Source organism: Macaca nemestrina, chromosome 11, assembly GCF_043159975.1.
Source record: "Macaca nemestrina isolate mMacNem1 chromosome 11, mMacNem.hap1, whole genome shotgun sequence".
Taxonomy (NCBI): Eukaryota; Metazoa; Chordata; class Mammalia; order Primates; family Cercopithecidae; genus Macaca; species Macaca nemestrina.
The window spans coordinates 48,336,958-48,409,046 of record NC_092135.1 but is presented as its reverse complement, the minus strand read 5'-3'; the positions used below and the strand labels follow the sequence as shown (position 1 = coordinate 48,409,046).

The 72,089-nt window shown below is 38.6% G+C and overlaps 1 protein-coding gene across 1 annotated transcript; it reads left to right on the top strand.

The window, feature by feature from the left end:
- The first annotated feature begins 21,688 nt into the window (after nt 1–21,688).
- Nucleotides 21,689–41,458, top strand: LOC105492679 (Rho family GTPase 3). The gene is made up of 5 exons (XM_011759916.2): nt 21,689–22,096; nt 22,570–22,657; nt 34,680–34,789; nt 37,909–38,043; nt 39,412–41,458. The coding sequence occupies exons 1-5, from the start codon at nt 21,947–21,949 to the stop codon at nt 39,661–39,663; spliced, it is 735 nt and encodes a 244-aa protein (XP_011758218.1). The 5' UTR covers nt 21,689–21,946; the 3' UTR covers nt 39,664–41,458.
- The last annotated feature ends 30,631 nt before the right edge of the window (nt 41,459–72,089 follow it).

Here is a 72,089-nt window from a genome sequence, read left to right as displayed (position 1 = left end):
GAATGAGGTCTCTCGTTTCTTAAATAGTTGCTATATTGAGGTTTGCTCCCGTGGACTATGAAAATCTTCATGTTTTCAATATAGTCCATTCTATCCTCCACTTGCCCTATATGACAATATTTTCCTTATAAGTAGCATTTAGGAAAGTTTTATAATTCAGAACTTTTTACTTTTAACATCTACCCACCTGGTTGGGATGCTGAAGTGGGAGGATTGCTTGAGCCTAGAAGTTTGAGGCTGTAGTGGGCTATAGTGGTGCCATTGTACTCCAGACTGGGTAACAGAGTGAGACCCGATCTCTGAAAAATAATCATCATCATAAAATAAAATAAAAATTAAATAATTTTTAAAAGATCTAAAATAAAGCACCTTAATTAAAAAACACACACACATAGACCTATAAACACATAGACCTATAAACTATGATTTGATGCCCTTCTGGGGACACCTTTGGCTTTATCTGAGATAGGCTGATATCATATAATAGTGAACATGTCTGGAAGAATCACAATATTTCCTGAGTAGTTGAACACTGCATACATACAATTTGTTCTTAATCCAAATAATCTCAAACCACATGTCCCATGTAATCACTGTAGTTGTCAACAGCAGACTCATACTGGTTTATTTTTTTCCACAGGGGTGGAGCTTTTTAGATAATTGATTTAACAAAGTTAAAGGTGTAAGTTTAATTATTGCTTTTCAGCAGTTTATATGACACTTGGGCTCAGTAACACCACTGAGATTTTTTTTCCACCCAAAGCAGGAATGTTCCATGCCCTTGCTCTAATCCCATCTGAACCAGCCACTTACCTACACTATTATTAGCAAAAGTATTTTACAACTCACTGTGAAAGCAGAGAGTTACCTTTCTCTACTATCTCACTGAGGCACTCAGGCTGGGGCAAGATACCAGTAGTGGTTAAGCAAATTAATAGGCTAACATCAGGTGGATTTTAACATCCCAAAGGATAAGCATTTATTTAGCATCCCTCTTTCCCTTCCCTTTGGTTCCACCTCACCCCTATGTCTGACTTGTACTGAGTAGAAAATTGGCAGTTTTCACTACAATGGTTTGGGATATAATAAAATATTCACTAGTTTTACAATATTTGTGATTTTATTTTCAATTTTAATTATGTTCTTGTTATAAACATCCTTTGTTTATGAGACAATGAATATATTTCATATTAGTTTAAAATACTTTAAGTGCCATTGAAAGGTTGTTTGCAATTTGGGAAGCAGAGTCATTGTGTCATTTTTCTATTTAATGCTGCGTTCCTGATAGGTACTGAATAAATGACAATCGTTGTTGATTACTTAACTTATATCAATGTATTTCATAAAATAACCTATATGATATTTTATCAATATTCTAGTCCATCTGATGAGCATTAAACCTGCCAACAATAATGTCATATTTATTACATAATTCTTCTGAATAAGGTCATCTTATGACCTTTTTAATTCCTAAGAATCTCTATTTACTTTGAAATTCAGATTTATGGATCAATATATAAGGTCAAAGTTGTGCCACCACTTCACAGACATAAAAATCTGCTCAGCTGTAGACTTAGGTTACGCTAGCATACATCCTGCAGCAGAGTTTTAAATTTAATTCTGGACTTTAAAAAAACCTGGATAGAAGCAAGAAAGATTGCTGGATGGAGTACTGAGGAAAGCAAGGTGAAGTTGAGTGTCAGAAGGCTGGTCAAGGTTGCATAAGTGCCTTAGTTGCTAATTTGCCTATGGCTTTCTTTACACCTTGGTTTTATAATTTTTATAGTGAAGGTACAGAACTCAATCTCTCCGGCTTTATAGCATGTTGATGTTTCACGCACCTCACATAGTTCTTATAAAGGCACTCTAATGCTATGGTGATTTTCTGAACCCAAAAGCTAGTAATGTAACAAAGGTTGTTTTCTAATCTATGAAATGTCTGAATGTATTTTATAAATATAAAAGTCTGTCAAAGCTGGGCAAAGACACAAAAGTATTTTATCTTTAAAAATATTACCAAAATTTAAAAATCAAGTCACATTTAGTTACACATTTAAGTAATTTTCTATCTCAAAAAAAAAAAAAATTCAGCAGTTGAGACACTGCCAATAAATCTCCATATTTATTTTCTGTTACAGACTGAACTGTGCCCTCCTCTATCCCAAGTTCATATGTTGAAGTTCTAACCCCTAATGTGACCATATTTAGAGATAATGTCTTTAGGAGGTAATTAAGGTTAAGAGAGGTTACGAGGGTGGGGCCCTAATCCAATAAAACTGGTGGCCTTCTAAGAAGAGGAAGAAAGAGAGAAATATCTTCTAGCACATGGACAGAGGACAGGCCGTGTGAGGACACGTTAACAAGGTGGCCAACTACAAGCCAGGAAAATAGACATAACCAAAAACTGAACCTTGCCAGATCTCAATTTTTGATTTTCCAACCTCTAGAACTGTGAGATTAATTTCTGTCGTTTAAACCATGCAGTCTATGGTATTTTATTATGGCAGTCTGAGCTAAGACATTCTCCATATTTATTAAAAGTATCAGAAGTAAATAAAATATTATGCTGTGGAAGTTCACGGGAGTCCTCAAAATAGATCCGGTGCTATTCTGTCTGAAATATTTGACTGTCTGGAAATAGTACCCTCTTAAAAAATTCACTCTATTAGGTTTCAGGAGGTAAGATCTTACTCTGTTGTAGTTCTAATTATCATAAGACATTGTGGAATTAATATTCAGATAATGTTTACCACATGTGTAGTTTTAAACTGAACAATGGCAATATTCATCTATTTACAACCATTAAAGATGATCTCTTAAGATTCATTTTGTCCAAAATAGAGAGGGGTATAAGTGTCCCCTGTAGGGTGGAAGACTACTGTGGACATCCTACAGGGCTGCCATGTGGTCACTCCAAGCTTTCCTGCATTTGCCAGGGTGTTCTGCCCTCTCTCACAGTGAGTAACCATAGAGACAAGCAAAGATATCAGGTAAGTCAGAGATTAATGTTACTTTTCTTGTTACTAGAATCAAAAGAATGTAATTGAGCCATTGTCCACAAGCACAAAGAAGAGAAAGGTGAAATGACTCGCCCACAGTGCTCATTCACAGGAAAAGTCAAAATCTGAAACCAGCTCTCCATCAAATATTCACTCCATTGTTCAAGCTTTTGTCCAGTCAACTATACATAATTCCTCTCTTTATATGGAGATATGACTGGGCCCAAAACATGAATGCCACAGATTCTATGACATAGCAAAATATTTTAGAAAATACTATAATGGATGTACATTTCCTCAATGGAAAAAAATTAAAATATTAGATATTTTTAAAAACACTTATGCCACTCCAAACAACCAGATGTTATAGTGAATGTTTTTCTTTCTTTTTAAATTTGGTAACATATGGACCCCACATATATTCAAGAAAACAAACTTTTTTTTCCCGTGGTTGATACTCATTTTGTTATTATCTCTTACAGAGGTGCATTCTTGGAAGAAAAGTAATGCTTTTGTTGTGTGACCTTTGTCAGAATCATTTGTAAACACTCTAATAGAAAAGAATCAACCTTGAAATGAACTAAAACACAGTTATTTTTCTTGGTTGAAAGTATTTGTCTAGAAAAGAACTTCAGGCGGGCATGGTGGCTCATGCCTGAAATCCCAGCACTCTGGGAGGCCGAGGCAGGTGGATCATGAGGTCAGGAGTTTGAGACCAGCCTGGCCAACATAGTGAAACCCCGTCTCTACTAAAAATACAAAAAAATTAGCCAGGCATGGTGGCATGTGCCTGTAGTCCCAGCTACTCGGGAGGCTGAGGCAGGAGAATCACTTGAACCTGAGAGGTGGAGGTTGCAGTGAGCCAAGATCGCACCACTGCACTCCAGCCTGGGTGACCAAGCGAGACTCCGTCTCAAAAAACAAAACAAAACAAAAAAGAACTTAAATTTACTTCTAATTATCAAAAATGCCATATTTTATTCATGCTAGGGACTCTTTCTGGGAAAAAATAAATAACAAAAAGAAATCTTTAATTTCTAAGATCATTGCAGTTGTTCCAGTTTATATATCTTTTAAATTATGTAATACAGATTTTAATGTTACTTGAATTTGCTTTTCATTTTAAAACTGTCACGTAAGCAAAAGTCACAACAAGTAATTTAGCTTTAGTTTTTTATGTAGTTTGTGGCATGAGGATCTTATTTCTCCCATAAACTAATAATACGTTATTATTTTGAACAATTAACAATCTGACAATTTAAAATTTTGTTACAGTATTTATCAAAAATTCCATTTGCCATTGACAAACAATAGCATACTCTCTAAAAAATCTTGTGGCCACATTTTGGTCAGCCAGGATGAGTGCTTAAGTAAATTGTCCCACCTAACACCACAACTCTATAGTTTACAATAAAAGATAGAAGCAGTAATATCACAGTAAAGGCTTAGCAGGAAATCAGCTTACTCTAGGAATGGCATTAGATAGTACTAAGACCAAGAACATTCAATTGACCTCAAGTTTTGTTTCTTTTTCTTGGAATGATCTTGCAAGAAAAATAGAAACAAGCAAAAAATAAGAGCAAATAAAAATATCTAGTATGAAATTTTAGGGATCTTGAACAACTATTTCGTTTACTTCTCTCATCTGTAAGTTTTACCATCTTAGATAGGTGAAACTATATCCTAATTTTTAAAAGAATCAAACCTCTAAGGGCCAGATATTATACTCTACCATACTAATTAGTAATAATTCCTATTTGGAATAGTTCTTTCATGTGTTTCCTAAATTCTGCCTCTTGCACATTTTTGTGCATTTCCTCGTTTAGTCCTCAGTGGAAATGAAGTTCTTTGTTAAAGAAGATGAAGAATGTCTAGTCACTATCTTTTAAATTAGAATATTTCATAGGCTTGATAATTGATAATGTTTGGTTGTGTCCCCATCCAAATCTCATCTTGAATTGTAGTTCCCATAATCCCCACATGTCATGGCAGGGATTCAGTTGGAAGAAACTTAATCATGGGAGTGGTTACCTCAATGCTGTTCTCATGACAGTGAGTTCTCATGAGATCTGATGGTATTATAAGGAACTCTTCCCCCTTTGCTTGGCACTTCTGTCTCCTGCTGCCATATGAAGAAGGACGTGTTTTCTTCCCCTTCCACCATGATTGTAAGTTTCCTGAGGCCTCTCTAGCCTTGTGGAATTGTGAATCAATTAAACATCTTTCCTTTATAAATTACACTGCCTCGGGTACTTCTTAATAGCAGCATGAGAACAAACTAATACAATGATAGATACTGTATTTGAACTGCCATTTTCTTTCTAAAATAAATTATCTCACTACCCTGCATACTTTCTCATCTCCTTTAATTTCAGAATTAGTAGTTCACATTGAGAACTGGAAAGATCAATAGACAAGAGATAAAGAGTCAAGGCTGTAGTCACAATTCTGCCATATATTAACTATGTGGCTTCCAATAACTTGCTTCAAGCTTTCTGAGGCTAAGTATCAGTTAAATGTGAAGTTTTGACAGTTATCTGTAATTATTCTTGTGCATCTAAAGTCAAAGTTCTAATTCTTCTCTGAAATTCATGTAGTTCCCCCACATTAATCAGGGAATCCAGAACTGGACACAGTATGCTGGTGCTAAGTATATAAGTAATGTCATTATTCTGACATGTTTTACTACTATGTCTGAATTGTAGTCTCAAAATAATGTTTTCAAATTATTGGACTCCTGCAGTGAAATAGTAATTTTATTATCTATGTTGACTTCAAGATGTTTTGTTTCTGCTAATCTTGCTCATCTTCATGAGCTCTGAAATGTTTAACTTTGTTTTTGAATGTATCAGCTGAAGATATATGTATTGGCATGACTTTTGTTTACTAATGATTATTCCTCCAACATATCATTATATATATGATCTGGACAATTGGCTAACCTTTCCATCTGACAATGCATTATTGACTCCCTTAATTATTATTCTCACAAATCACCAAAGAAAATATTTAGCATTGTCGGGGTGGTGCTGGCCCTGGAAAAGAACCACCAGTGTTGACACTGATCCTCTGATAAGTCCTCTCTTTAAAATGACCATGAATTGTGTGATCCACCCTAGAACCTAAGTACCCAATTGACTTATTTTCCACTTCCCAGTTTATTTGCTTCTATTTAGAGCAATATGTTCCATTGATCCCCTTTCCTTGAGAGATAGAAAGCAACTCAAGCTGAGAGTATGACACCTAGGAATCTATTTAGACAATATATGACAAAAGAAATCTTCCCATGGAAGAGGAAAAAAAGGCAATAAAAACTATAGCCAGCTGAACTCTGTCAATCTACATTAAATATAAAGAGCTCAAAAACTCCAATTACAAACAGAGATGATCAGAATGCGTAACAACACAAGACAACTATATGCGGTCAATAAGAAATCCACTTTAACTATAAAGATACAAACAGTATAAAAGTAAAAAGAAAAAAATATACATCATGTGAATATTATTCACAAGAAAGCCATTGTGACTTCATTTATATCAGAGAAAATAGTCTTCAAACAAGAGTCAATATCCAAGATAAAGAGACATATTTTGTGATAATAAAAGGTTGAATTTATTCAAAAAGAATTTAAATGTGTAAATTTAAATTTTCATCTGATAACAGAGCCTCAAAATACATAAAACAAAATTGACAAAACTGAAGGGAGAAATAGACAAATTCACAATCATTATTGGAGACTTCAACAGCTTATTTGTAGCAAATGATAAAACAAGTAAATTTTTTTAAAGCCAATAGCATTATATTATATTTGAACAGCACCATCAACATGTGATCTAATGGACTTTTGTCTAGTCTGTTATCCAAGAAATGCAGAATATACTTTCTTTTCAAGCATGCATATAATATTAACAAAAAAGACAATATTAAAACCTTTCAATAAATTCAAAAGTATTGAAATCACAGAGTATTTTATCTGACCCCCCAACAGAATTAAAGTAAAAATTAGTAATAAAAAGATATCAATAAATTTCCAAATATTTGGAAACTAAGCAACATATTTCTAAATAATCCATTGGTCAAACAGGAAATCACAAAAGAAATTAGAAAATATTTTGACCTGAGCAATAAAAAATACAACAAATTAGAATTTGTAAGACACAGCTAAAACAGAACTTAAAAGGAAATTCATAGCTTTTAATGCTTATATTAGCATACAGTAAGTTCTAAAATCAATAATTTCTCCCACCTTAAAAATCCATAAAAAGAAATGCAAATTGTTTTAAGTAATTGAAAGAAAGGAAGTAAAGATAAGAACATAAATTAATCTCAACTAATACAAAAATCAACAAATTAAGTTTTTTCAAAAAGTTATTAAAAGTAATAAACCTCTAGCAAGGTTTAGCAAAAATAAAGAAATCACAAAATATCAAAGTCAAGAATAAAAGAGGAACTATCACCATAGATCCTACAGACATTAGAAGGATAATAAAAAAATATGAACAGCTCTATGTAAACAATTTTGACCATATAGATGAAAAGGACAGATACCTTGAAAAATATAATTTCCGGCTGGGTCTAGTGGCTCACACCTGTAATCCCAGCACTTTGGGAGGCTGAGGCAGGTGAATCACGAGGTCAGGAGTTCTAGACCAGCCTGGCCAACAAGTGAAACCCTGTCTCTACTAAAAACACAAAATTTAGCCAGGTGTGGCAGCACAGGCCTGTAATCCCAGCTACTCAGGAGGCTGAGGCAGGAGAGTCGCTTGACCCGGGAGGCGAAGGTAGCAGTGAACCGAGATTGCGCCATTGCACTCCAACCTGGGAGAGGGAGCAAGACTCCGTCTCAGCAGAACAATATAATTTCCAGCCGGGCGCGGTTGCTCATGCCCGTAATCCCAGCACTTTGGGAGACCGAGGTGGGCAGATCACAAGGTCAGGACAGATGGAGACCATCCTGGCTAACACAGAGAAACCCTGTCTCTACTAAAAATACAAAAAATTAGCCGGTCATGATGGCGGGCGCCTGTAGTCCCAGCTACTAGGGAGGCTGAGGCAGGAGTGAACCCGGGAGGTGGAGCTTGCAGTGAGCCGAGATTGCGCAACTGCACTCCAGCCTAGGCGACAGAGCAAGATTCCGTCTCAAAAAAAAAAAAAAAAAAAAAAAAAAAAAAAAAAATATATATATATATATATATATATAATTTCCAAAGTGATAAAAGAAGGAATATACAATCTATATAATAGTATACATATTTTAAAAATTGAACTTGTAATTTATAACCTTCTCCCAAAAAAAATACTCCTGGGCCAGATGCCTTTGGGAGTGAATTCTACCAAACATTTAAGAAAAAAGAAACAAAAATCAACCTTACACAAACTTTTCTAGAAAATAGATGGTGGGCAGGGGTCGGGGGTGGTGGTGACGGGCAGTGCACACATATCAATTAGTTTTATGAGGCCATATAACCCTTATACCAAAATCTGAAAAGGGATTCTTTTGTAAATTCTTACAAAAGACTTACATCATGACCAAATAGTGCTTATCTTAATACAATATTGGGCTGGGTATGGTGGCTCATGCTGGTAATCCCAGCACTTTGAGAAGCCGAGGTGGGCGGAGCATCTAAGGTAAGGAGTTCAAGACCAGCCTGACCAACATGGTGAAACCTCGTCTCTACTAAAAATACAAAAATTAACTGGGTGTGGGGGTGCACACCTGTAATCCCAGCTACTCAGGAGGCTGAGGCAGGAGAATCACTTGAACCCAAGAGGCAGAGGTTGCAGTGAGCTGAGATCATGCTACTGCACTTCAACCTGGAGAAAGACTGTGTCAAGAAAACAAAAACACAATATTGGTTTACATTCAAACATCAATGTAAATCATCTATGTTGTCAAAATTGTTGGCATAGATCTGTTCATAATGTATTTTTAAATTATCCTTCTAATAATGTCTGTAGGATCTGTGGTGGTAGTTCCTGTTTTATTCTTGACTTTGATATTTTGTGATTTCTTTGTTTTTTCTTAATCTTGCTAGAGGTTTATTAATTTCATTAACTTTTTTTTTTTTTTGAGACAAAATCTCACTCTGTCACACAGGCTGGAGTGCAGTGGTGCGATCTGGCCCCACTGCAAGCTCCGCCTCCTGGGTTCATGCCATTCTCCTGCCTCAGCCTCCCAGGTAGCTGGGACTACAGACACCCGCCACCACACCTGGCTAACTTTTTTTTTTTTTTTTTGTATTTTTAGTAGAGATTGGGTTTCACCATGCTAGCCAGGATGGTCTTGATCTCCTGACCTCATGATCTGCCCACCTCGGCCTCCCAAAGTTCTGGGATTACAGGCGTGAGCCAATTTCATTAACTTTTTGAAAAAACTTTTTGTTGATTTTTGCATGTAAATCAAAAAGGAAAAAATCCCATGGTCATTTCAATAGACATGGAAAGAACATTTAACAAAATTAAACAAAGTCTCAGCGAACTTGGGGTAAAGGATAATTTCCTCAATACAATAAAAGGAATCTATGAAAAATCTCCATCTAACATTATACTTAATGGTGAAATACTAAACATTTTCCACTAAGTCAAATAAAAAGTATGTTTATTTCACTAATTTGATTCAACATTGTACTTGCCTTAATCATTGCAAGACATAAAAGTTAGAAAAGAGGAATTAAAATTGTTTTCATTTTTGACATGATTGTATATGAAGAAAATCCTAAGGAATCTACCCCCATAAAAAAAGCCAAAAAACCCGATAATATCTACTGGATCTACTAGATAAGTAGTGATGACATGATTTGATTAAAGTTTAGGAATTCAAGACGAATATACAAATATCAATTCTATTTCTATGTGTTATCAATCAACAATCGGAAATTAAAACACAATAGCACAAAACATACTTTAGGGGCATGTTTAACAATATATGTGCAAGATGTGTACATTGGAAACTACACAGTATTGCTGAGAAGATGGAAAGGCATAAAAATGATACAATGGACTCTGGGGACTCAAGGGAAAGGGTGGGAGGCAGGTGAAGGATAAAAGACTACAAATTGGGTTCAGTGTATACTGCTTGGGTGATGGGTGCACCAAAATATCATGAGTCACCACTAAAGAACTTACTCATGTAACCAAACACCGCCTGTTCCTCAAAAACCTATGGAAATTAAAAAAAAAAAAATTTAAAGAGAACAAGAGAGAGAAAAAAAGAAAATCATTAAAGTTCCAGGCTAGCTATTAATGATAATAATAACAATAATGATATTTTATATGTCTATAGTGTCTTTCTATATGAGCACCTCAGAGGACTTTACTGATAAATACTTTGATTTTACCCAAACAAACATACTTTTTCAATTAAAAATAAATAAATGGAGAGATATACCATATACATGGATTACAAGACTCAATATTGTTAATATCCCAACTGTCCTCAAATTAATCTATAGATTCAATGCAATTCCAATCACATACCCAGCAGGAATATTTTTTTAAACTAACATTTAAATGGAAATGTAAAAGGCCTAGAATCAGTAAAACACTCTTGCAAAAGAATAACAAAGTTGGAGTACTTACATAATTTCAAGACTTAGTATAATGCTATAGCAATCAAGAGAATGTGGTATTCATAGAAGGCTAGATAATAGATTAATGGTACAATATACAAAGCCCAGAAACAGTCCCATCCATTTATAGTCAAAAGACTTTTTTTTACAAACTGTCAATAAAATTTATTGGTAAAATGATTATTCTTGTCGACAAAAGAGGGTGAATCAAGTGGATATCCATATCAAGAAAAAGTGAGAGATATGACTAACTTGTTATATTATACACAAAAATTAAGCAGAGAAGTATTACAGACATAATGTAAAAGTTAAATCTATAAAATAAACAACTGGAGACTATCTTTGTGAACTTATGATCTGGCAACAATTTATAGATATAATGCAAAGAGTACTGACTATAAAGGGAAAAGTGGATAAACAGGACTTATCAAAATTCAAAACATTGGTCGGACACGGTGGCTCATGCCTGTAATCCCAGCACTTTGGGAGGCCGAGGCGGGTGGATCACCAGAGGTCAGGAGTTTGAGACCAGCCTGGCCAACATGATGAAACCCTGTCTCTCCTAAAAATACAAAAATTAGCCTGGCATGGTGACATGCACCTGTTATCCCAGCTACCCAGGAGGCTGAGGCAGGAGAATCACTGGAACCCGGGAGGCAGAAGGCTGCAGTGAGACAAGATCGTGCCACTGTACTCCAGACTGGCAACAGAGCAAGGCTTTGTCTCAAAAAGAAAAAAAAAAAAAAAAAAAAAATTCAAGACACTAATAAAAAAAAAGTCTAGCCACATACCAGGATAAAATATTCATCATAGCCAATAAACACATGAAAATATATTAATACATTAGGGAAATGCAAATTAAAAGTACAAAAAAAAATCATATATCCATTAGAATTCCTAAGATTAAAACTACTTAATGTCAGAGAGAAGGTAGAGCTATGGATTACTCATATTGCCGGTGGAAAGTAAAATAGTACAACCACTTTGGAAAACTGGCAATTTCTCCTAAAGTTAAACATATACATAACCTTTGACCTAGCAATTCTAATTTTAGGTATTTACATGCAAAGGTAAAAAGATGTCCAAAAAGTTGTGTAAAAGAAATGGTCACTCTACTTAATTTATAATCATAAAAACTTGGAATTAATCCGAATGTCTTTCAACAGAAGCACAGATAAGCAAATTGTGGTATGTTCACACAATGAAATACTACTCAGCAAAAAAGGAACAAACTACAAATACATGCAATCACATGAATGCAGCTACACAATATATTTATATTATGCAATACATCCAGTTCAAGAATAGGCAAAATTGGGCAGGACGCGGTGGCTCACGCCTATAATCCCAGCTCTTTGGGAGGCCGAGGCAGGTGGATCACGAGATCAGAAGATTGAGACCATCCTGGCTAAGACGGTTAAACCCCGTCTCTACTAAAAAATACAAACAACAACAACAACAACAACAACAAATTAGCTGGGTGTGGTGGCGGGCGCCCGTAGTCCCAGCTACTCACGGGGCTCAGACAGAAGAATGACGTGAACCCAGGAGGCGGAGCTTGCAGTGAGCCAAGATCGCACCACACCACTGCACTCCAGCCTGTGAGACAGAGCGAGACTCCGTCTCAAAAAAAAAAAAAAAAAAAAAAGGAAAAGAATAGGCAAAACTAATTTGTGGGGATGATAATTGTTTCTGGAAGAAGACAGTTTGATTAGAAAGGAGCATGAGAAAACTTTCTGAGCAGCGCTTTGTATCTTGCTTGGGATATTGATAACAGGAGCATATACATTTGTGAAAATTCATTCGTTGGTACACTCAAGATCTGTACCTCAATGACATAAAGTATAAAAAGAAGCTCTTCAAGCCCCCAAATCTGGCATGTATGATATGTCATATTTATGCAGGTATATTTGTGTGTGCGCATATGAAGAAACCAGTTTGCTTGCTCATGTTAAAATCTACTCTTTTGAATTGGATTTGAATGAATTTTTCAATGCCTTATAAATATTATCTAGACGAGACAGAAATCCAATGCCTTTTGATCAATGATCTCAACATGTCATATAGTTGAATTCATAAGCCCAAATACAGAACTGCTTGCAGAGAATCTGGGCCCTAGGAAAATGAAGCAGGTGCCCCAAATCTTGCATTTGGGAGCCTGCATGCTGCAGGCTTTGGGAAGGCAGGCAATAGAGGATACAATTATTTCAATTGAGCTAAAAACTAAGTAATACCCCATGGCATATGAGAGCCATATGAGGTCTCAGAGGTCTTCCAGGTCAGCCCACTAACTGTACAGGTGGAGAACTTGACACCCAGAGAGGTTAAATATTTGCCCAGGAACACACAGCTTGTTAGTGGAAATCTCAGGCTAAAATCCAAATATCCTTATTCCCAACACCACGTGAAGTCACTGTAGCTGTATGCCTTTTACAGCTGTAATTACTCACCATTTTCAAAGCAGAAGGGAATGGATGGACTATCAAGATATTCAGTCTAAACATTGTTGTTTTCTTTTAATCTCCCCAACCACTTTATGGCTTCCTTTGATATATATTCCAACCCGATATAGACCGGAAAGAAGAGAGTGACTAACTAACTGCTTGCCCGAGCTCATAACCCTTTAGGGCTGCGTTATGCCTAAGAAAGAATTTTATTGCAAGGAAATTGCATTTCAGTTTCTTACAGCAACTTCCCTACAGAGGTTTTAAGATTAGAGAGTGGAATGCACTGCATCACTGAATACAACTGGCATGCATCTATTCCATGACGTGAACACAAACATTCATTTACAATTACTGTACTCATTGTAATAAGGCTGACTTTTTCTTTTTCTGGAAGGAATTTAAGGATCATTTACGTTTTCAAGATACAAGCAAAATTTTACTCTCCAAATTATAACCTTATTTTTTGCAGTCATTGTGTAATTTTAGAAAATGTAGAGATCTTGTTTATATCCCAAATTTCCTTTGGAAGACTGAATTTGCAGTCTAATACTCTGTTTATATTTTAATGCAAACTAATTTTTTTTTTTCCACAGTAGTGAAGGCCTTCAGGGCTGTTGTGTATATGGGAACAGTGAACATCGGGGACCTGGAATTACCCAAATAATTTGCTGTCCAAAGGATTTCTGTTATTCTTGCACCCATGCCCTAGCCTATGCCCCAGGCATTCTGGACTGTTACAGAAAGATACTTTTATGGTTAGAATTGCAGTTTCCAGAGTTTATTTATTCACCGGGGAATGTTTGAGAGCCCTGTGAAAAATTCTATCCACATCGGTCAGTTGTGGAGGACTCAAGGTGTCTTATAGTCCATAGGTAACTTCAGGTAGGTGAGCTCCAGAAAACTGCAAAGTCTTCTGATTCTCTTTTTTGCAATTCTTTCTGACCTCCATGTTAATATTTTCCAGGCCCTCCATGTTAATTTTCTGCAAGCAGGTGTTGTGAAGAAGGCACATAAACAGAGAGAGGCTTAGCAGGGAATAGCCGGGGAATAGAAGGAGGACCAAGAAATATAGGCCAGGAAGCATTCAACAAGACTATTAAAAATGAAAACTGAAAAGTCTGGGGGGAAAATTAAACCACAAATTCATGTATTTCAGACTTTTCTGGAAAGTGCCATTCTTGGAAAGTTCCCAAGAAATATTAATTGAGCAACAGCTAGTTAGCTTTTTTGGAAAATGCATCAAAGTTGAATGACTTCCATTGTACTTTATAATAAATAAACCTCTCTTTTGGAAGGCTAATATTTGCTATTCTTTTTAATTCTTATTTTTTAATGAAAAAATAAATGCATTCACATTTCTTGGTTTTTCCCTTTCCCCACCATGCCAAGATTTCTGATGTACCACAAAATCCAGTTTCATATGTCTGTCTTAATTCTACATGAACCAGCGTATGTGCCCTGGTGCCAATGTGTTAAGAGCCATTAGTGACTTCATCTATTACTAAGACTTCTATATGTGGGACTTGATGACATGGGGTACTCGGGAGAGCAGTCATTTGATTGATTCCATAGTGTAGCTGTGACAGTGTGGAAGCACTATGGGGCATTTTCAGAGGCAACATGAAGGCTATATAAGCCCGAACAAAATGTACTGGCATAAATCCTCAGTAAATATTTATTAAGATCAATGGCTTCATACGATGTGCTGACGATAGCTTTTTGCTCTGTTAGAATTAAGATAAATTATATTATTAGTATTAGGACCTCCTCTTTGCTTTTAAAGAACAGGACAGTAGTTTTTTTTTGTTTTTTTTGTTTGTTTGTTTGTTTTTTCCTCATATAACTTATATACCTTCCTAGTCACCAGAAATGGCATCACAATGCTTTCATACTCCTTTAATCTATGGCCAGTCTGCCATGGTTTGGTAACAATGATGTGACCTACAGAAATGTCTTAGACAACAGCCAGAATCAGATTGCGATGAATCATTTGACCTCTGCTTATGTGGCCAGTGTTAAGGTGTTAACAGTTCATAATCATATCCAACTGTTATCAATAAGTAATACCTCAGCTAACACTGTAAAAAGCAGTGAGGACTAAGTCAACACAGCCTTCAGAGAACATGACTAAGAGCTTGCGATGGAAAAGCGCCCAGCAGACCCCCAGGACTAGAAGATGTTTATAGAACGCAAGATTATTGTCGGTCACTGATGAAAGAGTACTTTTCTTCTTCCTGACGTACTTTTTCAAAAATAACTGGTTTCAAGACCTTATCTGGATCTACGTTACCTTAGATATTCTTGAGTGCTATTTTGAACATTTGGGTATATTTTCCATGATGCCCTCTTCCCCCAAACTGGTGTCCTTCAAAGGAAAGAATAAGATTTGGGGTTTTATTATATAGCCTGGATATAAAGAAAATTTAACTAGATCATTTAAAATGGAAACAAAGTATTTTAATAATTAAAAGAATAAAATAATTTTGTTCCCATTTCTGTGACAAAAAGAAAGAATCAATACTGTCATATTTCTACTGTCTTTATCAGGTAAGCCATAAACTGATTGGTAAGTGTAGTTGGCTGCGACCAATTTAGTTGAAACTATGATCTGAATTACTGAATCCGCTCTGCTGAAGTCAAATCAGTTGTGTCAAAAGGAAACATTACCCTCTGCCCACCAAAAGTATAATAAACTGGTCAGACGCGGTGGCTCACGCCTGTAACCCCAGCACTTTGGGAGGCTGAGGCAGGCGGATCACGAGGTCAGGAGATCCAGACCATCCTGGCTAACACAGTGAAACCCCATCTCTACTAAAAAATACAAAAAATTAGCCGGGCGTGGTGGTGGGCGCCTGTAGTCCCAGCTACTCTGGAGGTTGAGGCAGGAGAATGGCGTGAACCCGGGAGGCGGAGCTTGCAGTGAGCCAAGATCACGCCACTGCACTCCAGCCTGGGTGACAGAGACTCTGTATCTAAATAAATAAATAAATTAATTAATTAATAATAATAAACTTGTCTAGAGTAGTGGTTTTCAAATTCAGTGCCAGGAAACACTAGTGAGCCATTATAGCCTTTGTTCACAGGTTACTCAGGATTTAAGTTCTAATAAAACCCCATCTATGGCACTTGACTTTTAAATAAATATGACAGATTACAAAGCTTAGACATCTCTTTATAAGTTTGCCATCAAAATTTTTGCAGTCTCCCCTCTCATCCTGGGTGCAGTATCCTATAGATCATCTATATTTTTTCTTTGTTGGTTGGTTGGTTTTGCCAGCCAAAGTAGTAGCCCATGGCCCAAACCTATTTGACAACTACTCTTCTACAGAACACGTTAAGTTAAATGCTTTAAAATCTACTCTCTGCCTTTGCCTGAGCTAATGACTCTCTTCAAGGTATCCTAGCCATTGTTTTCTGTTTCCTCACTTTGAGTTCAATAACAATAAAATAGTGGCTACTAAGTGTTTTTTTAAATAAGCTTGACCTAAGAATTACTGCTTTTTTAAATTAAACTAACACAGACCTCAACTAAGTTTTCATATTTTTTTTTTGTTATTGTTGTTGCTATTTCAACAGAGGGGGCAAAAATTTCCACATAAGATCTTTGTAGAGACTTGATAGGACATCTTTAAATCTCTCTTTTAAGTCTTAGATTAAAATATTAAATGCCACTTGACTGTACACATAGCCATAAATAACTCCACTCAGTACATCTCATCAACTTGGCAATGAAGCTCTGGCAATCTCCAAAAGAAGGCCTAATTGGTGCTCAGTAATAATCTCTGTTTCCCTTTGACTCCTCCTAAAATACTGGAAAAGGTGTATCTTTGGAACATACTACATGCTTCAAGAGAATAATGTATAAAGAACTCATCCTTTAAAATGTTTTCTTAGGGCAATTCCTTAAATATTTTTCATATCTCATTGACAAATTGACATAAAGTATAATTGGGTGTTTAGAAGATAAAGTAATCAATGGGTCTGATAGTTTTGTATTTTTGTTTGTTTGTTTTGTTTACCTAGGAAATATTGAAGTATAAACAAACGGCATCAGGCATCAAAGATCTGAAATTTGAGAGGGGCAGGTGGAAAGGGTTATTTGTGCCCTATAATATACAGAATCAAAATCCTGTGGTCTGGGTTTCTAAAGAATGCAATGGACTATTTGTCAAATTAACCATAAACAGAGAAAGGATGATCAATTTCAAAATGACTTCTTATTCAGTACTCACATGGTTGTGTCATTTCCTGTTGGCTAAAGAGTGAGGACTAAGTCAACACGGCAGCAGTAAATCATATTCACAGTCAGCATTCATTAGAAAAAACAAGGCTGAATGTTTCAACCTAGACTGGAGTGCTCTTACCACACAGCCTAGAGAACTTAGTGCAATGTCCTTGAGAGGGCAAATAGGCATAATTTTAAGAGAAAATAAAGGAAAAGATTCTCTTCCAAGAAAATGAATTCTTCCTAAATACCCAGTTTAATCCATTAAATTTTATGAATCATCTTTCCTCAATTTCTCACTTCAAAAAAAATGCCTTCTATTTTGTTGATGCTATATAAGACTAACAGTGATCACCCTCTTCTGACCACCCCAAAAAGAGACAATTGTGAAATTGCCACCTTTCAGTACAGAACGGTTTACAAGTTTACGTTCTTGTCTTTAATTTTGTATTGAAATGCCTATATTTGAAACTATTTAATACCCATCATCTTATTAAATTCTCAAAGAGAATGCCCATGACTCATATCCATATTTTGTGACATAACGTCTATGAAGGCATCCTGCACGTTTTCTTGTTTGAGTTCAGCCATCTCTCTGCTCCACTGATGCTGACCATAAAAGACCAGTGCTTCCTCCTCATTGTGCACTTGCTCCTTCAAACACTTCTGCTGGAGTCTGAAGAGAGGCAGGTGACCATGAATAAACAATTAGGATTACACCTTACAATATTCCACTGTGGGCTGAGATCTCCATAAATACACTGAACATGAAAAGGGAGGTGCCTGTAGTGTGTTTCTAAAAAAGAATTTTGGAAAGTGCAGGGCACTTGATTTTCTGAGCGGTACTATTGTGCAACTTAAAGGAGGCAGATGTTATCATCCTCTGTAAGGATGAAACTGCGGAAAAGAATTTAGTCAGTGTTTGCCCAAGGACAGATAGTTCATTGGTTTAGCCTGGACTAAAACCCAAGTCCCTGACTTGTAGTCACTCAAATCTCAGAAACAATTGTTTATCAGTCTCGTGCTATCCCTAGATGGGGACTCTCTCTCAGTTAGTTCTCTCTCCAGGCCTGGAATCAACCCTTTTTGTGTCAAAGGGGATGTAGTTTCTATGGGAGGGGAGATTTCCTCTGGTAAGTAAAGGGTTAGACACGAAGAAAAAAATTTTTAAACTCAAACTTTTTGGGGCAACTGAATGTGTTCTATTAACTAAATCACAGAGAACTATTTACTATTGGTTTTCTGTTCTCTTGGTCTTAAGGATAAATCAGAAAAAGGAGAGAGTAACCGGAAGACAAAAGAAGACAAACAAGAATCACAAAAGGAAAGACACTAGGTAATATACTATCCTCTCAGGTAAGGCGTCACATTTTCTAAATGAATGTGTTTCTTAAAGATAAACCTTTTATTACAGTCTAAAATTTTAGTCTTTTCCAGGAATTTAGGTATGCTTAGATCCGATATTCTCACTGAAGATGAGCAGTTTCATCAAGGTTTCACAGCTAGTGAGTGACAGTGCAGACCAAGAACTGAAGTCATTTGTTCATTCATTCATTCATGTAATCATGCTGCTACCTTGTTCCAAGTCCTGCCATGACTGACTTCACATTACCCTGAGAATGAAATCCAAATTCTACAGCCAATTATTCAGCCCCGCCTGTTTCCTTTTGCTTCCCAGGCTATGCTCTTCCTCCTTCAGTGGGCCCCAGTCATTCTGGCCTTTCTTCTGTTCCTCAAACCTACCAATCCCTTTCCCTCCAGCCTATAACCTTTCCACTGCCTGTGAGCATCCTTCTTCTGGACCACGGGTCTGATCCCTACCCTACTGTGCTTTAATCATGCCACGCCCTGTTTTCTATGAAGAAAACATGGGATGGTCTTACTTCTTTATTTAGTGTCTATCTCCTGCCTGGAATGTATGCTTTTTGAGAGTAGCAAACAGGTCTGTCTTGCTTACTGCTATATCTGCAGTTCCTAGAACAGTGCCTGGTTTACAGCAGATGCTGAATAAATCATTGTTAAACTAAATGTTACATGAATTTTAAAATATATTAAGTATCCACTTCACACTGAACACTAGAGATTTTAAAAAGAAAAAGGAAGAATTTTTACCCTAGAGGGATTCAAATTCTGGTGACTTCAGGCAGCTGGTTTTTCTACTTTATTATACATCCATTAAATTTTGCTCAGCAACTGGCAGATTCCTGGAAATTCAGGTCACCTGATTTCCAAAAATAGTCATCCACTATGATTCCAGATGATTCTATGGTGAAGTGATTATGCATCTTGTTTTGCTTGGGGTAGACCCTGTTTACCCCTGTTGTCCAGCCACAATCATTGGTAGTGCCTCTTCTGCTCTCAAAAATATCCCAGCTTAGATGATAAATTATATGGTTACCCCATTCATTGATTGGCCAATTTGTAAACATTCTTAATTATTTCTGTTAAAGTGATTTAACCATATAAGCTACATCAGTTCAGAAATATGGAGGATCAAATCGTATCTCTGGAAGTTAAAAATAAGACAAAAGATGGGATGGACCCAGCTCCAATTAGTGAGTCCACTAATGAAGCCAAAATTTCTCAAGACACATTCAACAGTTCTGAAAAGTGCAAATAAGATTTTACATGCAAACTACAACGTAGGTCAAGGACTCTTTATTGTGTCAGAAACCATTCTACAAACTTCACTTGCATTTCCTCCTAATTACCATTATGACTCCTATTTTACAGATGATGAAATTGAGGCTCAGAGAGGCTAAATAATCCACCCAAGGTCATACAGAAAATGTGAAGTTGAAGACCCAAATACACCTCTTTGTGATCTGCCCCAACCACTATGCCCATTGCTTTTTAAACAACTAAACAAACAAACATGTAAATAATTCAATAAATGTTTCCTGTGTTTAAGTAGTTTTGGGAAATGCTAGGTTAAACTATGTTAAATAGTCTGCTTTTCTCTAGGTTTTCTAAATGTTTGTAACATCAGTGGGTTTGGTGAATCTTCAATGGTGATGCGGGTACAGTGTCACCCTCACTAATTGGGCTGTGGCACCCTTTGTGTCAGCAGGGAATTACAGCTCCGAAGAACAAACATTGGCAAAGGCTGCTCTAGGAACCCTAGCAGGGCCAGCAACCCGCTTCTCTGTGGGTCAACCCTCCACTTGTGTAAACACAGACCCACCGATCGAGTCTGAGTCGGTGCTCTCTGAGGGGGCTTCAATTTTCTCAGCCCCAAATAGTACATCATTCCTGGATCCCCTAGGCTTCAGGGGCCCTACCAGTCCACTACTTGCATCAGTGCTTTTGACCAGTCTTCATTGTGCCTTTTCACTTCCCATGTTGAACTTTCTGCTTTGTTTGTTTTCACCTCATCTTCTTCTCATTTATAAGCCTAGGAGTCTCCATAGGAGACCATATAAGTTGGTTTTGGCCAATGTCCCACTATATTGTAACAATTGAAACCTCCTGAGCATTTGGGGTGCAGGAGATGAAGATGAGAAAAAGACTTCTCATAGAAAAAGAACAAATGTGTGGACTATTCTGGTCCTTTCTAAGACTCTTGCTTGCGGGGAAGAGTAGGAGGGCTAGAGAGATGGATGTGGAGGAGGGGAGAGGAGAGGGTGGAAGGTTGTACCTGCATTTTTCAGCTAAAGATAATGTGCCTTTTGAGTCAAGCCTAGGGTGCTTTGATTCCAGGAAGATGGAGGCTATAAAGAATTAACAGATAATATCAACATCTACCCCCCCGCCAACCCCCAGTCTCCTCACTGCAAGTGTGGGGAGGTGTAACTAAGCTGACAAGTGTTTGGGTCCCTAGGGTTGAGTTTCCAATGGCCTTTGTCACTCAGTGATGGGCATCTTCCACTTCTCTTTCTTCTCCCCTCCCACCTCCTGTACCCACTCCTCAAAACCTTTCTGCCTGACAGGTTTCAGAAGCCAGTGTACTGCTGTGACCCAGCCAAGTCAGTTCTTGCATCTGGAATAAAGAGGCTAATCTGTTGGTCCATGGCCTATGTACCTGACACAAACCATTTAAAAAAAAAAATAGAACCACTCAACCATTCTCCACCCAAGATTTGCTTCCTATGTTTTATACTGTGCTTTAACTTGGGTGGGAAATGTTTGTTTTCATAAAAGGTCATGAGGCTTCTACAGATAAGCCCCTATATTAAACTATATTTAAAGGGATTGTAGTTCAAATCAATATCCACAGATGCCAGTTTCCCACCTTGCCCTGTGGACTTGTCAGCAAAGCATCTTTGGGGTCTTCATGTCGTCGCAGAGCCTGGTCTGAAATAGATCCCGAACGAGCACCCTAGAGGGCGCACTGCTTACATTTTCGGCAAGCAAGGCAACAGCGCTCACTCCCAGGCTCCACAAAAGGGGAGGAGGCAGATCAGTTTCCTCCTCTCATTGAGAAAGAAGAGGATTGGAAGGCCGGGCGTATAAAGCCGCGCAGAGAGCGTGAAACAAAGCAGTCGGCTCGGAATTGGACTTGGGAGGCGCGGTGAGGAATCAGGCTTAAAACTTGTTGGAGGGGAGTAACAAACCTCCTCCTCTCGCTCTCCTCCTCGTCTGCGCCGCGTTTCAGGGGTTGCCCATCAGCCTTGCGATTTATTTTTATATCTGCTTTTTATAAAGAGAGAAATATATTTTCTTCTTAAGAGAAAATTCCTGTTCCAAGAGAAAATAAGGCAACATCAATGAAGGAGAGAAGAGCCAGCCAGAAATTGTCCAGCAAATCTATCATGGATCCTAATCAGAACGTGAAATGCAAGATAGTTGTGGTGGGAGACAGTCAGTGTGGAAAAACTGCGCTGCTCCATGTCTTCGCCAAGGACTGCTTCCCCGAGGTGAGTGTGGCCGGCCGCGGCTTCCAGGAGGGGGTCGGCCAGTGGGATCCCAGTCCTGAGGTGGGCTTCCCCGCTTTCACCCGTTTTTGCTTTAAAAAAAAAAAAAAAAAAAAAAAAGTCTTTCTCGCCCTTACTACTTTCCGCTGGTTAGACTGCGGGGAAAGGGAAAGTGCGCTGGAAACGTTTAGGGTTGGGACGCGCCTGCACATGGGCTGGTTAGCTCCTGAAACTTGTTCGTTCCTGTGTGCATAACCTGGGTTTGGGAAATTCGGGTCAGCACGTCTGTGAGAGCCGGGTCGGGTGGGTGGGGAGTAGGACAGGGGTTTCGGAAAGGGTCTATGTGCTTAGTGTATGGTCTGATGTATGAGGGTTTTCTTTCTTAATTGGGGAGCCGGGAGGCGAAGGGTGTTCAACGGGTGTCGTGCATTTAAACATAACCTCTTTGCCCTCTTTCGCCCATTTTGTCTATCCAGAATTATGTTCCTACAGTGTTTGAGAATTACACGGCCAGTTTTGAAATCGACACACAAAGAATAGAGTTGAGCCTGTGGGACACTTCGGGTAAGAGTGGGAGGACCGCGTGGCTCTTGGGGCGGGTTTCCAGCCGCTGGGGGATGCGCGGCGGGTCTCGGGAAACCTCGCGCTACAAGCCGTCTGCGCCCCTCCATTAACTTTGGCCCTCCCAAAGGATTCCCACGGTCCCTGGTGGGCGAAAATTGTATCCCTTCTGGGCGGGGGCGGCAGACGACAGCGTGGACGAGGAGATGGCAGTGGGGAGAGGAGGGCGCTGTGTGCCCGCAGGGTGACCCCGCGGTTGGAGCCACTAGTGGCTAGGTGGCCGGGAGCAATCTGCCCGCGGAGCCGTGGTCAAGTCGCCTTGGGTCGGCCGAGGTGGCCCGATGCTGAAGGGTGTTGCAGCGGCGCTGCGTGCGCCTGGGCGGAACCACCCGGCTCAAGGCAGGCGCCCCTCCTAGATCTAACCTGCTGGTTGGCAGGGAGGCGGGGAGCGCCGCGGGGGTGATGGGAGGCGGGAGAAAATCCCAGAGGCGACGCGGTTACTTGCAATTGCCGCTCTTAGGGGAGAGAAACTGAGCGCAGGCAGCCGCGGCGCCCGTGACGCCTACAGCCAGGAATGCGCTGGTGGCGCAGGGGCCGGGCAGCCGCTGGGCCTCCTCTTAGCGCCGCCGGCCGCCCGCGGCGCCTGGGTTGCCACCTGTACCGAGCCTCCCCTTTTTCCTTACTCCATCCCAGTGATCACGCCGTTCCCCCTTCACCACACCAGTCCCTCCTGACCTCTATTGCATCCCCCACTCTGCTTGCCTCCAAGGCCGCAGGCAACACTATTCGCCTTTGACCTTCCAGTCTACTTGAATTATTGGCGCCGCGGTGGGTTATATTCATTGGTCTGAGGTTCAAGGCCGGGTTATTGCTTTCCCATGCGCCCACCCACCTACCTGCCGCGCGGTGGTAGGGAGGGCTAGGTACCCTCCCGGTGGGAAGGCATCCGGCCCCCTGGCTGAGTTAGGGGTTTGGGGCAGGTCAAAGGCCGGGGAGCGGCAGGGGAGCACCATGTGAGGTCTTGGACTGGGACATAGGCACCCGCCGCCCTAACCAGCGGTGTCCAGCGAGTTTGTTTCCAAGAAGGGTGTCGGCTGTGCAAAAGCAGGACCCACTGGGAAGGCTGGGTAAAGGCCCCTGCGCTTAGGGCTGGGAATTTAGCAGGGAGCTGGGTTGCTGGTGGACCGAGCCAAATCCGGGGTGAAACTAGCGAGGAGGAACGCGCAAGTGCCAACAAGCAGGTTTGCTGTTAGGCGGGGAGGCCCTGAGGTGGAGCCGCGCCCAGCGGGGAGTGGCCTCGTGGAGGTGTTCCTGTGAGCTTCCCACAACCCTAAGCTTGAACCGCTGGAGCCCCCGAGGGGACGCGGGAGATCAGAGAGCAAGAAAGGAACCAGACTGACAGGGTCGCAAGAGGCAGTCCCAGCACAAAGGCAAGCGAGAAGTCTCGCACGAGCGAGCGCCTCTCACGGTCGGTGCCAGATGCTCCGACTGCTGCAGTGAGAAGGGCTGATTTGTTCCCCCCTGGAGTCAGGCTCTTTCTCCAGCCGTTCCAAGGGCAGCAGAATCAGGACTTTGCCGCCGTGTTTTCTGGTAGGGATTGTACACAGACTCGAAACTATGGAGAAGGTGTTGGTAGACAGAATTCAAGTGGTTCCTTATTTCAATAGTTCCCATCATCAGAATTATTATACAGCCTGGTACTTACTGGGCTCTGATTCCCAGACATATCATGGTATGTATTTGTTACGCCTACTGGATGGCACAGCTGGTATGGTACCAATAATAAGCACCAGTACTCCCTGCCCCGACCCGCAGCCCTGTTTGGACCTAATGCACGATAAAAATTATTTTGGCATGGTGTGGAGCAGTGGGTCTGATCCAGTCGTTGATACAAAGCTGTGTTTAGATCTTAGCTCCTGGTTACCATGGATTTCGGTGTGCAAATCCCCTACCTCCCTGGGTCTCATTCTCATCATCTGTAAAAAGAGGACACTGAGCTAGATGATGTGCAGGGTCTCTCCCACTGTACACTTCTTGGCTTTATTATGCTGGACAGGCAGGTCTTTTTGTTTCCCAGGATGTTGGCTGGCTTCAGCTCTTAGTCTTAGGGGATCTGGCATCCCGTGCTGGGGTTTTTACAGCCTACAAAGCAAGCCAGGTTCTGGGCAGAGCCAGGCTTCCTGGTGGATTTAGGAATGAAACCCATTTGGACAGGGAGGGGGAACGGGTGGGATTATAGGAATGCTGGGCTCTACGTTTCCTATCTCAAGCTTCAAGAGTCACAGGACCACCAATGGATATTTTGAATTCGATGCCTAAAGGGCTAAATTGATTCTTGTAGGGGAGAAAAGGCACATTGTTTGATAAAGGCTAGAAAATAAAACAGAATGTGGGCAGTTTATAGTTGGAGGCTGTCGGTCGAATGTGCAGATAAATACCACTTCAGGTATCTTCATGCATTTAATCAAAACTCTACAGACTCTGCACACATAGCACAATGCCTTGCACACAGTAGTTATCCAATACAATCTGATGAATGAATAAATGAGTAATGATATGCATAGTTTCCAAGGAGATGAGGTTACCTGACATTTATTCACACTGAATTACCTGTGCACAAAGAATGACAACTTTATAAACATTGCCTTTCACCGAATTAGAGATAATCATCTGAAATGAAGTTGGTAGGGAAATAATCACTTGTCTTTTTATTTAATGAAACCAAAACCTATGTATGTTTAACTAAAATATAAAGGTTTGAAAATGTGATTAAGAAAATTTTGTACTGCAAGATTATCCAGTAATGAAATCTTAGTTAGAATTTAGATTTAAACAAATGGAAAAAAGAGGCATAAGGGAATTATTTAGAATTCCATTGTGTTGTTCTTAAGGAGAAATGTTAGTTAGTTCAACACAGTCACCAAGCACTGCTTACTTAAATTCTAAGAATAGCCTGTTTCCATCAAAGGTGATTTGTTGTTTATATATAGCAGGAACCATTGCATCAGCAACTAATTATTTCAAGGATCTTTAACATTTTTCCATTTAATTCCAAGCTTTTCATGGCAAATTTCTGGACAGGATTATATTTTGGTAAATGTTTGACATTTTCTTTGCCCACTAAAATATTTATTTAGTTCAGATTGTAAAAATAATTGCATATGCCTTATGCCTCTTGATACATCTATTTTTTCCAAAGGCCATCAATTTAACTCTGGAGAAAAGATCCAAGCCAAGTCTATAAAGTTCTAAATGTCAGATAAATTGCACTTTTTATTTCCCTGCTAGAACTTTGTGAAAGAGACTTATATAGGAAAAATTGGGTGTGCCTGACTGCTCTTACATAGGGAGAGAGAACATTGTCCTTTGAATGATACTTCCTGCCCTGTTTACCCTCCTAGCAGAAGGGCAACCATTTAGAAGACAGAAGTAGTTCCTCTCTTATCTGGCCTGTTTAGTTGGACAGCTTCTCATAAGGGGTCTACTTTTGCCTCCAGCAGTCATGATCATGCATAGGCGAAACTCTGACAATTTGGATGTGGGGAAGACTATCAAGTGAAAGTAGGATATGTGAAGTCGCTTTGCACCAAAAAAAAAAAAATAATAATAATTAATTTCCTGCTTTTTGAGGCACAGTAACTTAATATTTCCTTCCTTTCTCCCTTTCTCCATCCATCTCTTCCTTTTTTTCCACATCCACTATAAATAGGCCCTCTGTTAGACCTTACAGATACAGTGTTGATTAAGCATGGTCCTGCCCCTAAGAAGCATACAGTTCAGGTGGGGTAATGGAGAAAAAGAAGCTCCTCCAGTTTAGCGTGTATTTCACCGACAACTCATAATGTACCCAATTTTGTCAGGTCCTTGAACCCCAGTGCCCTTTTCCACTTGGTTGCAATGTTTTTCCTTTGTCAGACATCCTAGGGTTTATAGATCCTCTGGATCCTCTTCAGACAGGAAACAGCTACCCCCTCTTCCCATTGCACATACCAGTTAAAGCAACTACAAAAGGCATTTTGCCAGTCGATTCTTAGGGCTACAGTACTCCAGCCCCACAATAAAAGTAAACAAAACTTTTGTAAAAATGCTGTAGGAATCATCTACGAGAGGGAATTTTTAAGGCCCATAACTTCTTCATTTTCCTAAAAAATATTTTTCATTATAAAATGAACATTCTTAATAGTTGCAGAAATGCTCCCATTGATTTTCAAATTTCACCCAATGAGTTTCAGCAAAACAATGGGTAATAGTTTCAATTGTGAAGTAATAAGTAAGACCAAAGTAATTCTAATATCTTGTGCTTCAAAATTGGCCACATTTGCCAAGCATAGAAGTAATTTGTAGCATGAAGCCAAATGCCTACTAATAATAGAAACATAGTCATTTAAGGATCACCGTATCTTTTCCTAAGAGATTTGATTGCAGTGTAATTTCAGCACATGTGATTTAGGGAGTAATATTCATTCCAGCTTTTAACCAAGGCAAGTTAATGCACATTTTATTTAAGGCTTATTATTACTTTTAATATATTCAATTCAGCTGTTAAAATTCCCCACAATAACTATGCTATTGCCTTATGAACACTCTTTTGAATCTTATCATGATTCAAGTTTCTTTCAAGCCCTGAGTGCTAAAGTTAGTACTTCCTATTTAAGTTTTTAGCATTATTAACAGTTAAGGTAGCATCCTTTATTTCTTAGAGAAAAAGGGAGGAAAAATATTTTAATTACCCAATGGCCTTAATATGAGAAGAAACTTCTCTATAAACAGAAGTCTATCTAAGTTGTTATATTTACCTTATTATACATCAAGTATGAAGAATGGTCTTGGTGACAAGCTCTCTAATGAAATATTTCTTAATAGGGATGGAAATGGTTCAGCAGTATTGGAGATTAGTATATAATTAATCCAGAAAAGCAGCTTAAAAAGAGATCACTGCTCTCTCTCCCCCTCCCCCCCTTTTTTTGGTGATTTAGCATATAAATGAACACATCTAGACAAGACATAAAAATGATTATAAAGTCAGTAAACATGGTTTAGTGCTTTCTGTGTGCATACAATCTGCTAGATGCTATGGGAGGGGTACAGAACTGGGCGAGAGCAGCTTCTGCCCTTAGGTACTCACAGTTTCACCATGTGATAAGACAGACATGGTGAAAACACAAGTGACAATAACATTTAAAATAATCAGGCTTTCCCAAACGAACAGAAGAAATCAAATGAGGAGCCCAGATTAAGTGTCAGGTGTTTAGGTGAGAGGAGATGCCTGTAGACTGAGATTTGAACAGGGTAAAGACATCCTTCTTCCCTGACAACCTTCTTCGAATACCCACAGGACAAACAGAGGACATAGAAAAACTTCCTCCTGTCTAGTGCTGTAATACCTGTTTATAGGGGGGTGAGCCTGGAGGTTCTAAAGCTGGATTTTTCCAGGAGCAACAAGATCCAAAGAGTTGTTGAAGGTCATCTGGGTAGCCCAGGCTCCCTAACTCATGACTTAATGCTCATTGAGGCCCACCACAATTCCTTTCCTTTCTAGAAGTTGACTAAGTTCTAAGAAATTTCTAACATCCCTCCCACATGGAAACTTGCTTACATGTAGTGGCTCTCAGAGAAAACAAGATTCTGGAAGCTGAGAATTATAACTTAAATTAACCTTCTTGGAGAAAGGAAGAGGTTAAGAATTTATGAAGGAGCCAGAGAAGCATGGATGCTTGGGATTTGAATATCAAGTGTGAAATTGCAGGAAACCAGGCATTTCATCAGGTAGTAATGATCCATTGGAGCTTAGGGTTTCAAAACTAGGTTTAATTCTTAACTTGAGTTCTTGAGTTTCCACACTGAAACTCTGTAAGAGACCTGGGTTAAGGTAAAACAGATAGTTTGTATGGTGGTTTCCAATAAGCAGTACATAAAACTGCATTTGGAGATTTGTCCACCATGTGATAATTTCCATTTAAACCATGGAACCTCCTAAAAAAAAGGGAGGTGGCAGTATGAATGCTCTTTCCATGTCTAAAAATCTGTCTGTAGATTTTTTTTTTAGCCCCATTTAGTGCTGTTTTTTTTCCAATCTGGTTTCTCGCTAAGTTGCACATTTCAATGAATCGTCCAAATTGGTCATTCTGATACCACCTGAAATAACCAGATGTTTCCTCATTAATCCAGTTCTTTTGCATGTAAATACGACACCAAGGACCAATACTTTCTCCAGTTAGCTCATGGTGCCTGGCGGGCTGTGCCAAATGAATTAGTCGTGGCTCAGTCATTTTCTGATGTCCTTTAAATGACTTCTCAGTTGCTACATATTGGCCACTTTCTCAGAGTCTCTCTTGGGAAGGCAGACATTTTATTGACATGGAACATAGTTGCCTCAGAAGTTTGACCAGGTGTTGTGCACTTTGGTTTTGAAAAATGAGCCTGATGACATAGTTTGTGGAAAGATGAATTCATTCGTGGGAGTCTACTCCAAGAAATCTGATTCTTAGATATCATATGAAACAAAACCTTGAATCCATTTTCCCTATTTACTTTTAGGCATATACATATACATACACTCTTATCCCTAAAGCTCTTGACTTAACCATGGTTCCACTGTCAGTACAATTTTTTGATTCTTACCTATTTTTAAGTATCTCAGTAAGATTAGGAGTTTAGAGCTAAACCTTTATTTAAAGGCCAAACATATCTAGCTGTGTGACTTTCCAATTTTGTATCTGCATTGCCCCCAGAAATAGAAAACATTTATTCCATCTTAATAGCAACACATAAATGCCCACAAAATTTTATAAGATCTGTTCATAGTTCCCATTATCTGAATCCATAGAAGAAACAAACAAAATATTCTTCTGGGAGTGTTTGTTGCATATTTGCAGGCATGGTATTTGTTGTGCAGACTACTTGAAACAAGAACTAAACAGTCTTATACTGAGTCAGACACCAAAGTTCTGCCCAGACTTGATTCACATTCTTGAGATTGCTGCTAATTTAAACCTTTTACTGTGATTAGAGATGGCATGAGGAAATGCAATCTTGTAATAATTGGGCAGATCAGGCCCTCTCACATGTTAGCTGCTGCTGGGTTCAGATGTGCTCGTGGTGGTCACTAAAAATACCAAAAGTTAATCTACTTTTCTCTGCCAAAAATATGCAAGAGCTTTAACTTACTGTTCTTGGTAAAAATTTCTTAAGGGGAAACGGGAAGCTTTTCAAATGAAGGTTCAAGTTAAATAAATTATATTTATGAAATATTCAACAAGAAGAGTTTTCAGTTCCCTGACTCCTCTAAAGCCTCACAGTGTTTAAACTGGTATTTTGCAAAAGGTTCCATAAAGCCTCCCTTTTGGGCATGAATCTTCTTACATATACATTTAAGTATGTACATATATGGTGTGTTCTATCTTTGCGAAAGGGTGACTTCAGCAGGCAGGTATGTGTCTGAAGAATTAGTTTCTGGGTGAGGCACGTTGTGACTATTCTTTGGCTGGAAATTTTGTTCTCACCCAGAATTAATGATCTTGAATATAAAGATGGGTAGATCTGAAATTTCAAAAGCGCTCTAGAACTTTGCTGATGTTTGCCAAACTTGGGCAACTCACAGAACCCCAAGTGTACACTTGTTCCAGTCTATCTATCCCCAGCAAAGCCTTTCAACTATGTTTTCTGGGTGAGGGGGGCACACATTTTGCATATATAGTGTAGTTGTTTCTTTACAATATAGAGTTTCCCAAAGTTTTCCCTTCAGAGGTCTGGCAGGTTACTTAAAAAGGAGCTTGGAATAGGGTGGTGAGCTGAGAAAAGTTTCATACAGTACCAGAGAAATGCTGCATCTGAGAATTTCCACAGGCATTAGGCTATTCCACAGGCTGAAAAAGAGTTTTATTTGACAAGCAAAACGCAGTTCCTAAATGTTACTGGACTTTAGTCCACTCTAGAGCACATACTTTACGTATATCAGCACCTACCATGTACTGCACTGAAAGTTGAACACTTTCATACTGAGTAAAAACTGTTGAGCCCTCCTGCTTGTGTTGTTTAGTTCTATAGTTAGCACCTTGGGAGTTTTTCACGTGCGTCTTTAAGAAACACCTATAGAAGTGAATTTTTTTGTTTTCTGTTTGGCTTCACAGGGTGTTGTAAGACTTTCCTGGAGGGATATAGGAGTTAGGGGCAGGTATTGTTCCTGCTTTACCCACTGACTTTCAGCTCCTTCCTTTGGTGACATTTCTGCTCCTCTATATTGCTTCTCACGTCACAGAATCATTTCTGGAATTCCTCTTCCTTTTCTGTTGGCTTGTGTTATCTCACGCATGCCTGTGATTCCACCATGCCCTCTCCAGCTTTGCTTGCCTTACTTCCTTTGTGCAGTTTCTTGGACTTTCTGGGGAAGAAAAGGAAGAATTCCAAGTGCTTAAACACAGAGTAAACACTGTAATGTTACACAGGAGTTGTTTGTGTGTGTTGGTGTGTGTGTGCGCGTGTTTGTTTTTTGTTTTGCTTTGTTTTTTTTTTATCCTGAAAGTCCTGCTGAGCTGATGAATTACATCTTTCCTGGTGGGACAGTTCTTTGATAATTCTATATAAATATTTTTCACTCTGAAAAAATAGAGACAATAGACACTGCTATCTATGACAGGATAAACTTAACCTATCAAAAATATAGTGAATAAATGGTCTTGTTATTTTAAATAAATTACTCTTGTCATTGCCAGTCAAATTATGCTTATAACTAAAAAATATGGGAATCGGTTTTACTAGTACCTTTGGACACTTGTGTTGATCTAAAAGCAGCACTGTTCATTAGCAAAAGTAATAGAATGGGATCAAAGTGGCATCCCTAATTAGATCATGTTAAAACTCTGAAAAATTACCTGTCTACCTCCACAAGCACGGTGGTTTATTTCTTATAAACCTTTGCACTACATATGTATTTTCACTCGTACTGTTAACCAGGTAAAAACAAAAGCAGATACAAACTTCCCTGAGAATCTGGTTTAACTGGAGAACCCTGTTTCATTTTAAAATCAGGCCAGAGTCTAAATTTTGCAAATACTTGGATATATGCACTTAAGCACAGAAGCCAGCCCGCTGGATTTTAGTAGGTAGCAGTCTCCAAGCAGGTGACACAGGGCTGAGCACAAAGCCAGATCTCCTTTGTGGCCATAAAATGGGTGGGGGATGGGAAACATAGTCCACAAAGGGAGGGGTATTCCCAGCAGTCACATGGTGACCTGAATGTTGAAACCATTCCTCAGGATTTTCCTGGCAGTCTCAATTTCAATTAAACTCTTTCATCCTCTTTGTATTTCTTCAATCGCGTTTCCTAATTTTTGTATTTGGAAAAGATGGTCTCCATTGTCATAGAGTAGTGTTACATCTGGAATTAGCAGTGAGTACTCTCACATCATACAGATCGTATCCTGAAAGGAGCTGGTAGGTACCTGGAACTGTCCTCTAAAGATACCAGGTCTGCTTGTACTGGAAGCTCTCCACAGGGAGACAGTGGTTTTTCGTGTTGTGAGTGATTTCTGGGAAAAGAGATCTCTGAAGCCTCGTTAGGTTTCTGACAATCCTAACTGTTGGCAACTTTGCCTTCCTGGGTCTGGGATCAGGTCGTCTCTTGCTGACTTTGAGGACCAGAGGAAACTCTCATTTATGTGTCCAGTATTTGGAGCTCCACTCTATGATCTCGAATTTTCTGACTCCCTGTTTGGAAAGAGTCATTCAAATGTTTACAGCAGGCGCTGTGCTAGAGTTAGACTTTGGACACAGAAACAGGAAAGGTTCTAGTTGAAAAAGTGTGAACTGGCCGGGCGCGGTGGCTCAAGCCTGTAATCCCAGCACTTTGGGAGGCCGAGACGGGCGGATCACGAGGTCAGGAGATCGAGACCATCCTGGCTAACACGGTGAAACCCCGTCTCTATTAAGAAATACAAAAAAAACTAGCCGGGCGAGGTGGCGGGCGCCTGTAGTCCCAGCTACTTGGGAGGCTGAGGCCGGAGAATGGCGTGAACCCGGGAGGCGGAGCTTGCAGTGAGCTGAGATCCGGCCACTGCACTCCAGCCTGGGTGACAGAGCGAGACTCCGTCTCAAAAAAAAAAAAAAAAAAAAAAGAAAAAGTGTGAACTTCTCAGAGGTAATACAGAAATACTAATGTAGCCGTAAATAGTGTTCAACCATCTAGTTTCTGATGCCTCTCGAATGTTCAAATGAGTGAACTATTTGTGAATTATTCTCTTCACCTCAGAGTTCTTTCAGCGACTGAAAAGGCAGCCACAGCTTGTCATTTTCAGAGACAGCCTCATTCTAATATACCTTCATACTTAAAATGACTTGACTTTTTAAACTCTAAACCCTTTAAGCTTTTGAGAAATATCTTTCAGCTGTCAGCCTCTGCTCTGCCAGGGTTCTGGTTCCAGATGAGGGTAGGCAGCTGCTGCAGCTCATGAACAGCTCTGACTTAATTCTCTATTTATTCACATTTTTCTTCCTGATTCTTGTAACTTTCTTTTCTTCCTTGCTTAGCAGACACACGTGGCTTGAAGTTGTCACTCTCCATCGTAAAGCAGCTAGGGAAAAAGCTGCACTGTTGCCTGGGGTTCCGCAGCGGATGCCAGGGACCCAGAGTGTACTGTGTGAATAGAGGGTGATGCCCCCTGACTGCAGTGCCTTTTAGATCACAAGAACAGCCTCCAAGCAAATGTTGTTTTAATAGAAATATAAACAGTGATATTTTTTAAAGCTGCTTTTTAAGTCTCTCTTCCTGACTTTGCCTGTTGAGGTTTTGATTTATCAGGGGACAACATGTCCTGTTTTTCTGCTCAAAATGGAAAGTGATGTCAAATTGAAATAGACTTTTAAAAAGAGTTTGGTGGTTTAGATTTTCTTTTTCTACTCTGGAGTCAGATACATACGTGTGTATATATTTCCTAGTAAAATCATTTTCATGTGATGCTTGTGAAATGTCAGTATACCTAAAACGATTTCTTACACAAGCTGTATTTAGTTTTCTAGTCAATCACTTCATAACTATTGTCCTCATGTAATTGCCCATCCTTTGGAATTCTTAAAGAAATAGAAAAACTTCCTTGATTGACTAGAGAGTTCTGTGGTTAAAGTAATTGGCTGGTGCCTTGAACATTTAGGGTACCCTGGATTTAATTCAGGTTAAGATCCTTGGATCATGCCTTAGCATCACTCTCAGAGATGGGACTCTGTAAAAAAGTGACATGATCCTATATGACATTTATTACATTCTTAGTTGTAACAGGAAGAAAATCTGTATAGGGTTTGGCAATAAGTTGAAATAAGCAAGCTCAAAGGTCAATAGCCTATCTAAACTTACAACTTGGAGATGGGGTAACACTGTGGTTTCTCTTTGCGTAGTTGTTGAACCCTCCCTCTTCCGCTCTCCCTCATTCACCCCCATCCTGCTGTCAGATTTATCTTGAGTTTAGGTCTCTTTCCCAAGAAGTAGTTCAGTTTCTGATTCTTTTTACCACTCAGCTTTTAACAGTAGCGGTAATACAACCATAATACCCATAGTGAATACGTATTGATCCCTTACTAAAAGCCAGGCACTGCCTGGGTTTACTTAATCTCAGGTACGTATGTTGTCAGCATCTTCATTTTATGAGTGAAGAATCAGAAGCACAGAGTCCTAAAGCTACCTTGCCCCCTCCCTCTTTAGTGGTGGAGGCAGGTTTGCACTCAAGACCACCTGGCCCCAGGTGCTTCCCTACTTCACCCAGGTAACTTCAGGCCCTAGTCTTTGAACCATACAGATTTCACCTTAAGATCCAGGCCCTCCTCTTGAATTTATGTCAGATACATGTGAGGTTTCATTCATCATATACTTCCAAGCAGGCTTTTGTGTGTCTGTTTAAATTCTTTTCCAAGAATGAGGGGAAGTGGGGGTTGGGTCATGATGTGACAGTCAAAGGACTTAGCCCGAAAGGGTAGAGTTAATGCATGACAGACAAGGGGACTCTCATCTGAAAATCTGTGTATCTTTGTTTCTTCTCAGGTTCTCCTTACTATGACAATGTCCGCCCCCTCTCTTACCCTGATTCGGATGCCGTGCTGATTTGCTTTGACATCAGTAGACCAGAGACCCTGGACAGTGTCCTCAAAAAGGCAAGTGCTGGGGAATGATGACACACTTCAGTACTAGGTGATATATAAATAGAAACATGGGGATTGCTGGGGAACTCAAAGACTCTAGTCAATTCCCTGCCTTACAATTTGTAATTAAACACTAGAAAGAACCCTTTCACACCAAAATGGGGTTTCCACTTTTTGATGATGAACATGCTTGAAATTTTATTTCATGAAGCTCTGAAACAGAATACCTTTCAAGGGCCTGCGTGTTTGTCTTTCGGGAGAAAATGGTACAGCTGAAAACAGTTATATTTGATTACTATCATATTCATGTCTTCCTTCCTTCTTTCAGTGACTCAACCGATTGCACCTTAGCTTACAGAGTTACATTTGACCTCAAGTCAGTTAGTGAAAGGAATGCAATAATGGCTATTTTAATAAGCTGTGTTTTAGTTATGGTATTAGAAACAGAAATGGAACCTAGTATAGGAGGAATAGGGATGTGTCCAATGTGAATTGTCTGATGATCAGGTATCTGTCTAGTAATTATGATCAGTTATCTTTCTAGTAATGTAGAAGCAGGGCTTGTAAACATGTTATATATTATAACGTACACATAGTTTATGGAGGCAAAGGTTAGTCAGGTTCTGTAGGTGAAGAAGGAACCTAACTAAGGAAGCTATGGATGGAAGGAACCAGAGGGAGATCAAGAGGAAGAGGACCTATTACAGGATGGGTCACAGGAAGTAGGGAGGCCAGTGGGAGGAAGGGGCATTTCTTGACCGCCAGCAGCAGGGACTCAGCCTCCAGGTAGTTGTAGAAGGCATGTGCCGTGTAAGTCCATGGATCAGCATTTATTAGCCACTAGCTGTTTTCTCAGACCTGGCCTGTGTGCTGTGGGGCTTCAGGATCAGACCCTTGGTGGAGCACTCCCTCTCCTCTACGCACTGGCTTAGACACCGGATGTGGCTGAGAGCAAGGCAGTGTCAGCTGAGGGGTGAGCCATGCAGCCCAGTCTGAGTATGGTATGGATTAAGAAAGACAAACATGCAGGTGTGCCTAGGTTGGTTTTGTTTTTTTGGTTTTAATTTTTAGTGGAATTTGTTTGTATTTTGTGTGTTTTTATTAGTTTACATTCCTCTATTATATTTGATTGCTTGGCTTGTGTGTCATTGTGAAATCAGGATTTGAAGTATAATCATCCTTCTGTCTCTACTAAATATTACAAACAGAGTTCAGTAAAATATGGTTTTCTTAATAGATCAAAGGCTCTTTTTCCCTTTTTAGCTCCTTTCAATTTTGGGTAATACATATCTAACACAAATAATGCTAATGCTTGTCAAATCCAGGCAGGAATACACCTTTCCTGTCTTTAATGCTTGTAAACAATTGCTAGACATGCGGAGGGAGGCCAAAGTCATTACACAGCTGAAGAGCAACATAACAACATGTCTAGTTCTGTCTGGAGATAAAAGGGGTTGCTTATTTACTGGAGATTTTATTTGATGTAGTATCAGGCTATGCATAATTTATGATGAAAAAGCCTTTCTCCTGTTTTATTTTGCTTTTTTCTTCTAAGACCAAATGAATAGTGACTTTGGCCTTATAGATATTAATGAGTATGTTTTACATTCCTGTGAGGTTTAAGGCTCATGATAACCCCTGTGGTTTGTCTTGATTAATGGAAGCCTTTAAGTCCTTCACTATCAAAGAGGAGGTTAGAATGACTTGAAGTAGGAAGAATTTCTTTTTTTTTTTTTTTCCAGTTCACCTTCCACTTCTAATGCTAGTGCCACCTAGCATATGGTAGGTGTTCCTACATAATTCTGAAAGGAGTGAGGGAGAGAGGGAAGAAGGGAGGGAAGGAGGGAGGGAGGCAGGGAGGAAGAAAGGAAGGAAGGAAGGAAAGAAGGAAGGAAGGAAGGAAAGAAGGAAGGAAGGAAGAAAAAAAGGAAGAAGTGAACACAATAGGCTCTTATGGAAAGTATATTACTCCTTTGAATCCACTGGTGTAGTTTGCACTAGAGTTCATTACCCAAAGTACACCCCTAGATTTGGAGATGTCTCCTCTAGTGATCTTTTAAGTTATTCTTGCAGGATGTCCCTCTTATCTTGTGTTATACTTAATACATGACTTCATCACCCCCAGTATTCTGTGAATTTCTTTCCAGAAGACACAGCTATGTCTTAATCATCATTGTCACGGCCACAGTACTTTGTAGAACACTTACATATTTGTGAATGTGGGTGGGAAGAGTCAGGCGCCACTTCCCCATCTCAGCCTCTCCAGGCCCTGCCCTCAAAGGCCAAAGATCTCCTGTGATTGCCCTGAACCCTTGACTCCCATGCTGTTGCAGAGCTCAAGCTTGCTTGTTCTTAAAGAGGACAGTTGGAATTCCAAGCCAGGCATTGCTGAGGGTTCTACTAATTCTTGTTAGATCATGAAACAAATAGACAAACTGGAATAGATTGAAATAGTTTTAAACTAATTCGAAGGCATATGAGCTACAGGACCAGCTGCCTTCCCGATCACCAGGAGATGTTCCTTTGCAAATGTCATGATCTGTGTTGATGGAACCATGTGAATAGAAACTCCTTCAAGGCAGGATGTTCTGTTTTATTAACTATCTCAGGTACTTAAATAGAGCCTCAGCTCGCGGTGGCATGCTTCAGTGTTTCATGATGGGATCAGGGAGTGCATACTTGTGCTACTGTTGCCTCTGCCTTATCCCCAGCCTTCTAGTTAAGGAGGAACAGATCCACACATCGAAGGATGTGGTCACTTGTTAGGATATATAATTATTCTTAAGACACATTTATCTTTCAGAGACATGCCAATAATTAAGACATTATTGAAGCTACCTTTGGACAACATCTACCAAATCTCTTTCAGTAGCAACAGATGAGTCACAGAGAGGGAGAATCGATCATAATATACATAATCATTCTCTAATGCTTAAAAAGTCGTAAAACTTCACATCTATTCAGGAGATAAATGCAAAGTTTGCTTCTTCATCTCAAGGGACACTCCTTTTTTAACATCTTTTTTTTGAGTTTCATTCTAATGTCTGCCAGTGGAGAAATGGTTTTTATGATATGGATGCCATTACTTTGTTCATTTTTAATCTTTTTTTTTTTTTTTTTTTCTGTCACAGTGGAAAGGTGAAATCCAGGAATTTTGTCCAAATACCAAAATGCTCTTGGTCGGCTGCAAGTCTGATCTGCGGACAGATGTTAGTACATTAGTAGAACTCTCCAATCACAGGCAGACGCCAGTGTCCTATGACCAGGTATATATGTTGCCCATGTGCAAAAGTGGATTTTAGAAAGAGTGAAAGAAATGGACTGTCACTCACAATAAATAAAATAAAAAGTAGCTGCTTTTCTAAACGCTCAGCCAGTGGTCAGTTGTGAAATTTAAAATGCTGTCATTTATTAGTGTAATTACACGATATTTGGGTACATAAACAGTTGATATGCTAACCTTGTATATTTCTGCAACTCCAATAGGTTTAAAGTTCAGTAGGTTTAACAGAGAATGTGGTCAAAATCAGTAATACTCTTTAAGAGAGGTAATCTGATTTTACAGTCGGCAGTGCAATAATAAGGCTGTTTCCAGTAAACTGGAGCACTCCGTAACACCATCTTTCAGAGAGTCTTCATTTCTATAGGCATTTCCCCCAAGTATTTAGAAATGAGAATCAATTTCAAAAGCTCATTCTCGTAAAACCTACAACCAGAATCTAAAGAGAGTTCATGTTGAAATACCAAAATTGTATTAAGAATCATCATTTTAAATACTGCAGTCTTCTTAGTCTTCCATTTCTCATTAGCAAAAATTTGGTATTTTAAATAAGTAGTTTTGGTTGATGTGCACATGTTTATTGTTGCGTATATTAGTGGTATGGTTCACACTTAGAAATTACGTATTTTGTGTTTGATATAACAGATGTCACAATAGTATTATTCCTTTCCTCAACTTATTTTGGCCCTAAGTAAGACACAATCACGTACATTTCAAAATCAATTTTAAATTTCATTCATTACCCTCGTTTTCGGTACAACCTAGTCACTAGTCTTGAATGCCATTTACCCTCAAGAAAAGAGAAATGGAGTCCCCCAGGAGACGCTGGAACAGGTTCTCAAAGCCACATCGCCACAGCCAGAGCTGTGTGGAAAATGTGGAGTTTATGTTCATGACCTTCAGCTAACTTACTTCACCAGTAAGATTCTCTGGGCCATTCCATGCTTGCTGTGACCCTGGAAAGCCTGAGTAACCAGTTAACTCTTGCTTGCAGTTGATAGTGAAGATGAATCACCTCGTTAGCTCCACTCTACACTTCTTTGAATCACCTCATATTAAGTGTTTGATAATGAATGTCCTCATTTGTTAAGATCAGCCTTTAGCATTTATTCAGAGCTCTAACACCTCTAATGAGCCATGAGAGTTGGACATCTTAGCTGCCAATATTTATGAAGTAATAAATAAGGCAGTTCAAATTTTAACAACTTTTATTTTTGCAGTGACACTTGGAAAATTCAGTTAACATATCAGTAAACGTTTTGCAATGCATTATTATTTTGTGGTATTAGAAGACACTAGCTAACTTTCTCCCAAAGTCTTATTGCTGATTAAAATCCCTTCTTTTGCTTCTCAGGGGGCAAATATGGCCAAACAGATTGGAGCAGCTACTTATATCGAATGCTCAGCTTTACAGTCAGAAAATAGTGTCAGAGACATTTTTCACGTTGCCACCTTGGCATGTGTAAATAAGACAAATAAAAACGTTAAGCGGAACAAATCACAGAGAGCCACAAAACGGATTTCACACATGCCTAGCAGACCAGAACTCTCGGCAGTTGCTACGGACTTACGAAAGGACAAAGCGAAGAGCTGCACTGTGATGTGAATCTTTCATTATCTTTAATGAGGACAAAGGAATCTAGTGTAAAAAACAACAGCAAACAAAAAGGTGAAGTCTAAACGAAGTGCACAGCTAAAGTCATGTATACCAGAGGCTTCGGAGGCGTTTGAGAGGATACTCATCTTTTTGGAATCCTGTCCTTAGATTCGGCATGTAGACCAAGTGGTGAGAATTGAATACGTGGAAGAGTTTTGAAGTGTGACTTGAAAAATATGCCAAAAAATGGAGATACAAATGAGCTAGAGGAAGATGAGGGGGGATGCGAGTACCTCCAAGAAGAAAAATCACACTCTGAATGGTGCTTGCATTTTTGTTGGGTTTTTTTTTGTTTGTTTTTGTTACAATCTATTCATGGATCTCTACTTTGATTTAATTTTTAAATGTTTTACTCTCCTTTACAAAAAGTATATGTTAATATACCGTCCTCACTGGGGAACTGGCACTGTGACCTTAGCATTTAGTTTTCTAGAGGATGTGATCTAATTTCTTTCTAGCTCATCATTAAAATGGAAATTGTATCAGGACCCATGGGGATATATCCAGAGGAAAACTTTATGAGGCGTTGAAATCTTGCCTTCCTGAAGATAGCTGAGTAGGATGGTTCTAAGGAAAGCCTTTGCAATCTTGCAAGATTTGTAGACCAGCACTACAAAGATCGCATAGATCAAATAGGAAAAAAAAGTGTCGATTTTTATTCAGTCTGATGGTTCTGTTCTTCATTGTGATTGTCATTAAAAAGTGGTAAATTGCTCAATGTAATATTTTTGTGCGCTGTTTAGAAAAGAAGTTGTGTGATTTTTTTGCCATCGTTGATAAAAATGCAAAGTCAAATAAAAGGTGTCTTGGTTTGACGTCATAGAATGATCCAAGGAGAGAAAAAAGGTAGTTACTGTTTTCACCAGAAGAGGTAATGAGTGAAGGAAAGAATAGTAGCGGAAAGCACAGTTTGTGAGTAAAGCTGTCTGGAATTAAGTTACCAAAAATACAAAGCAAAAGGACTATTATTTTGGGTTGGAGCTCCAAAACTGGCAGCATCTGATGATCTGTTGGTTTATTTCACTTTCATTAAATGAACATTGATGAGAGAAGAATTCACTTACCCAAGCTTTAGAGAATCCCTAGTGGAAGATTATATCATAGAGTTTCAGTCCTGACACAACACCAGGGCATTTCTAGAGCGTGATTGCTAAAACCTCACTGAGCAGACGCAGCCAAGGTCCATGTTCAGCACTTGGTCGCTGTTGTTACGTAAAATAAAAGCATTTAAAATAGTTTACAGATATTTTTGACCAGTTCATTTTAGAGATTATTTCAGAGAAGAAACCAGATCTGACCTGTTTAGTGTTGGCGCTTGTTGAAAACGAGCTTTCTTTCCCATGATAATGCTTCGTTTTTGAAGTGTTGAAGCTGTGCTCCCCTTAAATTGTGGCAGGAGAGATTAAGGTAATTACAACACTCAGTTCTATGTCTTACAAGCACTTTGTTTTGTCTCTGCAAGAAAATACGATTCCAGTCATTTCCCATAAAATACAGACATTCTACCAACATAATATGCTTTGATTGATGCAGCATTATGCTTTGGGCAGTATTACAAAATAGCTGGCGAATGCTTTCTGTATTTAAATATTGTAAAAAGAAAATAAGTTATAACTGTTATAAAGCAGAACTTTTGTTGCATTTTTTAAACTGTTGAAGTCACTTTGTATGTTTGTTTGGTCAATGTTTCTGCAGTATTTATTAAAACATACTTTTTTTTTCTTCAAATAAAAAAGTAACCATGTCTTTGTCTAAATGTGATCTGTCTTCTATTACCTGCTTCCTGATTTCGCGGTTTAGCTTTGTTCTTTAACATAGGTGATTACAGAATCAAAATGCCTAACATTTTCTAAATGAGAAGGCTTTGGAATTTTTTAATTCTTCATAGTAGTAACAGATAAACCTGCATATATAAAAGGTTTTCATGATGCTTTCAAATCACAAGAAAAAAAAATGGGGCATAATTAGATTAAGTGATTTGATCATATACGAAAAAGAGCCCTGATACTGCCTAAGATTAACTTGTAGAAAATACGGAAGTCTTCAAGTATTTAAGAATGAAGCAATATGATGCAGTCTCAAGTCACAGGTTTAATGCTAATACGAGCCTAGTTTGCCTCTCTGCCCTGTGGGGTTCTGAGCCTTGGTCTTTAACTCATGCCACCTCGCAAGGCATGTCCATGTCCTTGTTCACAGCCGTTGTGGGGATGACCCAGCACACAGCTTTTGCAACAATTGGAAGGATTAAAAAAAGCAAAACAGAAATTGTCTTGCATATGGTAGTAGCATCTTTAAATAACACAGTACAACATAATACAAGTTTCCCAATGACCTGGGACATGTACAGTAAGCATAGAACTTACCGTAAAATAGAGGACTCTCTCCCCATAAATCCAGTTGATTCTCAGTCTTCAGCTAAAATACTTACATATAAGTTTTACATAAGTGTCCAAAGATACTCTATGTGGGATTTTTAAAACAGTGCTTCTTTCTACACAGCTAAGCCACATCATATTAAAAAAATGCATCCTTGTGGCTTCTTTTTTTCTTGAGTGGCTTTGGGAATCTTGGAGGTACAGTTATTTGCTTGGAAATAATTCTCAGAAGCAAAGGGGGAAGCAGAGAATCCAACATGAGTGAACCAATTAAAGCACACTGACATTATGAAATGGCCTTATAAACAATTTTAAGCACAGAGATTTACTGAAAATGTCTGTAACTCATTCTTGTTGTCATCAAACAGTAAAGGAAATAAAAGTACTTTCCAAATCCTTGGTGTTGAGTAACTTCTGAGCATAATGTCTAAGTCAGCCTTGCAAGAAACTCATTTCTCAACAATCACTGGCATAGAAAAATAAAAAAGTAAAAAGCTGAGGTTTTGCTGACCTTGGCAGTATTTTATATGCTGTACAGTAATGTTCCCCTCTGGTCAATTGTTCTTTCCTAGCAGCTTTAATTTGTTGAAGCGAAAGAGAAACGTTTGTCTTCAGCCTTGGGCATGGATGCCTTCCTTTTCTCTGACTTCGTGCCTTAGCAAACATTTCTCCTAAGCATTCTGTGAACATTCCTTTCTATTGATTAATGATCTTGGTTAATGCCTTTTTAAATACTAAAAGGTGGTTTTCAAACTCTGAGTAAGACTTTACACTGTGTCTCATTTTAATCTTTTATGGGAACAGTTTCTTAGAATCTAGTCTTACAGGGAGTCTGTCTTAGGTGCAGACTTAGAAATAACTCGGGGAGTTATTTTTATTAGAAAGAATTTTTTTAAATGACCTCATCTTCTAACCCTCCTGAAACTCTTAAAGCTGCTTATCTTTTTTCTGCTGGGTTATTTTGACACCAGCATTCTGCTAATCTCAAAGTTTTTATTTTTATCATTTTTCTATTCACCAAATATTTATTGAGTGCTTACTACATGCCTGACACTTTTCTAAGTTTGGCACATTATCATGAATTAAATTCGATCTCTGACATGGGGAATTTATAATGTAGTAGTGGGAGACAGTCACCACCACCAAACTATAGTACACCAGATCTGGTTGTCATTTCCATTGACATTAACTGAATCATAGAAAATGGGTAGGCACTAAATATTCCAATACATAGCCAGGCACGTTAATGCAATAGCCACATATGTTACACCACATATGTAATGCTATCATTGCAACAGGAATTTTCTAGTGCATCCTAATGCCTGTGGCCCATTTATAGTGATTGTAGCAAGGCAATGTGAATGACAAGGTAGCCAGTCATCATGGCAGTGTTTGCACAATGAGCATAAGTTTTTGTGGCTGGTTAGAAGTCCAGTAGGAGAAAATTTTCCTCCACAGTTGAGCGTGAACAGCTCTTAAACAGTCATCTCTTTGTTTTAAAATATGCTGGCATTACTATAGATTTGTACTCTCTTTCTGCTGTGATATCTTCAATTGCTGAGCATATTAAAAAAGAAATTAAACTAATATTTGAAATAAGTGATATAAAATTCAATTATAAAAAATAAAATTAACTCTTAGGAGATGATAAAAAGACAAAGTAAGCATTTTGGTTAAACATGGAGAACCCGTTATTTATCTAATGTTGAAAATACATATTTTTGGCAGTCCAAAAGATCTCTTAAAAAGTGTTTGCTAGCAATAAATTCTAAGGCTCTTTGTCTCTGCCCCACTGGCAACACAGGGAACATAGGGAAATTTTTATTCTGGTGAACCCCAGAATGAAAATGTGTGGAAATGGCAAAGCCAATTCACTCTTCAGGACTTTACTTTTGGACTTTTTTTTTTTTTTTTTTTAAGGGATCAATAGTGATTTTCCTCCAGGAACACTGACGTACTGACAGTGGGCCTCTACAAAACAACTAAATTTTTAAAAAGACATTCCATGATAAGAAATGGAAATTGGGTCAGTATATGGTCAATCCTGCCGTCAAAGTAAGAGCTAACACTGAAATTGCACAAATTATGCACCAGGGGCTGAATTAAATGGTTCACATAACTCACATATTTCCCACTACAAACATATGCAGCAAGTTAAATATTAAGTTCCCGATTTTGCAGATGAGAAGACAGATATTTTCTCCAAGGTCATGTGGAAGAACAAAGATTGGAACTCAAGCAAGGCAGTCTGCTGTGCAATTTCAAGCTCTCTACCACAACACCATCTTGTCACAAATACTTCACATGTGTAGCATGGTGCCCCAGGCACATGAGAGCTAAACTCTATGGCCATACAGCTACGGTCTGAGCCCCCATGTAGCCACATCCCCTGGTCTCCCCTGCACCTTCCTCGTCCTTCTTTGATTCTGACCTTTTCCTGAATCCTGTGACTCCGCCATCTCCTCTTTTCCCCCTCTGCCTTCACCTCTGTGTTTGCTCTACTTCTTGGGTGTTGAGATCATTGTGAGAAAACAATGAAAGGACCAACGATGGTTGACACACATGACCTGTCACAATCCAGGGATTCTTGAATTGTGCTAGAAGTAAGAGGTTCCACAGCAATAGTTTAAGAATCTTCAGCCTGAAATGGATGCTGTAGATGCCCGCATTAAAAGCGGTCAGCTGCAGAAGAGAAAGAGATTTGGCATTGTGGTTGCAGAGCAGCTACTGAGTTGTGTCTTATTTTTGGTGGGCCAGATGTAAAATTGATAGTGTAAATACTGATGAAAGATGAGCAGCTACATTAGCCATAGTCTCTTGATTGCAGATTCCTTATTTTGAAGAAACCAGTTGTAGGGGGTAGGGGAGGTTCTTCATTACACTTAGTTTCCACAAAATGTACCATCAAATTGCTGTTTAAAGTGTTGAAGAGCAGCTGATATGGTTTGTCTCTGTGTCCCCAACCAAATCTCATCTCAATTTGTAATCTGCACATGTCAAGGGAGGGACCTGTAATCCCCACGTTTGGAGGGAGGTAGGTGACTGAATCATGGGGGTGATTTCTCCCATGATGTTCTTGTGATACTGAGCAAGTTCTCACAAGATCTGATGGTTTTATAAGTGGTGGTTTCCCCGGCTCGTCTCTTTCCTGCCGTCTTGTGAAGAAGGTGCTTCTGCCATGGTTGTACGTTTTCTGAGGCCTCCCCAGCCAGAGGGAACTGTGAGTCAATTAAACCTCTTTCTTTTGTAAATTACTGAATCTCAGGGAAGTTCTTTATAGCAGTGTGAAAACGAACTAATACAGTAGCTAAGAGTTACTTTCCCTTGCAGAGGACTGACACATTCCCAGAGAACAGGGAAGCACATGGAAAACTTGACTCAGTTGAAACAATGCAGTGGTTTTCATTCAACTGATGGTCATCAGGGTGATTTAACTGTCACCAGAGCTGAGAGAGGTGCTACATGCAACCTGTGTTCAGGACTGCATGGTGTTTTCTTGAAGTGCCATTGTACACAGCTGGAAAAGAAATTTGTTTCATTGCTTTTGCTTATCTAGTGCCTACTCCGTTGGCATCCCCTCATTTTCCAACTGAGCCAAGTGATCATTTCTAATCATTTGTTCATCTTTCTTCAAACTTATTCTGTGAAGAGAAGGCCAGAAGCGATTGCATAAATATAGCTTTTATGGTCTTTTAAACATTATCCAAAAGTCTTAAAAGATTTGGATGTTTTTGGTCATTTTCCCCAATTTATGAGTATGGACATCTAGGTCCCCTCCTACCTAGACAGTGAAATCTCTAGGGTGTCTTGAAACACCCCAACTCTTAGCTCCACAATAAAAGGACTATAATTAATTTACCAATACATACTCATAAGCTACTATAGTTGATAGTAGGTTAATTAAGGAATTAATGAGTTAATTAGTGAGTTAATGAATGGCTTGAACTATTAGAAGCAAAGATGCTCTTAGGATTGCTAAGCCTGACTTGAATTACCACTAACACTTTGGATTAAGTAGAGCTTTTAGAACTATTTCAGCAGCCCCCAGGAAGCTTATTAGGCCTGGAATTGCCCTAAGGGGAAGGTACAAGCGCACAGGAAAGGTTTGTGTTCATGTGACTCTCCTCTGGTATGTACTTGCACGTCCTCTCTGCCACTCTATATTTTGTACCCTCTGCACAGAACACATCTCTGCCCCAGAAAAACATGAGCTGCTGTGGTCCAAATATGTCTCCCAAACTTCATGTATTGGAAACTTGATCCCTGTGGTGGGATGGTGGGGTGGTGTTGGGAAGTGGGGCCTTTTGAGAGGTGTTTAGGTGTTGAGGGCTCTGCTTTCATGAACTGGACTAACACCATCATGAAAAGGGCTTGTGGAAGTGGGTTTGCTCTCTCTACTCTTCTGCCATGTGAAGACACAGCATTTGTCCCCTGCCTGCCCATCTGACTTCTGCCATGTGAGGACACAGTGAGAAGACACTCACTGGATGCTGGTGTCTTGATCTTGGGCTTCTCAGCCTCGGGAACTCTGATAAATTTCCATTCCTTATACATTACCCAGTCTCAGGTATTACATTGCAGTAGCACAAACTAACACATTAGCATATGAGAATGTTACGAAACATTTTATTTAGCTACGATGCACAGTTATTATATTATTATAATATTATAACATGATAGTATTACATTATTACTATTGTTTTTAAATGCTCCTATTTTTTTTCAGTCTTTCACATAAGTAGAGACGTGGAAGATGATAGATTGCTAGTGAGAGGAGGCTCCTTCATTCTTTATGTCTCCCAGAGGCAATTGGTAACTTATTTACAACTTTAGGTTCCTCTCAGCTCTGGGCACATAGTTCTTCCCTCTTCCCACTTGTTCGCATACTTGGCTGCATAAATTCCCTTCCTGTTTTCTCGTTTCCTGAACATAATCTCCATGAATATGACTCTTTCTACAAAACTATGGCATAGAAATAAATAGATGCAAGCAAACATAAGGTATTGTGGTAGGCTGCATTATGGCTCCCCAAGCATGTCTACCTCCTAATCCCAGAAACTGTGAATGTTGCCTTATACAGCAAAAGGGACTTTGCAGATGTGATCAAATTAAAGATCTTGTGATGGAAAGATTATTCTGGATTATCCAGATAGGGCCCATGTAATCACAGACCTTTATAACAATTATGTAGGAGGAGTCAGAGTCAGACAGTGGCAATGTGATGACAAAGATGACAGAGGGTCAGGCAGGAGGACAGAGAGATTTGAAGATGCTATTCTGCTGGCTTTGTTTGTTTGTTTGTTTGTTTGTTTGTTTGTTTTTGGCAGGGTCTCACTCTCTGTCACTCAGGCTGGAGTGCAGTAGTGTGATCACAGCTCACTGCAGTCTTGAACTCCTGAGCTCAAGTGACCCTCCTGCCTCAGCCTTCTGAATAGCTGAGACTACAGGTATATGTCACCATACCTGGCTGATTTTTAATTTTTTTTTTTTTTTTGTATAGATGAATTCTTGCTATGTTATCCAGGCTGGTCTCAAACTCCTGGTCTCAAGTGATCCTCTTACCTCTACCTCTCATAGTGCTGGGATTACAGGTGTGAGTCACCATGCCTGACTTATGCTGCTGTCTTTGAAGATAGAAGAAGGGGGCCACGAGCCAAAGGATACAGTTGGCCTCTGGAAACTGGAATGGTCAAGGAAAGGAATTCTCCCCCAGAGCCTCCAGAAGAGTTGCAGCCCTGCGGACCTAGTTTAGATTTCTGACCTCAAGAACTGTAAGATAATTAATTTATATTGTTTTAATCCACTGCATTTGTAGTAATTAGTTACAGGAACAACAGGAAACAAATACAGGTACACTAACAAAACTATTTGCTTCCTTCACCCCTTGCTTTTGGCTTCTTTAGATGATGAGGCAATGGTTTTTACTCGTGGAGCTGCTACCACAGACCCTGGGAACTCCCTTCACGCATGGCCTCCCTGCCATTCCTGGGTAGATGAGAAATTACTCTCTTTTCACTTAATGTCCTCAAAGCTCCTGGGCAATCACCTCACTCTGTTGGCCTTTTATGAGAACATTCATGGTAAATATTCCCTCTAATATCTGCTTCCTGAGGACCTTTGAGATAGATGATAATTATGGTCCTGGTCCTGAAAGGCACAGAATATTGGAGGGAAAAGAGTCAGTGTTCTGGGATAAAATAAACCTATGAAAATTTTCATCCAATATTTACTATGGGCATGACTACGATAATTCCTGCATGGAATTTGCAAAAGTCAAAGACCTATCTCCAGATTCAGCTAAGGTAGATGAACTTTACCCTGACCTTACATAAATGTTTAAAGTATCCTGAGGTGGTGACTGATCACGGGGAGAATGACAATCGGAGGAAAAATATATATTGTGGGCTAAAGCAGTTTTAGAAGTTTTCTTAGAAGTATAGACATTTTATAGAAAAATATATCAAAATTAACTATTCAGGAGTTTCTTAACCTCTTGTTTTTAAAAAGTTAGTTTCCTTTAAAAAACTTAATGACAGCTATAAACCCTTTGTTCCTTAAAAATGCAAAAATACATATGACTCAGATAGCCATAACATTTTACACACAATTTCAGGAAGTTCACAGACTTCCCTTGATATTCATCCATGAACCTATAGTTCCCAGATCAAATATTTCTGTGTCAAACTTCTCTATTTTACAAAGAAGAACCTGGAAGTTTAGTTACATTCAGGGACTTGCCCAAGGTTGCTAAGCTAATGGCAGAGACTAAAATCAGGCCTTCAGATTCTCAATCTCTGTTCCCCCAGGCCCTGGCCAACGAGGAGGCTGTTGCTTGCAGAGGCCCAGTCACTGCGTATTTGCCGTTTGACGGGATTAGAATGTGTGGTTTCCTCCAAATCCAGATGTGGCACTGCTGGCAAATGCAGCGGAATTTTTCTGAGTCTAGAAAATAATACAATGGAAATAGTTGTTTGGGTGATGCCTTTTGCTTTTGCAGACCCAGTCACTTACTTAGTCAACAAATACTCTCTGAGTACTTTCTATGTGTCAGATGCTGTGTTCTGTGCTGGGCATACAGAGAGATGAATTAGACCCTGTCCTTGTTCTATGAATGCCTGTCTGGGGTGAGAAAGACAAATACAAATAAAATCACAATTCGGAGTGATAAGAAATGTTGGGGGAGTATAAACAGACAGTCCTCTTCTCCCTCTGATTTTATTGTTGTTGCTGTTCTCTGCCCATGTCCTAAATGTCAAAGACAGATTCTTAGAAGGATTAAAGAACAAATAAGATGAGATCAGATTGCACTCAGTTGATTTTTTTTCCCTCTGTAATTCTATGGAGAATAATTAACAGTCCAATTCTCCTGATGAAAAAAAAATGTGTTTCCTTGTCCTCCAAGTGCAAGCTCACATTCTGCCTAGGATTCAAAGGGAGAAGATTCAGGTGTTCTCCTAATGCCATGTGCAGAAACAGACGGGTATTACTTTTCATAATTAGTGATAAAAGGAGTAATGTGTTTTCTCAATAAAGACATCAACCCTATAGTGTGAGCATGTATTGGTGAGCAAGGAAGGAGATAGACACACACACACACACATATATATGTATGTATGTATATGATAGGACCAATTAACCTCAAGAGCATATAGCAGTAACACCTGCTATTCTAAGGAACAGAATGCTAAGGAACAGAGCTGTCCGAAGGAACAGGATTCAGAAATTCAAATCGAAATCATCAATTCAGTAATGAGGGACCATGTGAATGATGTCTTTCTTCCCATTTCATATCCAGCCATTTTTCTGTGGAAGGCTTTCCTAATGTTCACCCAAGGATCTGTTAAACCCACTTCAGGCAGTAGCTATTCGTCCTTTCTGTAGCTTTAGATAGAAGTTGGTGGGAAATCCCCTTAATGCTGACTTAATTATAGATAAATGGTTATTTGGGCAAAAAAGGAATAAATTGCCTTGACTCTTAAAGAGACATTCAGATTTGTTGAAGTCAGTCTTCCAGCTGCATAGGTCTTGATGTGGTTGGCAAACAAAGTCCTAAAATGAAGCTGTCAGCCAAGAAAAATCAAAACCTGTCAGTTGTTCCTTTCATATCATGGCCACTTCTGTCATTCTCTGAGGTTCTTCCAAAGTGGGAAGAAAATAGCTTTCTGGCTAGAATGTTGCAACAGCTTCCTTGCCATCTCTTGACATCACTCAAGAGAAAAATTGGGTTGCATTTCCAGTTCCCTAACGAGACAAAACAGATTGAGGAAAGGCAGAGAAATTATGTCAGTTTGGAGTCTGGGAAAGACACAGGCAGAACAGTAAATGATAAGTTTTTTTGTTTTTTTTTTTTTTTTTGGAGACGGAGTCTCGCTCTGTCACCCAGGCTGGAGTGCAGTGGCCGGTATCAGTTCACTGCAAGCTCCGCCTCCCAGGTTTACGCCATTCTCCTGCCTCAGTCTCCCAAGTAGCTGGGACTACAGGCACCCGCCACCTCGCCTGACTAGTTTTTTGTATTTTTTAGCAGAGACGGGATTTCACCGTGTTAGCCAGGATGGTCTCAATCTCCTGACCTTGTGATCCACCCGTCTCGGCCTCCCAAAGTGCTGGGATTACAGGCTTTTTTTTTTTTTTAACGGAATCTCACTCTGTTGCCAGGCTGGAGTGCAGTGGTGTGATCTCAGCTCACTGCAACCTCCACCTCCCGGGTTCAAGTGATCCTCCTGCCTCAGCCTCCTGAGTAGCTGGGACTACAGGCACCCGCCACCACACCGAGCTATTTTTTTGTATTTTTAGTAGAGACGGGGTTTCACCATGTTGTCCAGAATGGTCTTGATCTCTTGACGTCGTGATCCTCCTGCCTGGGCCTCCCAAAGTATTGGGATTACAGGTGTGAGCCATCACACCTGGCCATAAATGATAAGTTTTTAAACAGTAGACCTTAGATGGTTATAGTTTTTGTATGTGTTATTCCCTTAAGTGCTGTCCACAGATACTGATAAAATTTTTTTGATGATAATTTAAATATGGTTTTGTTTAAATTAAACAACCTAGAATCATCAATGGGGCTTATATTAGTCAGTGTTCTCTTAGAGGGACAGAACTAATAGGATATATATGTGTGTGTGTGTGTGTGTGTGTGTGTGTATACATATATATCCATATATGTATATATCCATATACATATATATGGATATATATGGGAGTTTATTAACTTACATGATCACACACAATAGGCTGTCTCCAAAGCTGAGGAGCAAGGAGAGCCAGTCTGAGTCCCAAAACTGAAGAACTTGGAGTCCGATGTTCAAGGGCAGGAAGCATCCAGCACAGGAGAAAGATGTAGGCTGGGAGGCTAGGCCAGTCTCTCTCCTTTTCGCGTTTTCTGCCTGCTTTATAATCGCTGGCAGCTGATTAGATTGTGCCCCCCAGATTAAGGGTGGATCTGCCTTCCCCAGCCCATTGTCTCAAATGTTAATCTCTTTTGGCAACACCCACAAAGACACACTCAGGATCAATACTTTGTATCCTTCAATCCAACCAAGTTGACACTCAGTATTCACCATCACACGGCTATTCCCTGGAAAACTGAGACAGGAGAAAATATCATGTCAATTCATTTGTATTGCTGTTATTTACAGTTTAAGTTAGAGAAAAGGTCTTGATAAGAGAAGAAGGGATGAAAGGAATACAACCCCTGCTATTTTTCCAGATTAAACAACAGAAATTGGCTTAAAATTGTGTCTTCCCATTACTCTTATAATCATGTTCAAACCTATTCACATGGCTTATAAGGTTCAGCCTTAGCTGCTCGTTCACCAGCCGAGCCTCATCTCTTACCACATTCGTCCTTTCCCTTCATCTCCTTGTGGTCTTCGTTCCAACCTTTAAAATGTTTTTTTAAATTCTCCTAAATCTATAACATTCATGGTCCATGGACCACTACTCCCTCCAAATGGAACCTACAAATGAATCATAATCTGATCTCAAACCTTATAGGTAATTGATAAGGAAATCATTTATACTACATATAATATGGTTTGGCTCTTTGCCCCCACACAAATCTCACCTTGAATTGTAGTGCCCATATTCCCCACGTGTCATGGGAGGGACCCCGTAAGAGGTAATTTAATCATGGAGGTGGTTGCCCTTATGCTATTCTTGTGATAGTGAGTAAAATATCTCAATATGAGATGGTTTTAGAAGGGGCTTTTCCCCATTTTGCTTTGTACTTTTTCTTCCTGCTGGCATGTGAAGAGGACGGTTTGCTTCCCCTTCCACTGTGATTACAAGTTTCCTGAGGCCTCCCTATCCCGGAGAAACTGTGAGTCAATTAAAACTCTTTCCTTTATACATTACCCAGGCTCAGGCAGTTCTTCACAGCAGCATGAGAACAGACTAATACAATACATAAAGTAAAAGTATTTTTCCCTCCCAAATAAAACAGTAAAGTATTAATGTTTACTATTCTACATTCCTTAGCTTGCATGAAAATTAATAAAGCAAAGACAAAGTAGGGCCCAGCCACTGTGTCCTCTCACTTTTGACCTTCATACATGCTGTTCCTTCTGCCAGAAACACTCTTCTCTCTTCTCATGGTTGGCAATGGCTACCTGGAAAAATCATTCTGATCCTTCGTAGTTCAACTCAGATATCATAAATTCAGATATTTTCCCACTGACTCCACAAATTGAGTTAGATGTTCCTGTTATCTGGGTCTATGGTACTTTTCATGCCATAGGGTACATTGCAGCATAAAAGGAACATATATGCCGTATTCCTCATTATAACCAACTATCTGGCCTGGTTTCTAGCACATCGTAGGCCTTTAATAAATATGTGTTTCAAAATAAATAGCAAAACTAATACAACCCTGCCATTTTCCCTCTAGCCCACTCAAGCAGAATGGAGGAGATAAGCCATGGCTATGCTCATTGCTCATCGAAAGCCAAGAGATGGAAACGCAGTGCTAGTTGAACATAGGATTGGGGTTAGGTTGGGGGGAGTATTAAAAAACTATAAAGAATAGAATAATTAACTACATTTGAGAAAATAAGTAGAGAAACTAGGGTATCTTTAATATGATCCCAAGTGAATAAATTAAAAAATAAGCAATTATGTCTAAGAAAATACATTCAGTCTTGGGGTGTGAGGTAACAGTAAGAAAAAAAGTCTCCCTTCAGGAAACCACACCTCACCTTACACTAAATTTTCAGAGGGACATTTCAGGGAAACGTGTGACACTGGAATCAGACCTCTCAACCAAAAGAGGGATGAGAAAGACCCGGAGTAAACCTCAAGGCAAATGAAAATATCTAAAAAATGAGAAGTATCTTCATTACAGCTTTCAGGTAATCCGTGTGATTTCAGAATGGGAAAGGGCAGTAACAAGATTGTCTTGCAAAGGTGGCTCATGCAATTCCGCTTTATTGCAATATTGTCATTATTCCACTATGAGAGCATGGTTAGGAAATAAATAATTGAGGCTAACAGAAAAGCAATTAAAATACAATTTTCTGCAAAGCAGAGCTTGCCAATGGAAAATATTAAATGGCAGCAAGGACACTGATGAAAGTGTTAGAGTTCAAGAACAGGCTCCCACCTGTCCGGAGGTGAGGTCGATGAAGCTTTCCCAAAGCAAGGTTCCTTGCAGCTCTTGGGTGAAGCCGTATCCTTTGCTAGGCAAATTCTCCCACTTTTTTTTTTTTTTTTTTCCATGGGAATATACCATCGGGACTTTTTTTTGGTTTGTTTGCTTGCTTGCTTCTTCAGAAATGTATGTAACTTCTACAGCTGCCCACAAGATAGTCCAGCAGAAAACTGCAAGTGTTCAGAAGCTGGAAGACTTCTCAATAGTTTCTTCTGCGTTTGCTCCCAAAGATATTTATCTTTCTTTGTCTTTCCATCCCTGCCTACGACTTCAGCCAACCCTACAGACAAACATGCCTCCAACAAGCCTACCCGAAACCACAAGGCCCACATCCTTAAGCAACAGATAATTACACAGTAGTGACGTTTTTCTGGCTAGCATATCTATAATTTTTCATCCACCCTGCTTTTTTCTCACTGTCTCATGGCCATTGTTCTTTTAACCCAAAGTAGCTGCTTCTCTTACTATGTTTAACCCGCCATAGTTTTATGACTCTCTGTTTTATATAATTCTCATAGTGCCTTAGTGAAATGTTGAGTCTAAATAAAGATCATGGTTTTTCTAATTGTTGTTTTACAGAATAAAGAAATTAACAATGTTTCTCAAAGAAGGTTAGAACTAAATTCTTGAGAATGTGGCTTTCAAAATCTGAGTTCCTTTGTGAGGCCTCGCAAAATTTGTCACGTGTATTGCTGTAATAAAGACCACTACACAGTCGGGTGCGATGGCTTACACCTGTAATCCCAGCATTTTGGAAGGCTGAAGCGGGCGGGACCCAAGAGGTCAGCAGTTTGAGACCAGCCTGACCAACAAACCCCATCTCTACTAAAAATACAAAAATTAGCCAGGCATGGTGGCCCATGCCTGTAGTTTCAGCTACTCAGGAGGCTGAGGCTTGAGGTTTGTTTGAGCCTGGGAGATGGAGGTTGCAGTGAGCCGAGATCATGCCACTGCACTCCAATCTTGATGATATAGAGAGACCGTTTCAAAAAACGAAACAACACAAACAAGCAAAAAAGACCACTACGGCTGGGCACAGTGGCTCACACCTGTAATCCCAACACCTTAGGAGGCTGAGATGGGAGGATCACTTGAGCTCAGGTCTTTGAGACCAGTCTGGGCAACATAGTGAGACCCTGTCTCTACCAAAACAAACAAACAAGCAAAAAAATGGCCTGGCACAGTGGCTCACACCTGTAATCCCAGAATTTTGGGAGGCCAGGGTGGGATTATCACTTGAGGTCAGGAGTTCAAGATAAGCCTGACCAACACAGTAAAACCCCATCTCTACTAAAAATACAAAAAATAAGCTAGGTGTGGTGGCATGTGCCTGTAATCCCAGTTACTCAAGGCTGTTACAAGAAAATCACTTGAACCCAGGAGGCAGAGGTTGCAGTGAGCCAAGGTTGTGCCACTGTCCTTTAGCCTAGGTTACAGAGTGAGACTCCATCTCAAAATAAATAAATAATTTAAAAAACTAGTTGGGCATGGCAACATGTGCCTGTGGTCCCAACTACATAGGAGGCTGAGGTGGAAGGATCACTTGAGCACAGGTGGTCGAGGCTGCAGTAAACCATGTTCACGCCAGTCTGGGTGACAGAATGAGTCTCTGTCTCAAAAAATAAATAAATAAATAAAAACAAAAACAAAAAAAATCCAATGAATTGTAAGATCTATGTTATATTCCAGCACTGACCACAGAAGCAAGTGTATTGGGTAATGCTTACTCAATCTGTATTAGCTAAGTAAACAATAAAAATTATTATACACTGAAAACATTGATCTTCTTTGTAGAAAGTATGCTTTATCAAAGAAGTACATTTGAATAAAATAAAAAATGGATGCATGCACTTATGCTGTATGAGAAAAGGAATTGAGTTATATTACATTGCAGTATAGTATAGTACAGTATTTTAGAGATGGAAAGGAATTCTGAAGTTTTCCAGCCCTACCTTTTCATGGTCACCAAAGCAAAGAGTAACAAAGAAAGGCAAAAATCATACCTCTCCAAGGATATAAGAAATTTATGAGACAATTTACAAGGGGTTTCAATCGTTTTTAAGATCATTACTAAAACTAAATCATGCAGCATTGATTGAGAGTGTCCAAGAGTGAGAACTGTGCCCTTACTTCAAGTTACTGGGTCGCATACTTTTTTATGTTCCTCAGTAGCATCTTTCATGCATGTTCGCTAAATATCGGTTTATTGGTTGATGAATAAATAATGCAGAAGAATTTCCCTGAGTTGATTTACCCATCTTTTCTCTTCTACCTTCTTGTCCTTTCTACTTTTACAAACAATGTGATTTGATGGAAAGCATTAGTTGGCATTTCCACTTTGAGGAAGTGGTTTGATAAGGGCTTGTTAAAGAATCAAGACAAATCTTCCATGGCATAAGGATTGTTTGTTCACACATTAATATGAAATACCACTGAAGAAAGTCCTGATTTTTCCTTTCAGTTTTTTCCATATAGCTATGTATAAAACTAGACAGCGAAATTAGTCAACAGGGAAACTCAAGTTCTTTTCTCCGTTTAAACCAGTAGGACTGTCTCCTGTGTTTGGCGATTCTGAATGAATTATTTTGTGTTTAAAATCTTCCTGTAATGGCTGAGTTCTGCCACAATCTTGCATCTGACTTAGAAACTAACCTTCTCTTAGGTCATGTTTTTTTCTAGGTGCTGTTTGGTTTTAGAAGACCTAGTTATGTATCTCTACTATGAGACTGGATTAACAGTTTTGAGAACCGGTGATGCTCAGTTTAAGATTTAAAATTGCCCGGAGATTTTAGAGAAAATAAGGTCTGGCCTCTTATTAAATTGCTATTTATGGAAAGATTCTGATGCCAGTGAACTTTCAAGTTATAGAAAGCCTAGCCACAAAGCTTGCTCTGCAGGCATCTGCTCTAGAAATAAATTAATTATGTAGGAAATTAATGAATGTATTCTTCTTTTAGGAAAATATGACATAGACAACAAAGTCCCTTAAAACATCAGCCTCATGCAAGGACCATCCTCTCTTCCTCCTTCCTGTCTGGATTTTAGCTTTGTTTCTTTTTTCACATTTTACTTTGCTCATTCACCTGCCTTACTACTCATATACTTCATTTTGTATTACCTTTATTTATCCATTCTATTTTGGCACTTGGCAGTGAATCAACTAGATGACAGAACCATTTACTGTTGGTACAAAGGTCCTACAGAAGGTACCCACACAATGATCCCATAAACCCCCTTTATCACCATCACCTCCACCATCATCACCATTATCAAGACACTGACTTAACTGCTGTGGTATCTCTGTCTTCAGACATCCCTTTCAGATCCTCTTTTCTATTTTATTTTCTTTTAAAGGGCTTTCCTTAAGTTTTAAAAAAAGAAAGAAATTAAAATACAAATAAAGAAATTAAAATACAAATAAACCATAGAAGAAGAATAATGGGAATAGTCTTATGGAAGTTTAGTTCCCTAAATCTGAAGTAGTCTGCTAGGCCTTCTAAAATATTATGCATTTATTTATGTCTTGCCATATTCCAAGAAGAATTAAAGGTGACTTGTAAGAAATACACAAAACAGGATAATAAAATAAATAAATGAAAACAATGGGGACAGGAAAATAAATGGAATCAAGGCCTATATCACACAGATCTGTAATTGCTTTGAAATAAATCATAATTTTGCCTTGATTTTTTTAGTAAATCAAACAAGGAGAGGAGCTTTCATGTTACCATGGGCCACAGAGGCCATTTTAAAAGAATAATACAACTTTAAATGCAGCTCTAGTTTCAATAGAATGAATTTGAATAAATACTTCTATAATTCAACGAAAAGAAAAGAAACAGTATCAGTTCAAAATTTCATGGACATTTTGTTTTACAATACAAACATTATTCAAATCACCTTCCCCTAAAAAAGGATCTTTAAAATAAACTAACTTGCACTGAATATATTAGTTATTTATCATCTAGTCAACTTTTAGAGAATTACACTTATGTATCTGGAACTGTGTTATATAAACTGTAGTTCCTGCCCTTTAGGACATTTCTGTCTAATTGGGAGAACAGATGTGTACACAAAGTTCTAACAGAGCAAGAACATGATAATTGAAGGAGGCACAGTTACACAATGTGATGGATATACACTGGATTGTAAAAATCACGGACAGATTTAAATCTTGGCTCACCCACTCCTCCATTGCTAGATATACCGGAAATGCATTTCTCTCTTCTAGAGGTGGATATGATAACATCACATACATTTGCTATGAAAGAGTAACTTCTTTTTAATCTCAGCATGACTAGCATCATCCCAGGAAAACTGTTCTTAACCTGTTTGACAATGTCACTTTCCCCATCGGACACTCTCAGAGCACCTTGTGCCTTTCCTTCTTAGTATTTATCACAGCTGTAACTTTATATTTATATTTGCGATTCTTTTTTTTTTTTTTTTTTGACAGTCTCACTCTGTTGCCCAGGCTGGAGTACAGTGATGTGAACCTGGCTCACTATAACCCCTGTCTCCCAGTTTCAAGCTATTCTCCTGCCTCAGCTTCCCAAGTAACTGGGATTACAGGTGTGCACCACCAGGCCCGGCTAATTTTGGTATTTTCAGTAGAGATGGGGCTTTGACATGTTGGCCAGGCTGGTCTCGAACTCCCAGCCTCAACTGATCTGCCTGCCTTGGTCTCCCAAACTGCTGGGATTAGGGGCATGAGCCACTGCACCCGGCCTATTTGTGATTCTTTGATTAATGTGTGTCCCAGCCCAGTACCTGGAACCTAATAGGTGCTCACTAAATTTTGATTGAATGAATGAATGAATACATGTATGACTAAAGGTTAACAGACATACCATAGCGCATGCTCAGTTCAGTGTCTAGCCTCTTGGCACCATATCTTGGCAATGCCATAGTTTGATTAGGAAATTTCTCCTATTGTCCCCACAGGAAAATAACATTATAATTATTATTATCATCACTTGAGCTGAGTGTCTAGGAATTCACCAAGTAAAAACACTGAAAAATACATTATGGCTGTGACCTAGACTAACTTATGTCTCACTCCATATTTTGTAGAACTAATATGAATAAGAGATCCAGTTTGCTTTTCTGTAGTAAAGAAAACAGTGTAAGCTCTTAGTATTAAGCTTAATCAAATCAGAAAACGCTTCCAAAATTGTACCTTGAATTATATTTAATGATTAATGTTTATTCCAGGATCTCAGTTACCGTAATGAGAGACTTTTCTCTTAGATCCTTTAATAGAATGTTGTATAAACTATCTGTTTATTTCCTGTGGGTTGAATAAGTGGCTAAAAACAGAAATACCCATCTGATTAGAGCAGTTTTACTTTCATGGTGACGAAGGAAGTGTCCTAGTGTATAAGGCAAAAATCGTCTTCAATCTTTGCATCTGTAGATAATTAGCTAATTAATGTCCAACTGAACCTATAGGGTCAATAAGAGCAAGAATTTCATTTGTTTTTTGTTCTCCAATCCTAACACAATGCTTGGCACATTTTATATACTCAGCAAATATTTGTTTAATGAAAGAGTATATGACGGAATGACTTACTGGTTGAATGAATAATAATGGATATAAAAGCTCAAGCAATATTCTAGTCCTTCTAGAGAGAAAGGCTGGCCTCACAAACAGGGTCTCAGTATTACCCACTCATTATTTGAAAATCCTTACCTTTAATCACTACTTTGAATTTTATACTAATAGACTTTGCTTTGTACTCCTAAATTTTGTTATGTAACGTCAATCTCCCCCCACAAAAGAGCATCAGAAACACACCTACAATCAAACAAAGTTGAGTTTATTTTTCATTGCAAAGAAGCATAGGGCACTTTAAAGAGAAGGAGTTAGGAATGACTAACTGTAGGATTTACGCTTGCATTAGGTAATTGAGAGAAGAGTTGAAGGAAGAGGGAGTTCACTTTGGATTGAATGCTGTCAGAAAGCTGACTAATTCTATGATTTGTTATTTTAATAAATTTTAAGTAGAAAACAAAGGAAAAATGGAGGGACACAGGAGCTGTCACAGGTAAATAAGCAATAGTCATTCACATTAGCTGAGCAAAGACAGTGTTTGGTATTTTGTGACCTGGAAAATGCTGATGTTGTTAGTGTTCAGACATGATTATGGAGCAGTCTTGTTTTTGCCCTGATCTCTCATAATCCTTGAGTGGCTTTATCTGATGTTGATGTTCTATAAAACTGGCATGTTCAACTGAACACCACAACCTGGCAATGAGTGCCAGCCCAGCCCTGGATATCAAAGACCACTTTCTCTTTCTCAATGGAAAAGTGACATAAAAAACTATTATCACCTATTTAATTTAGGTCAAATTGATTTCTCAGTTTTTTTAGTGGAGTCTAGTAATTAAAATATTAGTCAAAGGTGGGGTTGTCACAATTAACAAGTGTCATACTCCATGGTGAAAGACAGGTTTTTTCTCTAAGAACAGAAACAACACAAGAACCCCCACTTTTGCCATTTCTATTCAACATAGTATTGGAAATTCTTGCCAGAATCGTTAGGCAAGAAAAAGAAATAAAAAACATCCAAACTGTAAAGAAAGAAGTAAAATTATCTCTGTTCACAGATAACATAGTCTTATATGTACAAAATCCTAAAGGTTACACACACATGCACACAAACTTAGAACTAATACATGAAATCGGTAAAGTTGCAAGATACAAAAACAACACAAAAAACAAGTTGCCTTTCTATTGATTAACAATGAGCAATCCAAAAGTGAAATGAACAATCCCATTTGCAATAGCATCAAAAATAATAAAATATTTAAAAATACATTTAACCAAGAAGGTGAAAGGCTAGTACATGTAAAACTATAAAAAGTGCTGAAAGAAATTAAACAACATTTAAGTAAATGAAAATATGCACATGTTCATGGATTGGAAGAAAAAAATGTTAAGATGACTATATCATGTAAATCAGTCTTCAGATTCAATGAGATCGCTATCAAAATTCCCATGCTGTTTTTTGCAGAAATACAAAAATCCATCCTAAAATTCATTTGGAATATCAAGGAACCATAAGTGGTCAAAACACGCTTGGGGAAAAACAAGAACAAAGTTGGAGGACTCATATTTCCTAATCTCAAAACTCACTACAAAGCTATATAACCAAAACAGTGTGGTGCTGGCATAAGCTCAGACATATAGACTAATGGAATAGAATAGAGAACTCAGACAAAATGCCCTTGCATATATAGTCAATTAATTTTTGACAATAGTGCCAAAACCATTCAACAGGAAAAGACCGTCTTTTCAATGTATGGCACTAGGACAACTAAATATTCACATGTAAAATAAAGAAGTTGGACCTTTCATTTATGCTACATGTAAGAATTAACTCAAAAGAGTCAATAACTTATCTGTAAGGGTGAAATTATAAAATCCTTAGAAAAAAACCTTCATGACATCGAAATTGGCAATGATTTCTTGAATACAACAGTATAAACACAAGTAAGAAAAAAAGAGATAAATTGGACTTTAATCAAAATTTAAAACATTTTAGCACCAAAGGATGTTATCAAGACAGTGAAAAGACAACCCGCAGAACGGGGAAATATATTTGCAAAGCATATATCTGATAAAAAATTAATATCCAGAATTTAAAAAAAACTTATAAGTCAACAACAAAATAACAGATAGCTCAATTCGTAAAAGGGCAAATGATTTAAATAGACATTTCTCCAAAGAAAATACACATAAAAATATGTTCAACGTCACTAACTGTTAGGGAAATATAAATCAAAACCACGATGAAATGCCACTTTATGCTCATTAAGTTGGCTATTATTTAAAAATAGAAGGAGAAGGAGGAGGGGAAGGAGAAAGAGGAAGGGAAGGAGGAGGAGAAGGAGAAAGAGGAAGGGAAGGAGGAGGAGAAGGAGAAAGAGGAAGGGAAGGAGGAGGGAGAGGAGAAAAGAAAGAGATAAGAAAAGAAGGAAAGAAAAAAAGAAAAAAGAGAACAAAGGAAAATAGCAGTTGTTGGTGAGAAATTAGAACCTTGTGCCATCTTGCTGGTGGCGGGAATATAAAATGGTGTAGCCACTGTGGAAAATAATTTGGTACTTCCTTAAAAAGTTACACAAAGAATCGTTGTGTGATCCAGCAATTCTACTTCTAGTTATATACCTAAAAAAGTTGAAAGCAGGGATTCAAACAGATACTTTTACGCCAATGTTTATAGCAACATTACTCACCATAGCCAAAAAGTGGCGACCCAAATGTCCATCAACAGATGAACAGGTGAAACATAGTATATACATGTAATGGAATATTTCAGTCCTAAAAGGAATGAAATTTTGATATGTGCTACAATATGATGAATCTTGAAAACATTATGCTAACTGAAATAAAGACACAAAAGGGACAAATACTATATGATTCTAGTTGTATGAGGGACCTAGAATAGGCAAATTTATAGAGACAGAAAGTAGACTAAAGGTTACCAGGGCCTGTGGGAAATTGGGAGTTATTGTTTAATGTGCATAGAGTTTCTGTTTGGGATGATGTAAGAGTTCTAGAAATGAATAGTGGTGATGATTGCCTAACATTGTGAACCACTGACTTCTACATTTAAAAATGGTTGAAACTGTAAATTGTATATTATGTATATTTCACCACCACAACAAGAAAAGGTCAGGTTGTTTGCACAGCAAAGGAAGAGGTATACGTTTTAGAACAGGCAGTCATGTGAAATGGGTGCTTTATTACAGAAATGACTACTCAGAGGGTTGGGATATTTAAAGACATAACACGTAAGGAGAAGGAAAAGGAATCATAAACATCAATTACTTTGTGTTTTGAATTGTTGAGACTAAATTTTAGAAATAAGAATTTGTACAATCATGACATACTAAAATAAAATTTCTTTTTTTTACAAAATTTACAGAAATGAAATTTTGTAAAATTATGACATGGTGTTTCTACAAAATTTACAAAAAATGGTATTTTGTGAAATTATGAAACAGAAAATTGGAATTTCTGTTGCTACAAGAGTTACACAACACAGTTACTAAACATATATGTAAGCAGTATAAATGACTACATGGGACTCTATCTTCTACACAAAATGCTCCAGACAATTCTAGATTTGAGTTTAAAATTTTTCACCTCTTATTTTAAAATATCACTTTAAAGATAATTACATTTGTGAGTGACTCTTATTGCTCTCTGATTAGGCAAATAGCAAATACCACTGAAACTTGCTTTTATTCATAGATATTAGAATGTTCTACACATATTTATGTATATTTTAAATCTTTTTTTTAAGACTTCTTTTCTTTCTTTGAAATCTTTCTTTAAAGATCAATTGACTAACCGTCAGATTGTATCTCTATTCTTTACATACCTTTCAAATCATCCATCACATCCTGTCAGAGAAGTTAGTGGTTTTGGCTAGTTCCCAGAACCTCTGACAAGCTTTCATCTTCAGAAACACAAATGTTTCCTGTATGGGTAACCTTTGGAACAAAAAACCTGCTCTTCCACTGATTGGGAGGCGAAACTTGTAGGATAGTTTTTGCATGCCTTTTTGCTGAAGACATAATTATCCTTGTAGCTTCTCACACATGAAAGTTTCTGACTTGCCATTATCCTCTTCAAAGAACATATTGCCAGAAAGAATTCTAAGTACACAATTAGTTTTATTTTAGTCTCTGCAGTTTCCTTTATTCACATGTGTGGTCTTCTCTTTCTCCTTCATTTTTAGCACAATATTTATATTTTACACTTAAGGGAAACATACACATAGACACCCACATTCGGTTTTCACTACTAAGACTGATTCTTATCAGAGACTCCAAAAGTGTACTTCTAAGAACAAAACTTGGCCAGGCGCGGTGGCTCAAGCCTGTAATCCCAGCACTTTGGGAGGCCGAGGTGGGCGGATCACAAGGTCAGGAGATCGAGACCACAGTGAAACCCCGTCTCTACTAAAAATACAAAAAATTAGCCGGGCGCGGTGGCGGGCGCCTGTAGTCCCAGCTACTCAGGAGGCTGAGGCAGGAGAATGGCGTGAACCCAGGAGGCGGAGCTTGCAGTGAGCCGAGATCGCGCCACTGCACTGCAGCCTGGGCAACAGCGTGAGACTCCGTCTCAAAAAAAAAAAAAAAAAAAAAAAAAAAAAAAAAAAAAAAAAGAACAAAACTTGCAGGGCGCGGTGGCTTACGTCTGTAATCCCAGCACTATGGGAGGCCAAGGTGGGCGGATCACGAAGTCAAGAGATCAAGACCATCCTGGCCAACATGGTGAAACCCCTTCTCTACCAAAAATACAAAAATTAGTTTGGCGTGGTTGCAGGTGCCTGTAATCCCAGCTATTTGGGAGGGTGAGGCAGGAGGATCACTTGAAACCGGGAGGCAGAGGTTGCAATGAGCCGGAGGTTGCAGTGAGGTGAGATTGCGCCACTGCACTCCCGCCTGGTGACAGAGTGAGACTTGGTCTCAAAACAAAAAAACAAACAAACAAACAAAAACAAACAACAATAACAAAAAAAATCGAAAAACAAAAAACAGAACTCTGCTGAGAGACGCTGTTGAGCTTTCCTCTACACAGCCACATATCAAGAAGAGATTTGCCAGTTTTCTGGTTAATTAAAATAATTCTCAGTTTCTCTCTCCACGTTAGGCTACATAACCTAGACAATAATCAAACTTTTATTTTGCTATGCGTTAGGTAGATCTGTCAGATTTAGCACATAGACACTCTTGCTTTGCAAACGTATAGCATCAATTTGTTCTGGTAGCACACTAAATCAGCCCTAGTTATAGTTGAGAATAACCTAGACAATAATCAAACTTTTATTTTGCTATGCATTAGGTAGATCTGTCAGATTTAGCACATAGACACTCTTGCTTTGCAAACGTATAGCATCAATTTGTTCTGGTAGCACACTAAATCAGCCCTAGTTATAGTTGAGATAATTATCATATAGCTTAAATAAAATGTTGCTATGGTGGACATAATTTATTTCCTGTTAGTTTTTCAACCTATGTTAATTAATATTCAATCAATTATCTGGCTCATTTAAATTGTTGACACTGTTTAAAATACAACTGTAATGTTAGTGCAAGCCATTAGTTTAGTGCAGTAAAGATTAATTGAAAAGTTCAACTGCTTCTTTGATAGTAATTTCTTATAATTCCAGGTCATTTTAATCACAATTCACATTACAACTTTGTACACATAGAAAGGATGTGAAATTTAAAAGTTGAATTCAAATGATCAAATATAAAAATTGATGTGGACACTTTGGTGGACACATTTTTGTTTATTGAAATACTTCATATTTTAACATTGCTCTGAATTGCTTTCTATGCTTTTATTACACATTTATTAATATCTTCTTGTTGCAACTTCAAATCAGCAAGAACAATGTTAGAAACCCCAAAATAAAAGCATGAATTTGATAATATGTTTATTGATAGTTGTAATCAGAGATCGTTTTTCATTTATATTATTTTTCTCTTGATCATTTTACATAAACTTGTGGAAATTAAGATAATAAAGGGCAAAACAGAATTCTTACTTGTTCAAATGTTCCCAAAGCAAGTATAATCTTTGCGTTTATAATTTCCTCTGAAAAGCCCGGAGCTCATTTGCATCATATTAAGCAGAATGAGGCAGGCTGGCAAGATTTGAAGCTTGGTTACAGGTTGTCTAGAGATGCGTTTCACCAAAGCACATTTTGATGTTGTTCCTTTCTCAAATAATACAATATAAATTCCTGTGATGTAATATGAAATATATATAGTTTGTCTCTGCCCCTAGTTCCTGGCACAGAGCTTCTAAAATCGTTGGAATCTCCTGAGTGGTAGGAGTGAGAGAAGCATATTTGTTACTCATAATAAACTCATCTCAATCACACGAGAGTTTATGCTGAGGTGGCTCTGGGAGCACGAAGCCTGATTGCCAGAGGAATCAACCATGAGATTAGAGCAGTGGAACTTGCAGCCTCACTCCCTGACCTCCAGAAAGAGGAGGGGGCTGGAGATGGACTTGATCACCATTGACCAATGATTTCATCAATTAGGTTTATGTAATGAAGTCTCCATAAAAATCCTAAACAACAGGCTTTGGAGAGCTTCTGGACTGGTAAACACATCAAGGTGCTGGGACAGTGGTGCATCTGGAGAGGGAATGGAAGCTGCTGGAACCCCCATCCTCACATCTTGCCCTATGCAACTCTCCTATTTGGTTGTTCCTGAGTTGCATCCTTTATAATACACCGGTAATAGCAAGTAAAACACTTCTCTCACTTCTGGGGACCATTCTAGCAAATTATTGAACCTGCAGAGGTGGTGCGGGTACCTCTGATTTGTAACTGGTTGGTCAGAAGCACAGGTCATAACCTGGAACTTGTGACTAGGGTCTGAAGTGGGGGGTAGTTTTGTGGGACAGAGCTTTTAACTTGTGGGTGTCTGTGCTAACTGTGGTAGTCACTGTCAGGGTTGAGTTAAATTGTAGGAGACCAGTTGGTGTCCACAGAGAATTAGAGAATTTTTTGGTGTACAAAACTCACACATTTGGTGCCAAAAAACAGATCTGTTTTAGTGTGGTTTGTTTTGCTTTGTTTTTTTTTTTTGTTTGTTATTTTTTTTTTTTTTTAGAACTCCCTACCTGGTTCTTCTTTAAAAAAAAAAAAAAAAAAAAGGATGAAATTCCTCCAAAGTTTTAAATTGTGATGTTAGGTTTTATAACCTGGGGAGTTCAGCTTTCAATTTAAAAGGGAAGTAAGTTATTAGGTGGGTGTAAAAGTAATTGCAGTTTTTTGCACCCACCTAGTATTATAAAACCTACTTAATGAAAGCAATTCTGCAGAGTGTTTAGAAATTACGACTCACATCCACGGTTTATTGGTGGTCCAGCTTATTCCCAGAAGGTCTGAAGATCATTTCCAAACTTCTCAATATCTTTCCTTAAAGTACTAGGGGAGACAAAGAAGAAACTGAAATCTTATAACATCAAAAATCATAATGAACAAATGACTCACCACTAAGATTACACATAATTGACATTAATTATAAAGGAGTCAGATTGAGAGAAAAATCTTCCCAGCTACAACTCACATGAATAATGGCAGTTATGTAGTACTTACTATATACCTGGCACTGTTCTAAGGGGTTTACTTATACTAATCATTGAATCTGCACAAGAAACCAGCAAAATATTTACTATAATTAAATAACATTTTCAGTTGAGGAAAACAGAGACACAGAGAAGTTAAGTTGATCTGCATACAGCTACCAAATGGTGGTGTTGACATTGAAACCAAGAAAATCTCTAATCATTATAGCGTAGTTTTGGTACATCACAGTTTTGTTTCCTAAAGAAGGAGTCACCTGAAAAAAGTAGGGAAATACTTCACAATTCCCCTAACATGTTTCCATGACTACAAGAGCCAGAACCTGTCGTAGTGAAGAACTGGACACCCTTGCTTTCCATCCCTGGGCACTTTCCCATGGTGGATCATCCTCACTGACAACATCTTTCTACATACAGGCAAAGAACATGCCACCCAGGGGATAACTGAGAAGATGGAGGGGAGAGGTACGGGCTGGTTCCAGTGTAACTGCACAGATTTCACCTGGGACCAGGATAAATATAGAGAGAAAACTGGAGCCTGTGGGGAGGGGAAAAAACTTAAGGAAAAATAAGTAAATAGCAACGAGAAGTTTAAGAATAAAAGCTTTCTTTCAGTGCAAGTTTCCATAGTGTAATGGTGGGCACTCTGGACTCTGAAAAGGATCACTTGTAGACTTAAAAAAAAAAAAAAAAAAAAACCCTTCAGTAAACATCTAGCAACCTAACAAAATAGCAAGAAAGCATGTCTTCTACAAAAGAAGAAGTGACAGGGTTTTTTTTGTTTGTTTGCTTGCCTTTTGTTTTTTGAGACAGAGTCTTGCTCTGTTGCCCAGGCTGGAGTGCAGTGGTGTGATCGTGGCTCACTATAACCTCCACCTCCTGGGTTCAAGCAATTCTGCCTCAGCCTCCCGAATAGCTGGGACTATAGTGCGTGCCACCATGCCCGGCTAATTTTTGTATTTTTAGTAGAGATGGGGTTTCACCATATTGGCCAGGCTGGTCTCGAACTCCTCACCTTGTGATCCGCCCGCCTTGGCTTCCCAAAGTGCTGGGATTACAGGTGTGAGCCACTGCACCAGGTTAAAGTGATAGTAAAAGAAAACAGGTGGAAACAAAAAGGCATCTAACTAAAATGAAAAAGAGACTAAATAAGCATGGAATTAATATAAAAAAGAATGGAATTAATATAAAAAATATACAATGGAATTAACACCTAAACTGAAGGCATTAAAGAGCCACTATCCAGAGACAAAACTGAGAACCTTTCATGGATGAAACGAAGGGAATAAAAGTATGAGAACAATGAGAGAAAATATGATTATATCAGCAAATAAATAAAGGCTTTGGAAGGAAATAGATAATCAAGTAGAGCAATTGGGGTTTTAATGAAAGAACTTTGTACAATGGTATGAGTAGGGTTAAGGGAAACCAGCAAGGAATAGTGAAACATCTAGAAGTAGCAGTAATATAGACGAGTTACCACTCTCGGGTCAGAAGAAGTGAGGAGGTAACAAATACTGAGACCTGGAGAAAACAGTAGAAGATCATCTACAGAAGCTGTGGCTGGAGGTAGAATTATTCAAGCACTGTCAAGCCTTGTCCTAGCTGGGGGGAAACTGAGGGAATAAATTCGTAGCTTTTCCTGCCCTCCAATCTCCTGCAAACATCTCCCATTGGCCAGACACACACAAAAGGCAGAGGACCAGGGAAGCCAATTATACAGTCATGAAGGTCAGACTCCCAAGGCATAGAACATAGCGGAGAGGAATGGATAATAGACCTGTGGAGCAAATGAATTTTCAACCCAATGAGTAATGTGGAAGTGGAAGGACAGAAAACAGGCATACGGGTAATTGTGTGTCAAAAGAACAAATGGAATAGGAAAAACTTCAGAGATATTACAGAAGAAAGCTTTCTTCAGCATGGTACACATCGAAGGGATCACCATGCTCTCTAGGCAATGACAATGAAAAAGAGTTACACCTAACTGATCTTGGCCAAAGTATAAAGTAAAACCATACAGGGTTCAAGAAAATTTGTTACAAATGGTACAAAATTTAAATTGTTTGAATCTACATGACAGGATACCAAAACAAAACAAAAATAACAACAATAGTAATAGGGTAATATCTACATTGTTTTGAAAGGTGCCAATTGCAAGTGAAAAATTTCATACTCAGCTTGTTTAATATGTAAAGAAATCAGAAATGAATACTCAGATATACATAGGCACAAAATAATAACACCTTTATGTTTTTTTAATTTCCTAAATATATACTTTGAGATAGAAAACAAAATTAGGAACTAGATAGAGTGGTCATGTTACCCAGCAGCAAGTGGTCAACATTAAAACTATTTAAACACATACACACAGCTGTAAGTTTAGTTACAAACAAAACAAAATACAAATATCAAAATATTCTTATAAAAGAATTGTAAATAAAAAATAATATCATCATAACACAAACATAGGTTACAAATCTAAGTTTATATTAATGGAAGGGAAAAAGTGAGTTAAATTTCATGCCTTTTATATTAGAATACATCCATCACTGACATTACATAATAGCAAAAATACTAGCTGCAACAATAATCATACCATCTTTTATGGAATGCTTACTATATGCTAGGTACTCCTGTGAGCAATTTACATGAATTAACTAATTTCAAACTTAAAAGAATTTTATCAGGTAGGTTTCATTATTATCCTTATCTTATAGATGAGGATTAAATAACCTGCCCAAAGTTAATCATCTGGTTATTTGAGCCTATCTTTAAAATTAGTATTTTATACTTACTACACACGTTCAACAATAGGAAATTGGTTAAATAAATATGTCTAAAAATAGAATACTTCCTGGATAATATTATAAACGCATATTTATTGATATGTATGCAAGTATATTTATTTTCAATCATATGTAAAAATATTTACCTTATATTACATAGCAGGCAGTTGTTTTTGCCTTCACAGTATACACCTCACAGGACTGTCTAAAGTGTTAAATGATTAAACTGGATTAAGTTATGTCTCAAGCTATCAACCTTTCAACTATAAGAGCCAATAAATTTCTTCTTTGAAGCTGTATGGCCTTGAGTGTCCTGTCACTTGTGAAAGGATTCCTAATGATGCGTATTTTTAAAGGAAAATGAAAGTTGCCAAGCTATCTATTTTTAAAAACAATATATGCATGCAAATATACATAGCAACTTAAGTCTTTGGTTGTTATTAATCATTGCTAATAGCAGTTATATTTGGAGGGTAAGACTGAGTGACTTTTTAAAATGAATATTATTGTACAATTAAAAAATACTAATGTTTGAAACTATAGGGAGACAATTACCCTTAGATATTATTTCTCTTAAATAATTTTTTATATGACTTGTAAATCAGGAAAGTTGATCTTTTCTCTCATGAAAGTATAAGTATTTGCTGAATGGATGCATACATGCGTGGATGGATAAATGAATGAGATTCTGAAGGTATTTGTATGGATAGCCATTTATCTCACAGAGATAGGTAGAAGAACTCACAGGCAAGACTTGATTTTGTCTTTTCTTTTTTTTTTTTTTTTCTTTTTTTTTAATTTGAGATGGAGTCTCGCTCTGTCGCCCAGGCTGGAGTGCGGTGGCACGATCACGGCTCACTGCAAGCTCCACCTCCCGGGTTCACGCCTTTCTCCTGCCTCAGCCTCCCTAGTAGCTGGGACTACAGGCACCTGCCACCATGCCCGGCTAATTTTTTTTGTATTTTTTAGTAGAGACGGGGTTTCACCATGTTAGCCAGGATGGTCTCAATCGCCTGACCTTGTGATCCGTCTGCCTCAGCCTCCCAAAGTGCTGGGATTACAGGCATGAGCCTCCACGCCCAGCCAAGACTAGATCTTTTCTAAGATGCATGTCTTGCCTGTTTTATTTAGCATATGAATACAAATTTCTTCAAATTCTACAACATAGAGCATCACAAGATTAGTTCACAGGTATGTGTTGCTTTACTATGGGGATATGTTCTGAGATATGCATCCTTAGGCGATTTCATTGCTGTGTGAATATAATACAGTGTACTTACACAAACCTAGATGTTAGAGTGTACTATGCACCTAGACAATATGGCATAGCCTCTTGTTCTTAGGCTGCAAACATGTATAGCGTGTTAGTGTCCTGAGTACTGTAGGCGACTGTAACATGATGAGTATTTGTGGATCTAAACCTAGAAGCCAGAATGCTTTGTGCTATGACATTGCAATAGCTATGACCTCACTATTAAGTGATAGAAATTTTTCAGCTCCATTATAATCTTGTGGAACCACAGTATATGCAGTCCATTATTGACTGAAACATCATTATGTGACACATGACTGTATTTGGAAAAAATATTTAAACTACTCATTGTCAGACAACCACAACTGCCTTAGAAAATATATACTGCTCTTCAGTTTAATGTCTAATATTGGCCAACATGACATACATTCACAAGAAAAGGAAAATTGTTCATTGAATTTTTCTTATTAGAAACTATTTATTCCATTTCTATTTTTCATGGTACTTTTCAATGTAATACAAATCAAATACATTACAAATAATAAACATTGAACATTTATTACATTCCAAGTACTTTACATACATTATTTAAGCCTTTTAAATTAAGTTTCAAATGGGGAAACTGACTCTCAAAGAGACATACCTGGTGCAAGCTAACACAGCTAACATTTTGTAAACTTGGTTTTTAAACCCAGACCTGATCAATTCTCAAGTAGTTTCAGCACTGCCTTCTTCCTTGGCCATGAGAGCTTATGTTCTATATTTTAAAATACTAGTTTGGGCAGTCATGAGAGAATGAGAAATGACTGAAGTTAGCTAGCTTTTTTCAATTCCTCCCTTTAAGCCAGATAGAGCTCAAATTTCCTTGTCATCAGCAACAATCACAGGCAAATCTTCAGCTCAAGCAATCTCAGCTTTGCTGAGGCAGATGTCTGTGACTCTGGGACTGGGCCCAGGTTGACTTCTTAGTTTTACTTTCCAGGTGACTGCAGTAAATCAGAAGAACCCACTAGAAATGCTGGCATAGAACTATACTGAAGTTGCATGAATAGTAATATTTGCTGTATAAATAGGAAAATGAGAGAAGGTCGATTTATAACTGGACCTTTGTATTTCCTATTACATTCTAGAAAATACAAAAATAGGGCAGTTTCCTTTCTCGTATCGTTAATATTATTTTATCCCATCC

Bases quoted from the DNA above. Each gene is read 5' to 3' on its own strand.
- LOC105492679 (XM_011759916.2), top strand. From the start codon at position 21,947: ATGAAGGAGAGAAGAGCCAGCCAGAAATTGTCCAGCAAATCTATCATG. The intron at 34,790-37,908 runs GCAAGTGCTGGG...TTTCTGTCACAG, and splicing joins TGGACAGTGTCCTCAAAAAG to TGGAAAGGTGAAATCCAGGA. The intron at 38,044-39,411 runs GTATATATGTTG...TTTGCTTCTCAG, and splicing joins CGCCAGTGTCCTATGACCAG to GGGGCAAATATGGCCAAACA.